The sequence below is a fragment of the Parambassis ranga genome, chromosome 4, assembly GCF_900634625.1.
Source record: "Parambassis ranga chromosome 4, fParRan2.1, whole genome shotgun sequence".
Taxonomy (NCBI): Eukaryota; Metazoa; Chordata; class Actinopteri; family Ambassidae; genus Parambassis; species Parambassis ranga.
The window spans coordinates 16,590,990-16,663,078 of NC_041025.1; the positions used below are offsets into that span (position 1 = coordinate 16,590,990).

Below are 72,089 nucleotides of genomic sequence, written 5' to 3' on the forward strand. Positions count from 1 at the left end.
CAACCTGTTTTTGGTTATGTTTTTATACAGAAACAAACATCCACACTCACACCTATGGCCAATTTAGATTTCTCAATAATCCTACCAAGTTTTTCAATCTTTGGAATTTCCCCAGTGAAAACCCACGCAGCCACAGGGAAGAACATACAAACTCAATAAAGAAAGGCCCCAGCCGGAGCCTGTGAGGCGACAGTGCTAACCACCGCTTCCCTTTATGAGACATGTTATTCTCAATTGCTATAAGTCTGTCAGCTTTGTTTCCCTCTTTTGACATGCACTACATTCATATGACCACTGGAGGATGCCAAATATTTCACCTGAAAAAACAGACCCCATATAATGTTTTATGTCGTAGTCAGCCAGGGTAAGGTAGACGACAGTGGGACAGTGCTCTTGTTCATGTGGCACGATCACTTCTGCCCCACACTGCACAGATGAACAGACAATGAATCTGAAGTGAAAAAAAAAGTTTTTTTTGCCCCATCAAATGTGTCTCCATTTAATATTTGAAATGTATTCATGAGTTTTTTTTGCAACATGAGAGGCACTTAGAGCCAACAGCTGTTGTTGAGAAGAAGCTGACAGCTCGTTTGCTGGTTAAAAATGTTTTTACGTCAGCACAGTGAACATGCCCGGTGCTCTCAGAGCTGTCAGCAGTGCATCCCATTCCACTCCTTAGTAAACACTGAGAAAAAAAAAAAATCCAGGTCTGTAACAAGAGGTCCCAGCAGGCATACAGCCTTACAGCTGAGTGAGTTAGCCAGCAGCTGAGCTGACTCAATCTGTTTGACTTTCTCTGTGGGGCACACAGAGCCCTGGGCAGGCAACAGGGTCCTTGGGCTTGGCCTGCATTGATCTGAAAATTCAGCGTCAGACTGCTGGCCAACTCTTAAATATTTGGTTTTAATTACTGCCACAACCTTTACTCTGGTAGGTTACTGTTGAAACATAATCCCCGAGGGGCTGCACTGCAAGGGCGTCACACCATTATTCAGCCATAGAGGGGATGGCAGCCGTTCCCTTACCCAGGCTTTTTTTATCGGAGAAATGGGACACAGCCACTGCAGACTACATAGGCTGCTTCTGACAAAAAAAGCAATAGAAAATCATGTGATGAGAGACACTCCATAACCCTTAATTATACCGCAGCTAAGTTCGACTGAGCAGCACAGCTTATCTCTCTGGTGGGGTTGGCGGATTTTTGAACTCCTCATTTGATTACTTGGCCTGTTCACCTGTCTGCCTCAACAGCCTGCAGCTGCACTAATGAAGGTGCACACTGTTCCTCTCGCAAATATAAAGATGATTTTATAATTTCGCCTCCTATTGTCCGCAGTAAGATGGGAGAGGAGAGAGAAATCCCACCGTAGATCGGTCGCCTAAGGGCAACATCTGCCTGTGTGTGCGCGCCTTCTCCTGAGCGGGCTTCTGACAGTGACTTTATAGGACGTTTCTCCTCTTCACTCTGGCATTAATTATCTATTAGCATCACTGAGGTAGAAAAACAAAACAAGTTTTGCATTTGGGATTTATTTAGATCGCCCTGCTCGAGAGATTTCTTGTTATTTTTCCCCGAGGCAGCAGCATCCCATGATACAAAGGAGGCAGGGGAAATTTGCCTTCAGCACACATTTTTTAAAAAACTGCCATTGGGTCGCAGCGAACGTCTTGGCACAGTTTGACACGACGCGTTAGGTAAGAAAATATCTCACATCAACCCTCCTGCCGCACTTACTTTGTTGCTCGCATGAACAATGTTGGAGCCTGATCAAATCTACCATCTTTATTAAATGCACTAATATCTGGTGTTTGTTGTACTGCTTTCACAGCATTACCCATTAACAGGCCCGCTCTTTTGCTGTGAAGAAATCATTATCCCACTCGGTGTGAGACTAAGAAAGCATGAAAGGGTGGGAAAGTGCAAAGAGTGTTTTACATACTGGCTTTTAATCCAGACACTCCAATAATTGGACTCTGTCACGTGTACCCTTTGATGTATTTCTGTCTGGGTAACCACAAAGCTGTGTCTACTCCATGGACCATGCAGAGACAAAACAGGTTTTAGATGGGAACACTGCTTCTGTTTTTGTTACCCCTCTCTCAAACCAGTGTGTATCACTCCTGCAACAATGATTCCCACAAATCACACTCCCAGGTAAGCCTTGAGTATGGGGACTGCGTTTCCTATAGGGGTAAATATCTTCTATACCTGTGATCCCATCACTTTATGATTAGAAATGTCAGGGAGGCCCTCGAGGTGACAGATTGCAGGGTTGCTGGCATCTCTGGGTATTTTTGGTGCAGGGACAGGTGCAGTATGCCTGGGAGACTTGGAAGGGAGGAGTGTGCAGGAGAGAGGGAGGGAAGGGGGGAAAAACCAGGAGAAGGAGGGAAGTGGAGTGTGCTCATTGATGGCCTGTGGCTAGCCTACATCATCCACTACCTGGGCCTGGCTCCAGAACTCTTCTGTGTCAGCTAGAGAGGCATGGTACTCTCAGCATGATTGTAAAAGGCTCGTCGCAAACTGGGTTTCGTGAGAGGCAACAGACGACACCAATCACTCTGACAGATCCAATACAAGTCAGGTGTTTAGTACTGTAGGGAATCAGGTGGACTTACATCGACATGTGCATCCTTTCAGTCCACATGAAGCCCACGACACACATCAAACAAGACTGCCAGGGCAACATAACACTGAGGACTGGAGATGCGCTACAGTTCAACAGGGCCCCCCCTCTAAACTCGATCCATCTGTTCCTACTGGTCACTTGACTCTGACTTGTCTTTCAAGGGGCAGCTTGACCAATCGGGCCGTCTGTTTGTACTTACTATCACACTTGTAGGGTTGAGGTTGAGATTTTCTAATGATGGATGGATGGATGGATAGAATTATCTGCTGAAAGACTGCTGCTGTTCTTCATATTTTCAGATGTATATAATGCTTTGGAATTCTGCATGTGTCTGATTCTCCTATCAGTCTGATTGGAGAACAGCAGTGTTTGGTTAACTCAATTTAAAACTGAAAATATTTCCGGGCTTATTTAAACCCAGTAAGTCTCTGTAGAGTGCAACTAGCATATATTGAAAGTAATTTTCACACAGCTCAGAGTGATAGCTATTTTTTTTCATGTAAAATCACAGACTGTGTGAGGTGCAGGATCCCTCAAGCACTTGGCAGCTTCACACTAAGCATCCCAGCGCACTGTGCTTAATCAAATTTGTACATGTGCATTTATCTCTAAATTCTCCACCTTGTGATTCATCCACTCTCTGATAAAACACATGAAATACACTGAACGTTTTCTAAAGTTCAGTGTGGAGGGAACAACTTTCTGGCAAAATAATAGCATAAATAATGGCATGCATAGGCAATTTTTTATAGTACATATTTCCATTAATGTAGTTGCTTCAAGGTAATTTTTGTTCCTTTTTTCACTGTGTTATCACAGCTTGTGCAGAAGTGAATTTGGTTATCACTTCACTGCTTGTCTAGACTTTAGGTTTTTAATAAGAGAAAAAATTAAGAAAAGTTAAGCAACAACAGGAGGGGCCTGTAGGACAACCTCCTGATACAGTGTTACACACCTCGCCAGCCTTGCCTAGCAACAGAGGATCTGACTGTGGCCTGGTCCAACATCTGAGAGAGGCTGGCAGAAGTTGGATTTGTGCATAGGCTTTGTGATTAAGATACCCACTACCCACAGTGTGTGCCCTTTTGGCAGACAGCTCTCTGAGGTCTCACACATGGACATAATGATATGCCATGGTGACTGGCTCTGTGCCGCTGCCCATCGCCTTTGGTCATGAAAGACAGGAGAATCATCAGGGGCCGTACTGGCATAAACCGATCCTCTGAGATCTAGCTCTCACATATGGACAAAAATGGCATCACAGATGACAGGAGCTGCGGTCTGTGCTGTCTGTGGCCATGTGCTTGTTGATGTCTTGGGGAAATCCATTTCAGAGATGTGGGGGGATAAACGTTGTGACTGGATAATCCTAGATTATTTCCATGGGGATTGCTTGGTATTCTGCAATCAAGTGCCCCAGATTGCAATGGGCTAAAGTGACCTAGCCACCTCCATGGACTAAGATTGACCTTTTTTTTCAAGAATAGTGGCCTGAGCATATTTTAAATTAGCAACAAAAAGGAAATATACAGAAATATTATCTGTGTAACATATACAGTTACACAGATAATATCTGACATCCAGAGTGGATAAATATTATATTCAGAAGCATGCACTGGCTCAAAGAAGAGAAGAGATGGGTAAAAAAAAGAGCCATCACACCAGCTGAAATAATTGAAACTATATTATTGATCAGTTTCACATCGATTAGCTCATAGCAAAGTGTGCATTCGCTGTGGCTTTTTTTATAGTACAGAGCTGTCTACCCCCTGACAAGGCCACTCCACATCTAAAGCATCACTGCTGAGGGCTCACAGGCTTTTGTTGCTGTCAGCGAGCCCTGAGCAAAGCAGACACTCGCCTTTCAAACTCATTAGCCAACCCTGATGTGATGAACTCATCAAAGGCATTGTAATGAGACAGAGATGTGAGGAGCCGACGCTCTCTAACGCTCTGTGCTTCCTGCTCTTCCCCTCAAATAACCAACATGATTTGGAGTTAGCCCATAATGGAATCAGAATTAATTGTGAGCATGTATTTCAAAATGAAAGTGTGTCAGGATTGCCACAGAGGACTGTCCCAACAGCTGCGAATGTTTGGATGTGGCTTCCTGGGTATGAGCCAAGCTGACAGCCATGTCAGTTTCTCTGAGCTGCACACAAACATGCAAGAAATCACACACACACACACACACACAAGATAATAAGCCAAGGAGGAGCACTGTCTATCCTTACACCATTGATCTGGATAAGTCGAAGCCTTAACTGTATAAATCATTAGTAACTTCATGTGAAGGATGTGGATTCAGGAGAATGTTGGGTAACTTCCAGGTGCCACCAAACCACCCCAAACTATAATACTGTCAGACTCACTTCATTTCCACTCAGCTGGTCTTTTTATCCTCTCTTTGCTCACTATTGCTTATTCACACATCAAATGAAGCTGGTGTATCAGCGCCACAGTGTGCGCTATCCAAGGATCAATCAGATGTGTCTCTGTGTCGATGCTTTGTGAAATAGCATGATAAACTGTGCCAGCTTGGCCTTTCACCGTGATCCCATGTCAAATCTGACTTTTTTTATTACTAAATATTACTTTGTTTTCAGGTGATTGTTCAGGACTGTATCCTGATCAGGGTTTAGGTTACAACTCTGCCTTTAACAACCTTGAACACTTATCCATCTCATTTTTTTCTGCTTCTCTCCTCAGAGCTTTGTCTCCTTCTACTTCATTAAGGGATTGCCTCCACCTGCATGGGAGTTTTTAAAAGCTAGTTTCCTCCTCGTAGCTCTCTTTCTTTATCTCTTACCTGGGAGGTTGGAGCTACCAACTTTTTTGTTGCTGTTTTGTTTGGTTGTGTGTTAAGTCGATCCTTTCTTTTAAGCCTCATTGTGTTAACATATCTGTCCTTGGGTGGCACAATGGTTCTGTACTTAGCACTGTTAGCACTGGTCTCTGGCTGCAGACTTTTTGTGTGGCTTTTCTCTGAGTACTCCGACATCCTCTCAACATACCAAAGACGTGCATGTTAGGTTAACTTGGGACTCTAACTTGGTCAAAGTTGTGCATGTTAACTTGTCTTGCTTGTTTTTCTCTATGATAACCCTGTGATGTGAACCCTGCCTTTTATTGATAGCTGCCTGGCTGTTTTAAACTCAATTCAGAGGTTCTTGCTTTGTGACTGTCTGCCTTTTATATATCTCCTGTTTCTCTAAGAATGATACCCTAGATGCAAACATTTAAAATTTAAATTTACTGCTTACTGTAGTATAAATAGGGCAGTGGTTTCCACCCCCTTTGCTTAAAACTCCTTTAAAAGACCTGATGTCTGCTTGTGTTTCTCACATTCCGGGTTATGACCTTTTGAGTTGACTAAAGCTATAAGTGAAAAGGAATTTCTCCCTTGCGGGTTGCTACAGTTCAGAGATTTCACCCAAAGAGGTCTCATATTTATCTTGGGACACCCTTAAGTTATGACCCCTCGGGTGTAGAAACCACTGATACGAGGAATATTGAATAAGTGAGCAGTGATCTCAGACACTCAGCCTTTCTTGTCCTGCAGTGATGTTTCGTAGAGTTAAGTTTTATTGTTTGATTCTCTGAGGAAGCTAGCAGCTAGTCTCTGCAAACATCATCAGTGCTTCATTCTGTTTGTAACCAGCTCAAATGACATTGTGTTAATTACATTTTTTTCTTCCTAATAAAAGCAAATGAACAAAGAAATGTCAAGTATGGATGTACATAACACAAGCACACACACACAGCAGCTGCTCCAGCTTAAAATCATCCCATCATGATTTAGCCTTTAAATAAACAACTGTTTGAAATATATTGCCCATTCTGTCCATTCACACACGTCATCACTTCTGTGGGCATTTATATTCTGGAGATTTATCCTAAGTACTTACATTGACCTTAATCTCAATCTAACCATCTTAAATGTTCATATTATTGATTTCCATTACCTATGGGGGGCATTTTGTCCACTGTGTGAACAGATGAAGTAAATTGCCACAGCCTCATACACACACTTTTCTTGTATACTAGGGGTAAATACGATGGGTCAGCATGCAATCATGAGGACCTGAAGACAAATGATGCTGTGAACACCAGTGCAATGTGGATAATAAGGCATATGGAGAAATATACAGAGTTCAGAGGTCAACAGTGGAACGTATGCTGCCATTTTAGCTCAGTGGAGATGGATATCTTTGAAGTCCTGACATTTAATTTTAGGTGTGGTAATAATGTGAGTTGAAGTTGAAGTGAATGTAAGAAGGAGTGTGTGGCTGCAAAGCATTATTGTTGCAGAGAAGTCCATTTAACTGCATGTTAATGGCAATGTTTGAGATGTTGTTTGGATGATCTGTTAGAAATGAGAAGACATTTTAAGAACCCATTGTTGGACTAATTAATGGCTGTGTAACAATTTGATACTGGAAACTAGCTGTGTATTAGAAAGAGAATAAAATGATGTATTTTTAAATCTGACTGAGGCAGCTACTGCAACACAAAAAAGGAACTAAGAATAAAATTAATGTAGAACTAAACTATTAACAGTTTTTGATTGATGCCACTCTAGTTTGCTATAGCCTAAAAGTGACCAAAGACATTAATATCTGCCAAACAAAATTCCTGACTAATATGATCTCATGGGCTTGCTCTCTAAAAAAACAACCACCAGATATATCTCTATGGTATACAGATACCAGAATATCTGCGCCTTTTATTGCCAAACATTACCCAACAACCAACCTGCATGCCTTACATTACTACAATAAATCACTGTTCATGTCCAGGGCTAGCTGCTTAGCACACTGTCTTACTGTAAGTCTGTAAGTGCCTCATACTGTGTTTTATTATTGTATATTATTCAAAATGTATTGATAGTTTCATTTAATTTTTAATTAACTAACAATCTTGCAAATCTTCCCTTTAACACAAAAGTCCAATTCCACACATAGCTGTTTGTGTATCAATGTGATAAAAAGGATAACTGTCCAAACTAATACTTCACCTTAACTTCATATATTTGACACTTAAATAGGAGAAGATTTGACTTTTCACAGCCAGCCATGAAAACTAGTTTTGGATAAATATGGTAGATTTTTATATGGAAATGTCAGACAATATTATTTTTTATCATGACATGAAATATTGACATCTGTCTGACTGGAATGCAGGAGGACAGTGTTGTGTGTGTGTGAGAAAACTTTCTCTCTCTTTCAAGGTGTTCTCATTGTTAATTACAGCTTCTCATGGACATGCATGCAGCATTGATAAGTATTAATACGACTGGATGTTTATGGGAATATAATACACTGCATTCTTCTAGTGTTTGCTCAGTGATAAAGCATCCATATTTATCATTTACCACACCCATGGACTTCAGCTAAACCTGTGTCTGTATCAACATGACAGGAAGTCATTTGGGAATCAGCAGAGGATATCTATTGTGTCAGGCTGTTACAGTCTGAAAAGAATGGAGCTTGGCTCAATGAATAGGTTTTCATATTCATAATTGGCTATGCCCTGTGTCTCTGTGTAGTTTTCTTTTGCATGCTTATCACAATAACGCAGAGTGATAATCGTTTGTTATCTCAATCCCCAAAACTCTCATTTCAACAGAGGTTATTAGAGAGTGAAATAACTAGCCATATAGCTCCTCACTATATTCCACACACACACACATGCACACGCTCTCCGAGTATGAAATAAGAGGTCTCTCAACTATTTAATAACCCAATTTACCAATGATGATGAAAACATATTCCCACTTACCTTTTTCATCTAAAACGTGTTATGTTAAACTCAAGTAGGTTGAAATTATAAAAAATAAAAGAGGTGGGGACATCAATATTAATAATAATAATAATAATAATAAAAAAGCCCTCCACCCACACAGATGATAAATCAACAGTGTCCTCTTGTGGTGGCGACATGGATTCAGAAGTCGTCCTGTCTGCTTGTTGAGTCCAACTGTCCCAAATTGGTGATGCTTCGCCAGGATGCCTTGACATCTGCCAGGGACAATTGTGGCCAGCCGTCTCAAAAGGTGGCAGCAATGTGGCATCATTTGGAACTGGAGATGCATGAGGAAGAATATTTGGCTGCCCAAAATTGGAGTGGTGCACCATTAAGTCATATTTATTCTCATGTCCATCAAGGAAACAGGGATGTCACCTTTATTTTGCACAACCTCTTCCACTTCTATTATACAGCAATACAATCCTGTATTCCCCAGACTAGGTTTTGTACTCACTCCACTGGCAACCAAACCCTTAACTGAAGACATGCTTTTTGGATCTGACCTTTCATTTAGGAGTCGCTAAGTCGCCCATTTTTCAGATATTTGGTGCGACAGTGTCAAACACTGGTCATAATGCAGCAGACTGGATTTAACTCTGCCTGCTCTCGACATGTAATATCAGGCTCTGCATCTCTCCTTATCAACACTTCTTTAACTGACTTCCTCTGGCTTTTTTCCACTCTAACCATTTCTCTAGATCTTGTGTAGTGATTACAGAAATGTTTCTCCCTATCTGAATGTGTGTGTGTGTGTGTGTGTGTGTGTGGGCTGCTACCCAAGTCATCCCAAATGACCTTGCATCCTCATTATTCTTTGCAGCCAGGCACTTCAAAGCAAGCTGTGGGACGGCAGAGCAGAAATGACGAAGTGGTGTCTGATCTCACACTGCTTCCTCCTCCGTCTGGAACATACATGCACGCTGCTGCTTCCTGCTAATACAGTCAACATTATTACAAGGGTAGGAAGAAGGAGAGAGCCTTTAAAGTCATCCTCAAAAGAGGATGCTGTGTTTCCAGCGATGTAAATAATTCAGAACATCTTGCAGAACATTTGCTAATATCACTCAGTAATTCCGTGGGATAACCTGATGCTTTTCAGTCTTTAATGTGAGGGAACAAGTGGGAAATACTTAGCGGTCTGTTAAAATGCACGATTTTATTAACATTAAACCACTTTCCTGATTGGTGTAAAAGGTGGTGACGCAATGTTCACATTTCCCCTGACATCTAACCAGAAATCATTTTAGGAGGTGAGGGTTTATTGAGCATCGACACCCCGTCCCCCCAACACCTCCACCAGTTTTCTTTAACACATCCTGTATTTTCTTTGCACAGCATATTTGCCTCCCTATTTCCTCTCTCTCTCTCTCTCTCTCTCTCACTCTGACAGGTATAACATGGAAGTGGTAAGCCCCACTTCTGCACACTAGCTGCTTGTAAGCTGTGCACATCACAGCACCTCTGCCTCAGGAGATAAAGCCATTTGAATTGTATTCCCAAGTCCACAGAGAGTTGTACTGGATATTATCATCACATGGGCAGCAGTACGAGGAAGAGTGTGACACACCAGTTTGATGCCTAATGTAAATTGAAAAGTCAACATTTTTGCAGATGAGTGTGTCTTATTTGTGTGCTGAGTGCGGGGAGTGAGTGGTTAGCATATAGATCCGAGAGAACTGTTTTCAAGTGCATGGACAAGATGAGCCAATCTGCTTTGCTGCAGTTCTTATCAGGTAATTACAGATTCACCCATGAAATACCAACATGGCGCCGGTACACTAGTGCTGGTGGAAAGGCGACATAGGTCATCTTGTAATTATGACTCCTTCCTTCTGTCTTTATTGTCCCTGCATAATCAGCTCCATCAGGGCTGAAATAATTGATTCCCCATTTATGCTAATGGTATGGATCTGGAGCGTAGAGGAGCAAATACTCAGACATGTTGTCTTTCGGGCCTGACATTTAAACTGAAATGAGGAAAGTGTTAGATTCCAGTCAGATAGCAGCAGGATGTTTTTGCTCTGGCCTCAGTGATAGCCTGGAGTAAAGGCACCAGGTTGCACTTGTACTAACCAGACCAGACGCTGAGCAGGAACGAGACCTTCAGATGTATTTCATCACCGCCTGTTTAAGAGACCTTTACTATTGTGTATCAACGGATGGAGGTAAATTAGATCGCACTCATGCATGCAGAGTCTTACCAATTAATCCCCTCACCAACCAGGCGGTGTGAGGCTCTAAACACAGACTCACATAGACAAAACAGATCCAAACAGGCTAGCCTGCTCACCCACAGAGACACATATGGGCAGATTTGAAGGGAGGCGCTTTTGCCTCCAAACAACCCCACATGCAGAACCATGCTCATACAAGCTCAAAGTGAAACAATAAAATCAACCTAATTTCTGTTTTTTGGCATTTATTATGCCACAACAAAAAAAATCTGATTTTGGAGAGTAACTATTTGTAAATATTTTTAATTAAGCTCCCTTTGGTTTGGCCCCTGTGACAGAAGTCCTTGTCAAAATGCCACATTTTATTCCACAGACCTTTTTCATCCAGTAGGAATGTCACAAAACTGCCTGACAAAAGCTTCATAAAAACACATGAGATCGTTGCCTCACACCTACCTCTGAATCCCTTAGTTCTTTAATGTCAATCACTTGTCAGGTCATGGCTGATAGGCTGCCAGCAGCCCAGCAGGCTGCCTGTGGCATGAAAAGGTAGCTCTCACTCATGGGAATTAAAGTTTTCCAGTTACCATTCATGACATGAGTAAATCACTTGTATGCCCAGTGCCCTCTCCATGGAGAGACATTGTAGTAAAACTGTAATTAGTGTGGTGAAAAAGATCTTTTTTTAAAAACGTGTGTGAGGCTGTGGTAAAATTTAAGCCGATCTTGGTGCACTTAATCTCAAACTCTGACACCTAATCTGACTGTGCCGAATGGGCACTTACAAATGACCTGTTAACAAAACCTCCACTTCAAGGACCTTCTGCCATATTGTTCTCCGGACAGGCATTCCTCCAGAGAAAACCCCTCAGACAAAGGCAACATGGTGGATAGGAAGGCCATGACGGCTCTATCTCACTCTTCTCTGCCAGTCACACAGCACGCCCATCAATCACAGCCCGTCGGCCTCAGATCCAAGCAGGTCCTCGGATGCAATTTGTCACAGGTCCTTAGGCACTGACATGCTCCTAAAAGGCTCATCTAATCTGCCTAAGATAAACGTCTTAGATTTCCTTGGTGGGTGTTAATCAAAACGATCTGTTCTGTGTCCAAGATATGACCACTGGTCAGCATCAAGATGGACATAATTAGGCACACTGTTAAGATAATGTGAACATAAGAGTGGAGAGACTGGAATCATTGTTGAAATGGACTTAATAAAAAAAGGGAGGACTTTTTAAAACATAATTTTATGTCAAAGCAGATAATGTTCACCTTAAAAAGGGGGTACAATTTTAACGTAAATATTCTCTTCTATTCTCAGATTCACCTTTAGCATGATCCGGTAACAGATTACTCATGAATAAGAACCTGCATTATTCAGTGGCCAGTGCTATATTCACCAGCCAAATGCCTCTGTCTGCATGGCGAAAGGATACTCCAGCAAGGAGGATACATGTCCCCCCTTCAAGAGCAATTGCCATTCTCAGTGAGCCCTCCATGGGAGCAGGCTGCTGAGAGGTGGGTGTGATGGGCCCAATTTAATGCTCCATTATGCAAATTGATCATCTCAATTGACCATCACTCTGGTAATAGGATGGGCTGACTGGGTGGAGGGAGGGGGGGTATCTTTTTAAAATCTTTAGAAAAACATTGCTCCAAAGTCCCAGGTGCTAAAAATAAGCCAGGTGACTAAAAAACATGAAGAAACGCATCGCAACTTTCACCAATGAGGCATGACTGAGATGAGTGACAGGAAGTTAATGGCTGCCTTGGCGACCTCTCTAACAACCAGTCACATTTAAAAGTCACCTGTCGTGTCTTTTTGGAGAGAGAGAAAGAAATCTGGATATGAGAATGAAATACAGCATTTGCATGATGAGTTTCAGTTTAATAACATTTTCACACTTTTATTCACATTGGGTACGGTTTTCTTCTTCACTTTTTTTTTCCCACACCGACTCCCTCGCTGGTAATTCCATGATTCCAAATAGATTAGAGAAGCAAAGCAGGGATATTTGTTTTCATTTCAATCTTAACTTGGAGTAGATATTTCACAAATTACGCCTTGTAGCGAACACCGATGAAGTTAGATATTATTTATTTAATAGGGGAAGATTTTCACCAGGAGCGACCCTGTCAAATCCCACGACACACTCGAGTTTCCTGCAGAATGGACAAGGCGCAGGAAAGTCAGGGAACGAATTAATTTTGTCAGTGCCTAATTGCATTTATTGGCCATGCCTGGCACCTCCTAATCCTGGATTATGATGATGCATTAACAGCTGCGACTGGCTGTTTACAAGGCATTTATTAGCCAGTGTCAACATAACGAGACAAATTCCACCTATCACATTAATCACCCCACTGCCAGGACTGTGTCACTGCCAACAGCAGAGCCAGATGACGCAAAGGCCAAGGCCGTTCCAAAGCTGATTCCCATTTTCTTGCATTAGTCATTGTAATACAGCAATCAGATTACTGCTTTGGTAAGTGTCAGGCCCGGCAGTGAGGTGGTGATGTGAAAAAAAAGTGAATAAAGAGCAAACGATTGAAGGCGTTAAAGATAACGCGTGAGGAACTGTGGGATCAAATACACGGTTCAGTGCGTCAAAGCACAAAAACAATTTTCCCCCATATAACGCTTCTAATTGAAGTCAGGTCACTTAATTACAGTCTGAGTATTGTTTACTGCAAACCCATCTCTTCTTCTTTTTATTCTATCCATCTGTCAGTTTCCCCTCACTCTAGGCCACCTCTCTCATTTTCATATTCTCTCCTAGCTGCCACATAAATATAGCCTGAGGCATCAAACTCCTGAGTGTGTGGCGCTATCAAATACACAAAGCACTACAGGCCTGTGAATATAACTACATGAATTAGCCTGCTTCATAACTGACTGAAGGCTAAGCCCACCTTTATGATTCTTAATGTAAGGATCAGAAAACCTGAGAGACATACAGTCAGCATTTGGACTTTAAATATTTCAGGTTACATAAATAACTTTTCAATAAACTCACTGTTGGTACAGAAACATAACTGCATATCCTACAATAGCCCTTATTACACTATACTGCATGCATGTGGTTGGAACAGCTAAGACACTGATTGCTGTCTGGCAGACCAGACAACAACAACAGTTGAGAAATGACACGAGGGGACATCCCGCTGGCCTTACCTTGATGGAAGCACGGGTTTAGATATTGCGTTTTTGTTCAGTCACACGGGAATCATGGAGTGAGGTCGCCTCCCGCCCTGTAAACACTTTATCTGTGGAAATTCTCTGATTCCATTTGAAGAACAACATCCCGCCTCAGACTTTGTGCCAACATCACTCCTCCAATTGTCTGTCCTGTCACGATGTGAAGGACTTGACACATCGATACTGTCAGCTGAAGATCACCTGCAAGGTATTATGGTTGTCTCTGCTCAAAAGCAGGCATCCCTTAGAAGGAGAGTAAGACTTGTTATTCTACAGAGGGGGGGGGGGGGTATTTTTAAAGAATGTAAAATTAATAATCATTTTTAAAAAAAATCAATATGAATGCCTTCAAATTATCCATACCAGAGAATGACTGTTTGGCATGAAGCACTCTAATGCACTTACACAATCACAAGTGATGATCCAGTGAAACTTGTTCCATCCTGCATTTTATTACTGCTAAACAGTAGATTTATTACTTTGAAATTTTACACATCATATCATGCTTTGTAGATTGCTTTTACAAGGATTGGTGAGACTGGGTTGTAAAATGCATGCTCTCTGCCTCCCAAAATGAATGTGCTTTGGTGATAAGGGCCGGATGAGAGGACGAGAGATACGGCACAATGCGGTGGCACATCTCCCAGCACGAGCTGTTTCGCTGTGCAGTAGTCTGCGTTATATAATTCTGATGGGGTTCTCTGGCACCTTACACTTCACCTACCGCATTCTGAAAAAGGGCCTTGCCTCAAATCCTTTTATAAAGGAAACAAACAGAAATACAGACATGCATGTTGCCTAAATGACACCGGGGTTAACACACAGCTGACCCTCTGATTAATGCTGAATCATAATGAGAACAGTGGGTGGAGTGCCCCCCCCCCAACCAGCCTTTCAACTCTTCACCCTCACCCTTTTTCTGTGGTAATACTCCCTACCATCTGTCAGCACTGGAAAACCCTGGTGGCTTGAAGCAGGTTTTTCCTAACCTGCATACATGGCTGCCTCTCCCTGTCAGAGACTCTGCTGTGCATGAACCCTCAACCGTATAACCAGCCACTGGGCAAGAGAAAGGTGTGAGCTAAGCCAGAGTCTTATTGACACCCATGAAAAATCTCTCTTAGTAGTGTTATTGACCTTGGACGTAATCAGATGGCGGGCTGTACACTGGCCAGAAAGGGACACAGTAAAGTTAAGAAAGCATTACCACCAATGAAGGCACTTTGATGTAATTAAACATTGTTTACTTAAGTGCTCTTTTTAATTGCCTGACTTCTCTCTGAATCTTTCATGCAACTCTGTGGCACAAATAAACATAGCACAGCATTTGTAATGCCTCCTTATTAGTTATTCATGGCTTCATTTGCTTCATATCTCCCCTCATTCTTTCTAAGCAAAGCTGAAAGCGAGCAAAAAGTACATCCTCAGCTGAAACCTGTGAGAAGCGATGGCTGCTGCACTATCAGTGAGAAGAAAAGAGGCGTCCTTCAGGGGGAAAAAATTAGATTTTGATGAAGTAAACAGAACTGAAACAGCACAGAGAAAGATGCCCATGCAGTGAACCAATAACAAGCATGCAAAGGGTGTCTCTTAGTCTTTTTCAAGCTAACTCCTGGTTCCTTTGTGTTATATTATTAGATGAAGGTCCAAGAATCATCTTTAACACCAAGAGGCTAAATCAAAAACTGCCCCTCTCCCACCTCTGATGCCTTATCTCTGCTGGCCCCTGTTCCTAATAATCCTTGTGCAGACCTCATAAATCAACTGCATGTCCCCCTATAACAGATACATGATGATTAAAACAACGCATGATTAAAAAATCCTGTTCAGTTCATCTCCACCGTACTCAATTAAATAAACCCGTCTTGTCCGACACAGAGGGGACATGCCCCCGCAATGTCACTCTACTCCTGTTGAAAATAAACCACACTCTAAACTGAGCGAGAGCAAAGAAAAATCCAGCTGAAATACTGAAAAGGCTTCTGGCGTGGCTTAAGGGTCACACACCAGCTGTGCCAGCGACCTCCGTGGGTCGTTTTGACCAGGAGGATGGATAAAGGCGATTTCTAGTGCAGCTTAAGCTCTAAACTGTAGCGCTTGTTAAATCTCATCATGTGAGAAATCTGTGAAACTTGCCTCTTAAAGTCCTTCCTCCAGTCTCATTAATGGCCAGTAACACAGGGCTTGTTTTCTTCTGCATGTTATCTAGACTGATGTTTACATTTGTACTTATTGCATCTTCATTTTATACAATGCAGGTTTTTTTAGCTTAATGACAGTGGTTAGTGTGTGCAAATAAAAGCATCCAGAGCTAATTTTACCTACTTTGCATAAAGGTTAACTCATTTCAGTTTGTGAGGGTTCAATCCATACTGTTGGCAGACACTTCACCCACACTGATTTGGGCATTACAGGATTGTCAGGAGCTAAATGTTGACATATTGGTTTACCATTACCTGCCACATGTTCTATTGAAGTGCCATATTAACATGTTTAAACCATATTTGTTTGCCTGTCTGTTGGCTTATGCAGCAATAGGTAGCAAAGAGGGAAACATTGTGCTAAAGGCTAATCCTGAATATAGACACAGCAATGGCCTCTTGATTGTGTCAGTGCTAATAATCCTACCTGCTATGGGCTAAACGGCATCAATCCAGAATACTGACAGGTACTTGTAAGTAGTCCAAATGAAGTACTTGATACAGCCCTGATCTAGATGAACAAGCAAAATCTTTGTGAGCCTGTAAGCAGGCACAATAAATAAATAAATTAAAAAATATAAATATCAGGGTCTGAGAACATGTGCAGTATTAAATGTTGGTATTAATTGCCATCTAGTGGCCATTGCGCATATTGCAAGAAAACTGAATTTTTAATGGATAATTTGGGTTCTGATAAATTAATTAAATATGTGGTAGTGTGGGTAGAGACAAGAACACCCATCACTGAGAGCAGATGTTTCAGCTTACTCACACATGGGGATCGAACACCTCAGTGTGTACCTGGATCCTACAATTTAGGCTTTACTTAGACTCACACCCTCTTTGTAAATACCCACAAAATACGTCAGGGGTGTTAAACAGCTCTGCGGCTTTCATAAGGCCTGCGTTAGTATCCTCTAATTTATGTAAACAAACATGTAAACCTGTCAGCGTTACACGTGAGGTGCAGTATAAAGTGTCGGCCAATTTAAAACTGGTCTGTCCTTTGTTAATGTGTCATTCACGTGTACTCAGGAATGTAATACTTTGCGGAAAGATGCAAATACTGTAGGCCTACACTATTGTTGGGTCTGTCAGTCTTTGGTAAATAGACGAAATCTATTTTTATTCGCAAATATATACAATATGAATTGTTGATATGTGACGTTCCGAGCACGGAAGAAAAGAGAATACTACCTTATTTGTCGTTTAGTTATTCACCTAATCATAATAATAGAATACACGTGTTTCAATGAAACAAGACTCCCAAATATTTTTGACATGACTTTTTTTTCCTGTGTGATGATGTGCCTGTCACTTTACGATTTTTCCAAATTAAAACTAATGGGGCATGAGTTTTAAAAAGTACCGACAGGCTCTGAAGGCAGCACCGGAGGGGGGAAGCTTCCAGCTAACCATTGCTACATGAGCGGTGAACAGAGCACGCACTGTCAGCGAGCCAGGCAGAGTTAACAGGCACAAAAATGTCGGGGAAGAGTTTCCGAGTCAGTGACGGAGACTGGATTTGTCCAGATAAAAAGTGAGTCTTCCAAAAACACGCCATAGATAATAAACTAACGTGTTGGGAGGTAAATTTAGCCGCATACGTGTGCTTCACGTCCTGATCGTGCTAATAGGCTAGCTAGCATAGGCCTTCTTAGCCTTTGGCTAACATTAACGTGAACAAAGCTATCCTTTTACAGTTATTTTCAACGTAGTTGCCTTTTTGTACAAAGATTAATTATAACTTAGAATTTATTTTTGATTTATATGTAAGTGTCCCTGATCAGTGGGCGTTGACTGGCAAGTTAGCAAGCTAGCTGTTGTTAGCTTGTGCGTGCTCGAGGTGAAAGTATCCACTATCGTCTGTGGGTGGTGTTTACAGTGTTGCAGGAGTCGAGTTGTCATGAGTGAACTCTTCATCCGGAGTCAGCAATATCATGTTTCGTGTGAACTCCGTTTAAGACGCGAACGACATACAAGCTGAGCTTCCTCAGGCCTGTCTAAAGAAAGCTAATGGTGTCCCACATGGAAACATGAATACAATGCTTGGCTGTGGAATATTACCTGTGTCGCGTTTTTATATATATAATTAGCTAGGTGACAAGTTCAATCATTATTTGCATAAAAATGCAATAAAGTATAAAACTGTTGCAGGTGTGGAAATGTGAACTTTGCTAGAAGAACAAGCTGTAACAGATGTGGCCGGGGTAAGTCACTTTCTGACTTTGTATGAGTTATTATATCTTGTAGAACTTTTTAAATATTTGCTAAACAAACTCTTGTTTCACAGAGAAAACCACAGAAGCAAAAATGATGAAAGCTGGAGGAACGGAAATTGGGAAAACCCTGGCGGAGAAGAGTAGAGGCCTCTTCAGTGCAAATGATTGGCAATGCAAAACGTATGGAAAAAATGTGCACAGTTTTTTCTAATATGACATTTTTTCATGTTTAATTAACCTGTTTTTGGAGTTCCAATGAAAATATCAATTTGCTTTGAGTTTAGCTTAATCAATGTCGTGATTGTCGTCTAATCCAAAGCTTTCTGTGTTTTTATAAAGCTGTGGAAATGTGAATTGGGCTAGAAGGTCAGAGTGCAACATGTGCAACACACCTAAATATGCCAAGCTTGAAGAGAGAACAGGTAACCTAGTGGTTGATACAGTTATGAGTGTCTGCTGTTGTTTTGATAACTCGTTGATATATATATTTTTTTTCCCTAAATATTTTCAGGGTATGGGGGAGGATTCAATGAAAGGGAGAACATAGAATATATTGAACGGGAGGAAAGTGATGGTGAATATGATGAGGTGAGACACTCTGACTGCTGAAGAACACAGTTGCGTTGTTAAAAACCCCAGTAATTGTTACAAAATGTTCGATGTGGAACAGTTTATATTAATAGATTTTTTTTCTACAGTTTGGTAGAAAAAAGAAAAAGTTCCGTGGGAAGAGCAGCAGCACATCTTCCTCAAAAGAAAGCACGAAGAAAGAAGTGCAAGCAGCTGAGGAGGAGGAAGATGAGGAGGAGGAGGATGGTGATCTGTCCAAATACAAATTGGATGTAAGATTGGAGGCTGGAGCTAAAATTTTTAAATATGCTGTACAGTTCCCCTAAACCATTTATAGTGCTCAACAATGATTTGTTCTTCTCCAGGATGACGAAGAGGATGACGAAGACGGCGACCTGTCAAAGTACAACCTGGATGCCAGCGATGAAGATGATAAGCCAGCTACGAAAAGGGGCAGCCGCTCTGGTTCGTCCCGCTCGCGCTCGTCCTCGCGCTCCTCCAGCTCCAGCTCACGGTCGAGGTCCAGGTAAAAGGGTACAGGTCAAGGGTAACTCCGGGCAAAATGTCAGTATCAGCTCAATCTTCCTTCTGGTTTACTGATCAACATCCATTTAAAATGTCCTGTTTTGTTTGATTTGTTGTTCTCCCTCTTCTTTGCCCCACTTCCCGTGATGTACACATTGATTTCTTGCTTTTTTGACATGTCTGCAGATGGAAGCAGTGCATTATTTATATTTCAGTTTTGCTTATAGTATTGATGACTTTCTACTTAGCCGTAGATTGATTTTTGTGCGGAGCAGTAATTTTTTTTTCCAACATTAAAGTTCAATATTGTGTATCCTGTACATTACAGCTCTGTCTGTCTTTATGTTGAAAATATTGGAAAGGTTTTGTTTTTGTCTTCCAGGTCCGGCTCTAGAAGTTCTTCCAGTTCCAGATCTGGATCTCGCTCAAGGTCCCGCTCCAGGTGAATGAGGTGACATGCACTCTCTACCTTTTGGAGAGTGTATGTAAGGGGCAGAACGCTCCGGAACAGTCCCTAGTTTTAGCAGAGGCAATCTGGTCTGCTCTCTTTAAACAAGCTGACAGTGCAGGCATAGTTTCCAGTCACTTCATGTAGCTTCATGTCAGGATCAATACAATTTCTTAATGTTACTGCAGCTCAGTGTTAGTGAACATCTGGGGTCTTCATCAAGCATCTCTCGGGAGCGGTGCTGCCTTTGTTCATGGGGTAATATTGAAAAGAAGCTAAATATACACCAGTTATTTCCAGCGTTAAGTGCTCTTAATCAGAGAAGCTTGATAAATACCCACGCTGGTGAGACCCTGTCTTGATCTTACTGACCTCAGTGCTTGGTTTATCCCTCCAAAAGATCCAGCTCCAGGTCTGGAAAGGGCTCCTCTCCACGGAAGAGGTCCCGCTCACCCTCCTCCTCACCTGAGAGGAGACAGAAGCGCAGTCGCTCCAGGTCGTCATCTGGAGGGAGAAAACGGAGGCGTTCTAGATCACGTTCGTCCGAAAGGTTTGGGTTTCTGTGGAATACCACAATGGCACTGATTATTGTTAGCCATCTGTCGCCTCGCGAATAATAATGGTCACACCTCTTATGCGTTAACGCTTTTTATATCTCTTGTGAGCGTGCACTTGCTTCATATGTGCGTACTTGTGTGTTGACGCCTGAGCCGGCTGACCTTGTTCCTCTTCCCCTGGTGTTTGTGTGATTTCAGGCGCCGTGGCCAGTCGTCTGGATCTTCCCATTCTGGCTCCAGTTCAAAAAAGAAATAACTTTATTAACAGCCTTTAAAACATGAAAAAGGAATCTTAGTAGAAGTGCATGTTGTGTTGCAAAGAAAACCAACCACATCCCTTCAGTATGTTCATTTTTCATTCAGAATCTCCAAAGTCTTACTTCCTTCAGAGAAGACAGAGGCATCGTGACTTCTCTCTGCCATTTCCTCCATGTTCACTTCTTAAAACTACACACACACACCCACTCTGTGACAAGTGTTTGTAACTACCGATGTCCAACAAGCATAAATGTTTGGTACCATAGGAGAATCAGATATACTGTGAAGAGGCTGTATTCCATTTTTGAAACCATTCTGCCAAATAACTTCCTGGCAGTATGTTTAGTTCCACTCATCTGTGGGCCAATTGGAGCAAAAACAATTACACGTTTATTTTTTAAATTAAAAAAAAAAACTTGAGCATTTTAGAAAACATGAGATGTAGCTATGAATATTTGCCTTTTGTTTGACTTTTCTCGGTAAATATGTTTTTTTGTGTTTTCAAGGTAAGTATTTTACTTTTGATATCACTTGTTTCAAGTAAATGGCAGTAAGTTCGTCATTCTTCAGTTTAGCTTTAACTGTTTTTTTTCCTTACACAATCTGTGGCCTCATTTTGACAACATAGTATCAAGTATTATTTTCCTCTTCACTCGTCAGTTTGGAAACAAATCAACTGGATAGTTTCAAAGAATAACAAACATGTATGGTAAAATGTGGCAGTGCAGTCTTTTTATTGGTAAAACAACTCAAATGTACACGTGTAAATAAAAACCTGTTGACATGGATTTTTTTAGTAATTCTGTTTCTTTTTTCTTTTAAATGGTGTCATGGTGAGTTTAGGGAATGCTGATAGACGTCACTTAAAAGTTTTGATACAAATCTTATGCAACATGATTAAACCGGAGTGCGATGTTTACTTTAGAAAAACTATTTTGCGCGTTGTGTTGTTGACAAGAGATCTGTGCACAGTGATACTGGGTTTTTATTGTTATTTATTATTAGGTGCAGTTTTTTGTTTAGTTTCACAATGTTTGTTTTTGTGATTGTATTTTATTTGTATCTACCAGATTTAGAGGCTCAGAATTACTCAAAGACACAACATTGCACCAGTGCCTCCTTGCAAATGGGGCATGCAGTGAGTTTTGACTGATTTTTGACATAATTTAAACATTGTTGGTGGGTGGGGTAATGAATACTTTAAAGTTGTTGATATTTGGCCTTGGACTAAATAGGGTTTTGTTTTGAATTTGTCATACGAATATAAAAAGTGTAGATTTGATAATGTGAAGTCTAAACAAACTCAGCGAAGCACCCTCTGCTGCCGTCCTCTTTCTGGTCAACACGTGGTAGTTGATACTGGTGAATTGAACATGAGCTGCTCACAATATGATGCTCAGTTAAACCCCATAATACACTTCTTCAAAGTACTGTTCTTGGTTTAGCACATCATGTACATGGAGTCCTATCTCTGTGACATTTTCAGGTATTGATTTTTAAATTGTGTTTTAACTTTTGGTTTTAGATGTGATTTACTTCTACCTGTTTTTGACCACGTCACATCTACCAGGTACAAAACCTTTTAAATACTATAAATACAGTAAATTCTATCTGTTTCTGCAATGTATTGGCACCTCGTTTACCATTCTCTGTATAATTTACTCCAATTAATGATCCCATTTATGTCCTGTGCAAACAAATCACTTGTAGACGTGCAGTCGGCTTGCTTTAAGAACATTTATTGAAAAGAAAGAAATCAAGATAAATTTGAAACACAATCCTCAGGGAGAAAAAAAAAATTAAATAACTTTTTTACTGCTGAACGCCTCCATATGTCAAAACCCTGACTTACTCGTGACGCCTCCTGCTGGTAACAGGAAATGTCTTTTTACTCTCTTTTTACTTTTACCGTCATTTCACAGCCAAATGAGGATCACAGACTTGAAATCCCACAGACACCTGCGTGGTTTCCTGTATCAGGCTGCCCATGGTGGTGGCGACTGTCAAACCTTCGCCATCAGACATTAACTGCTTATAACTTCACTTATAACTTCGCCGTAAATCCGTCCCTGGGCACATCTGCATGCGCAGCATAAAATACAATGCCTATTTATCCAACTGTTGTGGGTTCTCTTCTCAAAATCACAGGCATAGTCAGAAATATGTTTTTCCCTGTTATTTTACCAGTCTCCCAAGTGCAGTATAAAGTGATGAAAAAAACAATAACAAAAAATAAAGAAAAATAACAATAATAGTTAAAGTTGTATTTTGAGTTCTTCCTTAACTCACAAAGTATTCACAAGCTTTTTGACATCCAAGAGCTGTTACCTGCCTTGTAACCATCGTCAGACTCACCTAGAGGAGCCTCAGCACCTAGAGGAGCCACAGCAGCCACAGCGCCCTCTTTTAACCCTTAAGTCACGTGCTTCTAGTCAGCTGACATCCATTTGTTAATGGATGCCCCTCCCACTTATGCCCAGTGGGAGGGGCATCCATTGGAGTGGTGCGAAGGCCCTATTGTATTTGTGTTATTATTATTTGGACACTTAAACAGGAAACCATGATGGGATGGATGACGGTGATCATCTTGGCTGACATCCTGTCCAAACACATACGATTTTTGATCTTATATTACTACAAGACATTTATTTGTTGCTCCATTTAACCAATGGAGGTTAAAACTGTTCCTCCTCCTTGTGAATGCTGCTCTTCAGTTTTTGTTTTTTTATGCACACACACAAACATAGATTTTCGATCTTATATTACTACAAGACATTTATTTGTTGCTCCATTTAACCAATGGAGGTTAAAACTTTTCCTCATCATCCTTGTGAATGCTGCTTTTCAGTTTTTGTTTTTTCATGCACACACACACACCGAGTGGTGCGAAGGCCCTATTGTATTTGTGTTATTATTATTTGGACACTTAAACAGGAAACCCGGAAGTAACTGCTTGACAATTTTTATGTATGAATCAAATGTTTTTGGAGTTTTGATGCACAGACAGGTCTCCACTATTACCATGGTGTCTGGCTGTGCCCAGTGGACACATATTAGGGGTGGAACGGTTTACCAAATCCACGGTTCGGTTTGTATCACAGTTCTAAGGTCAGGGTTTTCGGTTCGGTTTACATTGTTGAGGTTTTTTGTACTTTCAAAAATTCAGATGAGCATAAAATACATAGCGTATTTATCCAACATTCAACATATTTAAGAATCATTTCAGTGTTTCACCTATCATTATAACAGGTGAAGTCAATTTAATTTCTTTTTAATTTCTATATAGCACCAGATCATATTAAATCAGATCAACAGAACAGAACCCATTTAGGATAACCTTTCCTATAGAACAGGTCTACACCTTGTTCATTTATTTAACAACTGCCTAATGTTATTTATCTTATTTGCACGGCAACAATTCACCACTGCTGTCTGCGCACAGAGGCACAATGTGCATACACACACAGACACATGCGCAGACAAACACACACACACACACACGTGTGTGCACATACTCCCACTGTCAGACAGAGACCGTGTGTTGTTTTGGCCACCGTTTTTCATCACATGCTAGTTGGATAGCCTGAACTCTATGACTACGTTAGGCTAAGCTAACGGTACTGATGCATGTGTTTTTATTTTTGCCATTGAAATATGCTATTTGCATCCCGCTCTGTAAGTATTGACGGGACCAGCAGCAGTTTTGTGCACAATTGGATGCAGAGTGGTGTGGGTCTCCTCTCTGCTCTGCCTGCAGCTAAAATTGCTGCGTGAAGCTACAGAGACTGACCGCTTGTAAATGCATTGAGGCGGGGGAGGAGCTCACGGTCGCTGCTTGTCGAGGAGAGTAGCCTGACTGCAGAATGATACGTGCTTTCACGTCAGTCTCCAAAAGTCACCAGAGAGAGTCACTAGTTGCTTTTGATTAAAAACAAAAAAAAAGCAAGTGAGACGCCAAGTTGGCAACACTCGTCTCTATGCTGCAGTAAAAATGCCTCCCTGCATTAGTTGATGCGCATGTCCAGAACCGCACAGAACACTCGTCCGAACCGAAACAAGTGTACCGAACGGTTCGTATTTTTTTCCTGAACCGTCCCACCCCTAACACATATAGTACTACAGCTGGTATAACTCCACCACGGATGCTCAAGAATCAAGAATCAATCAAGAATTGATCAAGATTCAAGAATCTTTATTGTCATTATGCAAAGCACAATACAATTTTGTCAGCTCTTGGCTTAAGGCACACATGGAATGAAAAAGGAAAGGAAGGGCCAAGTCCTTTGCAAACTGTTGATAAGAAGTTCTTCATAGCACTGACTTCTAGCTCCTGGTAGCATGTTCCAGGAAACTACTGATTATCTGTTTGTCCATCATCGGTAGCCCAATAGACATGTGACGGGCCAGATTGGATGGATATTTCCACTCTTTGATCAGGCTCTTATAAACCAGGTTGCTAAGACCTGTGAAATTTCCTGGAGGAACGGTAATACTTTCCTTTACCAACAAATCCCAAATTTGGTCATAAAGCCGGGCATGGATCTCTTGACACTGCTTTAAGGTCAATGCTGTCTCTAACTTTCTATTCACTTGAATAATTAGACCAAAAAGAAACCTGCCCAAGTCATTTTTTTCCATGTTAGCCACTATGTCCTCCACAAAGTGAATCACAGGTGTGAAGGAGTCATCCTTCTCTGACCCCGAAGACTCCACAGAGATGACCTCAGCTGTCTGCTGCAGAGGCACAATGATGACACTTTCATCACTTTCAGTACTGGATGGCAAGAACCAGTTGTTCTTCAACTGCCTACACGTTCTAGGAGGCTTGGATGGTGTAGTCTTTCCTAAAGCCTTTCTCTCTGTAGACTTTGTCAGAGAATCCTCCACAGGGATGACTCCAGGTAACACCATCTGTGGCACAAAATTGTCCACATTGCAGACTCCGGGTAACACCATCTGTGGCATATATACCACTGGAGTCACCTCATGTGACTGGTGCAGAGGCTTCATCGCCTTAGGTGTTACTCCTGTTGACTTGGGTGAAGAAGCTTTTCTCTTCTGAAGTCTCTCCTCAGATTTTGTGGAGTCCTCCTCTGCAACCTGCTCTGGCAGGAAAACCTCCACTGGAGTGACCTCCTTGGGTGTTACTCCTGTTGACTTGGGTGAAGGAGCTTTTCTCTTCTCTGCCGCAAAAATGTCCACTGGACAGCTTACTACCTTAGGTGACTCCTGTGTGGGCATAGAGGGAGAGATCCTGCGTGACACACCAAAAAACTCCCTCAATCCCTGAAGTATCCCCTTTTTGGCTGGTTTAGGAGTAAAAACTTGTGAACTCTTTCCTGAACCTTCTTCGACAAGTTTTGAGCCAGCTACTGGAGTAGACTTTGGCACATATACCACTGGAGTCACCCCATGTGACTGGTGCAGAGGCTTCATCATCTTAGGTGTTACTTCTGCTGACTTGGGTGAAGAAGCTTTTCTCTTCTGAAGTCTCTCAGACTTCGTGGGGTCCTTCTCTGCATCCCGCTCTGGCAGGAAAACCTCCACTGGAGTGACCTCCTTGGGTGTTACTCCTGTTGACTTGGACGAAGAAGCTTTTCTCCTCTCTAAAGCAAAAATGTCCACTGGACAGGGCACTACCTTAGATGACTCCTGCGTGGGCATAGAGTGAGAGATCCTGCGTGACACACCAAAAATCTCCCTCAATCCCTGAAGTATCCCCTTTTTGGCTGGCTTAGGAGTAAAAACTTCTGAACTCTTTCCTGAACCGTCTTCGACAAGTTTTGAGCCAGCTACTGGAGTAGACTGCATCTCTACTTCATCACTATTGCCAGGCAGCATACTGTTGACAAGATCTGGCTTCTGTGCCAGAGTTTTAGGCTTCACATCGAATTGCTTCATCATATTTCCCATGTAGTAGATCAACGCACTTAAGTGGTCAAGTGTGGCAGGCACATACCTTTTAATATCAGGCTCCTTATAATCCCTGCTAGAAAAGACGATAGAATTAACCACCTTTGTCACCTCACTGGTAAGATATGATGAAAACATGTCTGAGGCGGGACTGCAGACTTTTTCAGAAATGTCCAGAGCGTTGGCAAACGTCTGTGGAAGCGTTTTTGCCACTGTGGGAAACAATTCCTGTTGACAAACTGTTTGCCTTTTAGGCAGTGACACCAGAACACATTGAGTGATCTTAATTATGACCTCCTTAAACAGCTCTGCAAGCCTCTTCTCCATTTCAGTGTCAGGCTTTCCTGAAATCAATCCGTCCCACTGTTCTTGACTTGTTCCATTATAAAATGCACTTATAACGGGAAGAACTTCCTCCATGGCAACTCCAGTGAGTATATCAGCAAACAAATATATATTCATTGTGTCCTGTGTCCTGTCCGTTGTGTCTTTAGAGTTTTCTCTGGCTGTCATTTCCAGTTGCATTTTCTAAGTGACATCATAACATCATTTATGACATCATAACTGTCATATGACATGACATGAGTCATGTTGCTGCGCACACACCACAACACAGACCACACCCACGTGGTTCTACCGTTTCCACAGCAATGGGGCAACATGGAATGGTGAAGAGTGGGGCAGGCACAGTCCTGGCATTTGGTGCAGACATACAAATACAAATATATAATATAATATAATATATATATAATATGTACAAAAATCTATGAAACTGTAAGAATATTAGGAATATATCAAGTGTGTGGATCTATGGAGCAGCTATACACTGAAATAAATTTGGAGTGACATTTACTTAGAAAAAGTGTGGTTACACACACTTCTGTGTTGTTGTACTAACCTTCTCTTTATTATATTCTATGTAATTATTAAGTAATATTTATTATGAATGCGTTTCTTAATTTAATGTAATTTAATAATTAACATTTACAAAAAACATAAACATTTGATGCTGGGTATGTTTGAGAGACACTTGAAATGGCGTATATATATGTATATATGTATATATATATGTATATATATATATATATATATATATATATATATATATATATATATATATATATATATATATATGTATATATATATGTGTGTATATATATATATATATATATAATAAAAATATTTGCATATTATGACCACAAACATAATGTGTTCATTTGGCTTCTTGCTTTCTTCTTAATTCTAAATTTCTGAACAGTAAAAACATCAAATTAACTGTCCAATAACACATGTAATATCTACAATCTGACAAAATGCCAACAAAAATTGTTGGTTGGTTTTCCTGTTCCATGATGGGATGGATGACGGTGATCATCTTGGCTGACATCCTGTCCAAACACATACAATTTTTGATCTTATATTACTACAAGACATTTATTTGTTGCTCCATTTAACCAATGGAGGTTAAAACTGTTCCTCCTCCTTGTGAATGCTGCTCTTCAGTTTTTGTTTTTTTATGCACACACACAAACATAGATTTTCGATCTTATATTACTACAAGACATTTATTTGTTGCTCCATTTAACCAATGGAGGTTAAAACTGTTCCTCCTCCTTGTGAATGCTGCTCTTCAGTTTTTGTTTTTTTATGCACACACACAAACATAGATTTTCGATCTTATATTACTACAAGACATTTATTTGTTGCTCCATTTAACCAATGGAGGTTAAAACTTTTCCTCATCATCCTTGTGAATGCTGCTTTTCAGTTTTGTTTTTTCATGCACACACACACACCGAGTGGTGCGAAGGCCCTATTGTATTTGTGTTATTATTATTTGGACACTTAAACAGGAAACCCGGAAGTAACTGCTTCTTGATAATTTTTATGTATGAATCAAATGTTTTTGGAGTTTTGATGCACAGACAGGTCTCCACTATTACCATGGTGTCTGGCTGTGCCCAGTGGACACATATTAGGGGTGGAACGGTTTACCAAATCCACGGTTCGGTTTGTATCACAGTTCTAAGGTCAGGGTTTTCGGTTCGGTTTACATTGTTGAGGTTTTTGTACTTTCAAAAATTCAGATGAGCATAAAATACATAGCGTATTTATCCAACATTCAACATATTTAAGAATCATTTCAGTGTTTCACCTATCATTATAACAGGTGAAGTCAATTTAATTTCTTTTTAATTTCTATATAGCACCAGATCATATTAAATCAGATCAACAGAACAGAACCCATTTAGGATAACCTTTCCTATAGAACAGGTCTACACCTTGTTCATTTATTTAACAACTGCCTAATGTTATTTATCTTATTTGCACGGCAACAATTCACCACTGCTGTCTGCGCACAGAGGCACAATGTGCATACACACACAGACACATGCGCAGACAAACACACACACAGACACGTGTGTGCACATACTCCCACTGTCAGACAGAGACCGTGTGTTGTTTTGGCCACCGTTTTTCATCACATGCTAGTTGGATAGCCTGAACTCTATGACTACGTTAGGCTAAGCTAACGGTACTGATGCATGTGTTTTTATTTTTGCCATTGAAATATGCTATTTGCATCCCGCTCTGTAAGTATTGACGGGACCAGCAGCAGTTTTGTGCACAATTGGATGCAGAGTGGTGTGGGTCTCCTCTCTGCTCTGCCTGCAGCTAAAATTGCTGCGTGAAGCTACAGAGACTGACCGCTTGTAAATGCATTGAGGCGGGGGAGGAGCTCACGGTCGCTGCTTGTCGAGGAGAGTAGCCTGACTGCAGAATGATACGTGCTTTCACGTCAGTCTCCAAAAGTCACCAGAGAGAGTCACTAGTTGCTTTTGATTAAAAACAAAAAAAAAGCAAGTGAGACGCCAAGTTGGCAACACTCGTCTCTATGCTGCAGTAAAAATGCCTCCCTGCATTAGTTGATGCGCATGTCCAGAGCCGAACAGAACACTCGTCCGAACCGAAACAAGTGTACCGAACGGTTCGTATTTTTTTCCTGAACCGTCCCACCCCTAACACATATAGTACTACAGCTGGTATAACTCCACCACGGATGCTCAAGAATCAAGAATCAATCAAGAATTGATCAAGATTCAAGAATCTTTATTGTCATTATGCAAAGCACAATACAATTTTGTCAGCTCTTGGCTTAAGGCACACATGGAATGAAAAAGGAAAGGAAGGGCCAAGTCCTTTGCAAACTGTTGATAAGAAGTTCTTCATAGCACTGACTTCTAGCTCCTGGTAGCATGTTCCAGGAAACTACTGATTATCTGTTTGTCCATCATCGGTAGCCCAATAGACATGTGACGGGCCAGATTGGATGGATATTTCCACTCTTTGATCAGGCTCTTATAAACCAGGTTGCTAAGACCTGTGAAATGTCCTGGAGGAACGGTAATACTTTCCTTTACCAACAAATCCCAAATTTGGTCATAAAGCCGGGCATGGATCTCTTGACACTGCTTTAAGGTCAATGCTGTCTCTAACTTTCTATTCACTTGAATAATTAGACCAAAAAGAAACCTGCCCAAGTCATTTTTTTCCATGTTAGCCACTATGTCCTCCACAAAGTGAATCACAGGTGTGAAGGAGTCATCCTTCTCTGACCCCGAAGACTCCACAGAGATGACCTCAGCTGTCTGCTGCAGAGGCACAATGATGACACTTTCATCACTTTCAGTACTGGATGGCAAGAACCAGTTGTTCTTCAACTGCCTACACGTTCTAGGAGGCTTGGATGGTGTAGTCTTTCCTAAAGCCTTTCTCTCTGTAGACTTTGTCAGAGAATCCTCCACAGGGATGACTCCAGGTAACACCATCTGTGGCACAAAATTGTCCACATTGCAGACTCCGGGTAACACCATCTGTGGCATATATACCACTGGAGTCACCTCATGTGACTGGTGCAGAGGCTTCATCGCCTTAGGTGTTACTCCTGTTGACTTGGGTGAAGAAGCTTTTCTCTTCTGAAGTCTCTCCTCAGATTTTGTGGAGTCCTCCTCTGCAACCTGCTCTGGCAGGAAAACCTCCACTGGAGTGACCTCCTTGGGTGTTACTCCTGTTGACTTGGGTGAAGGAGCTTTTCTCTTCTCTGCCGCAAAAATGTCCACTGGACAGCTTACTACCTTAGGTGACTCCTGTGTGGGCATAGAGGGAGAGATCCTGCGTGACACACCAAAAAACTCCCTCAATCTCTGAAGTATCCCCTTTTTGGCTGGTTTAGGAGTAAAAACTTGTGAACTCTTTCCTGAACCTTCTTCGACAAGTTTTGAGCCAGCTACTGGAGTAGACTTTGGCACATATACCACTGGAGTCACCCCATGTGACTGGTGCAGAGGCTTCATCATCTTAGGTGTTACTTCTGCTGACTTGGGTGAAGAAGCTTTTCTCTTCTGAAGTCTCTCAGACTTCGTGGGGTCCTTCTCTGCATCCCGCTCTGGCAGGAAAACCTCCACTGGAGTGACCTCCTTGGGTGTTACTCCTGTTGACTTGGACGAAGAAGCTTTTCTCCTCTCTAAAGCAAAAATGTCCACTGGACAGGGCACTACCTTAGATGACTCCTGCGTGGGCATAGAGTGAGAGATCCTGCGTGACACACCAAATATCTCCCTCAATCCCTGAAGTATCCCCTTTTTGGCTGGCTTAGGAGTAAAAACTTCTGAACTCTTTCCTGAACCGTCTTCGACAAGTTTTGAGCCAGCTACTGGAGTAGACTGCATCTCTACTTCATCACTATTGCCAGGCAGCATACTGTTGACAAGATCTGGCTTCTGTGCCAGAGTTTTAGGCTTCACATCGAATTGCTTCATCATATTTCCCATGTAGTAGATCAATGCACTTAAGTGGTCAAGTGTGGCAGGCACATACCTTTTAATATCAGGCTCCTTATAATCCCTGCTAGAAAAGACGATAGAATTAACCACCTTTGTCACCTCACTGGTAAGATATGATGAAAACATGTCTGAGGCGGGACTGCAGACTTTTTCAGAAATGTCCAGAGCGTTGGCAAACGTCTGTGGAAGCGTTTTTGCCACTGTGGGAAACAATTCCTGTTGACAAACTGTTTGCCTTTTAGGCAGTGACACCAGAACACATTGAGTGATCTTAATTATGACCTCCTTAAACAGCTCTGCAAGCCTCTTCTCCATTTCAGTGTCAGGCTTTCCTGAAATCAATCCGTCCCACTGTTCTTGACTTGTTCCATTATAAAATGCACTTATAACGGGAAGAACTTCCTCCATGGCAACTCCAGTGAGTATATCAGCAAACAAATATATATTCATTGTGTCCTGTGTCCTGTCCGTTGTGTCTTTAGAGTTTTCTCTGGCTGTCATTTCCAGTTGCATTTTCTAAGTGACATCATAACATCATTTATGACATCATAACTGTCATATGACATGACATGAGTCATGTTGCTGCGCACACACCACAACACAGACCACACCCACGTGGTTCTACCGTTTCCACAGCAATGGGGCAACATGGAATGGTGAAGAGTGGGGCAGGCACAGTCCTGGCATTTGGTGCAGACATACAAATACAAATATATAATATAATATAATATATATATAATATGTACAAAAATCTATGAAACTGTAAGAATATTAGGAATATATCAAGTGTGTGGATCTATGGAGCAGCTATACACTGAAATAATTTGGAGTGACATTTACTTAGAAAAAGTGTGGTTACACACACTTCTGTGTTGTTGTACTAACCTTCTCTTTATTATATTCTATGTAATTATTAAGTAATATTTATTATGAATGCGTTTCTTAATTTAATGTAATTTAATAATTAACATTTACAAAAAACATAAACATTTGATGCTGGGTATGTTTGAGAGACACTTGAAATGGCGTATATATATGTATATATGTATATATATATATATGTATATATATATGTATATATGTATATATATATATATATATATGTATATATATATATATATATATATATATATATATATATATATATATATATATATATATATATGTATATATATATATGTATATATATATGTGTGTGTATATATATATATATATATATATAATAAAAATATTTGCATATTATGACCACAAACATAATGTGTTCATTTGGCTTCTTGCTTTCTTCTTAATTCTAAATTTCTGAACAGTAAAAACATCAAATTAACTGTCCAATAACACATGTAATATCTACAATCTGACAAAATGCCAACAAAAATTGTTGGTTGGTTTTCCTGTTCCATGATGGGATGGATGACGGTGATCATCTTGGCTGACATCCTGTCCAAACACATACAATTTTTGATCTTATATTACTACAAGACATTTATTTGTTGCTCCATTTAACCAATGGAGGTTAAAACTGTTCCTCCTCCTTGTGAATGCTGCTCTTCAGTTTTTGTTTTTTTATGCACACACACAAACATAGATTTTCAATCTTATATTACTACAAGACATTTATTTGTTGCTCCATTTAACCAATGGAGGTTTAAAACTGTTCCTCCTCCTTGTGAATGCTGCTCTTCAGTTTTTGTTTTTTTATGCACACACACAAACATAGATTTTCGATCTTATATTACTACAAGACATTTATTTGTTGCTCCATTTAACCAATGGAGGTTAAAACTTTTCCTCATCATCCTTGTGAATGCTGCTTTTCAGTTTTTGTTTTTTCATGCACACACACACACCGAGTGGTGCGAAGGCCCTATTGTATTTGTGTTATTATTATTTGGACACTTAAACAGGAAACCCGGAAGTAACTGCTTGACAATGTTTATGTATGAATCAAATGTTTTTGGAGTTTTGATGCACAGACAGGTCTCCACTATTACCATGGTGTCTGGCTGTGCCCAGTGGACACATATTAGGGGTGGAACGGTTTACCAAATCCACGGTTCGGTTTGTATCACAGTTCTAAGGTCAGGGTTTTCGGTTCGGTTTACATTGTTGAGGTTTTTTGTACTTTCAAAAATTCAGATGAGCATAAAATACATAGCGTATTTATCCAACATTCAACATATTTAAGAATCATTTCAGTGTTTCACCTATCATTATAACAGGTGAAGTCAATTTAATTTCTTTTTAATTTCTATATAGCACCAGATCATATTAAATCAGATCAACAGAACAGAACCCATTTAGGATAACCTTTCCTATAGAACAGGTCTACACCTTGTTCATTTATTTAACAACTGCCTAATGTTATTTATCTTATTTGCACGGCAACAATTCACCACTGCTGTCTGCGCACAGAGGCACAATGTGCATACACACACAGACACATGCGCAGACAAACACACACACAGACACGTGTGTGCACATACTCCCACTGTCAGACAGAGACCGTGTGTTGTTTTGGCCACCGTTTTTCATCACATGCTAGTTGGATAGCCTGAACTCTATGACTACGTTAGGCTAAGCTAACGGTACTGATGCATGTGTTTTTATTTTTGCCATTGAAATATGCTATTTGCATCCCGCTCTGTAAGTATTGACGGGACCAGCAGCAGTTTTGTGCACAATTGGATGCAGAGTGGTGTGGGTCTCCTCTCTGCTCTGCCTGCAGCTAAAATTGCTGCGTGAAGCTACAGAGACTGACCGCTTGTAAATGCATTGAGGCGGGGGAGGAGCTCACGGTCGCTGCTTGTCGAGGAGAGTAGCCTGACTGCAGAATGATACGTGCTTTCACGTCAGTCTCCAAAAGTCACCAGAGAGAGTCACTAGTTGCTTTTGATTAAAAACAAAAAAAAAGCAAGTGAGACGCCAAGTTGGCAACACTCGTCTCTATGCTGCAGTAAAAATGCCTCCCTGCATTAGTTGATGCGCATGTCCAGAGCCGAACAGAACACTCGTCCGAACCGAAACAAGTGTACCGAACGGTTCGTATTTTTTTCCTGAACCGTCCCACCCCTAACACATATAGTACTACAGCTGGTATAACTCCACCACGGATGCTCAAGAATCAAGAATCAATCAAGAATTGATCAAGATTCAAGAATCTTTATTGTCATTATGCAAAGCACAATACAATTTTGTCAGCTCTTGGCTTAAGGCACACATGGAATGAAAAAGGAAAGGAAGGGCCAAGTCCTTTGCAAACTGTTGATAAGAAGTTCTTCATAGCACTGACTTCTAGCTCCTGGTAGCATGTTCCAGGAAACTACTGATTATCTGTTTGTCCATCATCGGTAGCCCAATAGACATGTGACGGGCCAGATTGGATGGATATTTCCACTCTTTGATCAGGCTCTTATAAACCAGGTTGCTAAGACCTGTGAAATTTCCTGGAGGAACGGTAATACTTTCCTTTACCAACAAATCCCAAATTTGGTCATAAAGCCGGGCATGGATCTCTTGACACTGCTTTAAGGTCAATGCTGTCTCTAACTTTCTATTCACTTGAATAATTAGACCAAAAAGAAACCTGCCCAAGTCATTTTTTTCCATGTTAGCCACTATGTCCTCCACAAAGTGAATCACAGGTGTGAAGGAGTCATCCTTCTCTGACCCCGAAGACTCCACAGAGATGACCTCAGCTGTCTGCTGCAGAGGCACAATGATGACACTTTCATCACTTTCAGTACTGGATGGCAAGAACCAGTTGTTCTTCAACTGCCTACACGTTCTAGGAGGCTTGGATGGTGTAGTCTTTCCTAAAGCCTTTCTCTCTGTAGACTTTGTCAGAGAATCCTCCACAGGGATGACTCCAGGTAACACCATCTGTGGCACAAAATTGTCCACATTGCAGACTCCGGGTAACACCATCTGTGGCATATATACCACTGGAGTCACCTCATGTGACTGGTGCAGAGGCTTCATCGCCTTAGGTGTTACTCCTGTTGACTTGGGTGAAGAAGCTTTTCTCTTCTGAAGTCTCTCCTCAGATTTTGTGGAGTCCTCCTCTGCAACCTGCTCTGGCAGGAAAACCTCCACTGGAGTGACCTCCTTGGGTGTTACTCCTGTTGACTTGGGTGAAGGAGCTTTTCTCTTCTCTGCCGCAAAAATGTCCACTGGACAGCTTACTACCTTAGGTGACTCCTGTGTGGGCATAGAGGGAGAGATCCTGCGTGACACACCAAAAAACTCCCTCAATCTCTGAAGTATCCCCTTTTTGGCTGGTTTAGGAGTAAAAACTTGTGAACTCTTTCCTGAACCTTCTTCGACAAGTTTTGAGCCAGCTACTGGAGTAGACTTTGGCACATATACCACTGGAGTCACCCCATGTGACTGGTGCAGAGGCTTCATCATCTTAGGTGTTACTTCTGCTGACTTGGGTGAAGAAGCTTTTCTCTTCTGAAGTCTCTCAGACTTCGTGGGGTCCTTCTCTGCATCCCGCTCTGGCAGGAAAACCTCCACTGGAGTGACCTCCTTGGGTGTTACTCCTGTTGACTTGGACGAAGAAGCTTTTCTCCTCTCTAAAGCAAAAATGTCCACTGGACAGGGCACTACCTTAGATGACTCCTGCGTGGGCATAGAGTGAGAGATCCTGCGTGACACACCAAAAATCTCCCTCAATCCCTGAAGTATCCCCTTTTTGGCTGGCTTAGGAGTAAAAACTTCTGAACTCTTTCCTGAACCGTCTTCGACAAGTTTTGAGCCAGCTACTGGAGTAGACTGCATCTCTACTTCATCACTATTGCCAGGCAGCATACTGTTGACAAGATCTGGCTTCTGTGCCAGAGTTTTAGGCTTCACATCGAATTGCTTCATCATATTTCCCATGTAGTAGATCAATGCACTTAAGTGGTCAAGTGTGGCAGGCACATACCTTTTAATATCAGGCTCCTTATAATCCCTGCTAGAAAAGACGATAGAATTAACCACCTTTGTCACCTCACTGGTAAGATATGATGAAAACATGTCTGAGGCGGGACTGCAGACTTTTTCAGAAATGTCCAGAGCGTTGGCAAACGTCTGTGGAAGCGTTTTTGCCACTGTGGGAAACAATTCCTGTTGACAAACTGTTTGCCTTTTAGGCAGTGACACCAGAACACATTGAGTGATCTTAATTATGACCTCCTTAAACAGCTCTGCAAGCCTCTTCTCCATTTCAGTGTCAGGCTTTCCTGAAATCAATCCGTCCCACTGTTCTTGACTTGTTCCATTATAAAATGCACTTATAACGGGAAGAACTTCCTCCATGGCAACTCCAGTGAGTATATCAGCAAACAAATATATATTCATTGTGTCCTGTGTCCTGTCCGTTGTGTCTTTAGAGTTTTCTCTGGCTGTCATTTCCAGTTGCATTTTCTAAGTGACATCATAACATCATTTATGACATCATAACTGTCATATGACATGACATGAGTCATGTTGCTGCGCACACACCACAACACAGACCATACCCACGTGGTTCTACCGTTTCCACAGCAATGGGGCAACATGGAATGGTGAAGAGTGGGGCAGGCACAGTCCTGGCATTTGGTGCAGACATACAAATACAAATATATAATATAATATAATATATATATAATATGTACAAAAATCTATGAAACTGTAAGAATATTAGGAATATATCAAGTGTGTGGATCTATGGAGCAGCTATACACTGAAATAAATTTGGAGTGACATTTACTTAGAAAAAGTGTGGTTACACACACTTCTGTGTTGTTGTACTAACCTTCTCTTTATTATATTCTATGTAATTATTAAGTAATATTTATTATGAATGCGTTTCTTAATTTAATGTAATTTAATAATTAACATTTACAAAAAACATAAACATTTGATGCTGGGTATGTTTGAGAGACACTTGAACTGGCGTATATATATGTATATATGTATATATATATGTATATATATATATATATATATATATATATATATATATATATATATATATATATATATGTATATATATATATATGTGTGTGTATATATATATATATATATATATATAATAAAAATATTTGCATATTATGACCACAAACATAATGTGTTCATTTGGCTTCTTGCTTTCTTCTTAATTCTAAATTTCTGAACAGTAAAAACATCAAATTAACTGTCCAATAACACATGTAATATCTACAATCTGACAAAATGCCAACAAAAATTGTTGGTTGGTTTTCCTGTTCCATGATGGGATGGATGACGGTGATCATCTTGGCTGACATCCTGTCCAAACACATACAATTTTTGATCTTATATTACTACAAGACATTTATTTCTTGCTCCATTTAACCAATGGAGGTTAAAACTGTTCCTCCTCCTTGTGAATGCTGCTCTTCAGTTTTTGTTTTTTTATGCACACACACAAACATAGATTTTCGATCTTATATTACTACAAGACATTTATTTGTTGCTCCATTTAACCAATGGAGGTTAAAACTGTTCCTCCTCCTTGTGAATGCTGCTCTTCAGTTTTTGTTTTTTTATGCACACACACAAACATAGATTTTCGATCTTATATTACTACAAGACATTTATTTGTTGCTCCATTTAACCAATGGAGGTTAAAACTTTTCCTCATCATCCTTGTGAATGCTGCTTTTCAGTTTTTGTTTTTTCATGCACACACACACACCGAGTGGTGCGAAGGCCCTATTGTATTTGTGTATTATTATTTGGACACTTAAACAGGAAACCCGGAAGTAACTGCTTCTTGACAATTTTTATGTATGAATCAAATGTTTTTGGAGTTTTGATGCACAGACAGGTCTCCACTATTACCATGGTGTCTGGCTGTGCCCAGTGGACACATATTAGGGGTGGAACGGTTTACCAAATCCACGGTTCGGTTTGTATCACAGTTCTAAGGTCAGGGTTTTCGGTTCGGTTTACATTGTTGAGGTTTTTTGTACTTTCAAAAATTCAGATGAGCATAAAATACATAGCGTATTTATCCAACATTCAACATATTTAAGAATCATTTCAGTGTTTCACCTATCATTATAACAGGTGAAGTCAATTTAATTTCTTTTTAATTTCTATATAGCACCAGATCATATTAAATCAGATCAACAGAACAGAACCCATTTAGGATAACCTTTCCTATAGAACAGGTCTACACCTTGTTCATTTATTTAACAACTGCCTAATGTTATTTATCTTATTTGCACGGCAACAATTCACCACTGCTGTCTGCGCACAGAGGCACAATGTGCATACACACACAGACACATGCGCAGACAAACACACACACAGACACGTGTGTGCACATACTCCCACTGTCAGACAGAGACCGTGTGTTGTTTTGGCCACCGTTTTTCATCACATGCTAGTTGGATAGCCTGAACTCTATGACTACGTTAGGCTAAGCTAACGGTACTGATGCATGTGTTTTTATTTTTGCCATTGAAATATGCTATTTGCATCCCGCTCTGTAAGTATTGACGGGACCAGCAGCAGTTTTGTGCACAATTGGATGCAGAGTGGTGTGGGTCTCCTCTCTGCTCTGCCTGCAGCTAAAATTGCTGCGTGAAGCTACAGAGACTGACCGCTTGTAAATGCATTGAGGCGGGGGAGGAGCTCACGGTCGCTGCTTGTCGAGGAGAGTAGCCTGACTGCAGAATGATACGTGCTTTCACGTCAGTCTCCAAAAGTCACCAGAGAGAGTCACTAGTTGCTTTTGATTAAAAACAAAAAAAAAGCAAGTGAGACGCCAAGTTGGCAACACTCGTCTCTATGCTGCAGTAAAAATGCCTCCCTGCATTAGTTGATGCGCATGTCCAGAGCCGAACAGAACACTCGTCCGAACCGAAACAAGTGTACCGAACGGTTCGTATTTTTTTCCTGAACCGTCCCACCCCTAACACATATAGTACTACAGCTGGTATAACTCCACCACGGATGCTCAAGAATCAAGAATCAATCAAGAATTGATCAAGATTCAAGAATCTTTATTGTCATTATGCAAAGCACAATACAATTTTGTCAGCTCTTGGCTTAAGGCACACATGGAATGAAAAAGGAAAGGAAGGGCCAAGTCCTTTGCAAACTGTTGATAAGAAGTTCTTCATAGCACTGACTTCTAGCTCCTGGTAGCATGTTCCAGGAAACTACTGATTATCTGTTTGTCCATCATCGGTAGCCCAATAGACATGTGACGGGCCAGATTGGATGGATATTTCCACTCTTTGATCAGGCTCTTATAAACCAGGTTGCTAAGACCTGTGAAATTTCCTGGAGGAACGGTAATACTTTCCTTTACCAACAAATCCCAAATTTGGTCATAAAGCCGGGCATGGATCTCTTGACACTGCTTTAAGGTCAATGCTGTCTCTAACTTTCTATTCACTTGAATAATTAGACCAAAAAGAAACCTGCCCAAGTCATTTTTTTCCATGTTAGCCACTATGTCCTCCACAAAGTGAATCACAGGTGTGAAGGAGTCATCCTTCTCTGACCCCGAAGACTCCACAGAGATGACCTCAGCTGTCTGCTGCAGAGGCACAATGATGACACTTTCATCACTTTCAGTACTGGATGGCAAGAACCAGTTGTTCTTCAACTGCCTACACGTTCTAGGAGGCTTGGATGGTGTAGTCTTTCCTAAAGCCTTTCTCTCTGTAGACTTTGTCAGAGAATCCTCCACAGGGATGACTCCAGGTAACACCATCTGTGGCACAAAATTGTCCACATTGCAGACTCCGGGTAACACCATCTGTGGCATATATACCACTGGAGTCACCTCATGTGACTGGTGCAGAGGCTTCATCGCCTTAGGTGTTACTCCTGTTGACTTGGGTGAAGAAGCTTTTCTCTTCTGAAGTCTCTCCTCAGATTTTGTGGAGTCCTCCTCTGCAACCTGCTCTGGCAGGAAAACCTCCACTGGAGTGACCTCCTTGGGTGTTACTCCTGTTGACTTGGGTGAAGGAGCTTTTCTCTTCTCTGCCGCAAAAATGTCCACTGGACAGCTTACTACCTTAGGTGACTCCTGTGTGGGCATAGAGGGAGAGATCCTGCGTGACACACCAAAAAACTCCCTCAATCTCTGAAGTATCCCCTTTTTGGCTGGTTTAGGAGTAAAAACTTGTGAACTCTTTCCTGAACCTTCTTCGACAAGTTTTGAGCCAGCTACTGGAGTAGACTTTGGCACATATACCACTGGAGTCACCCCATGTGACTGGTGCAGAGGCTTCATCATCTTAGGTGTTACTTCTGCTGACTTGGGTGAAGAAGCTTTTCTCTTCTGAAGTCTCTCAGACTTCGTGGGGTCCTTCTCTGCATCCCGCTCTGGCAGGAAAACCTCCACTGGAGTGACCTCCTTGGGTGTTACTCCTGTTGACTTGGACGAAGAAGCTTTTCTCCTCTCTAAAGCAAAAATGTCCACTGGACAGGGCACTACCTTAGATGACTCCTGCGTGGGCATAGAGTGAGAGATCCTGCGTGACACACCAAAAATCTCCCTCAATCCCTGAAGTATCCCCTTTTTGGCTGGCTTAGGAGTAAAAACTTCTGAACTCTTTCCTGAACCTTCTTCGACAAGTTTTGAGCCAGCTACTGGAGTAGACTGCATCTCTACTTCATCACTATTGCCAGGCAGCATACCGTTGACAAGATCTGGCTTCTGTGCCAGAGTTTTAGGCTTCACATCGAATTGCTTCATCATATTTCCCATGTAGTAGATCAACGCACTTAAGTGGTCAAGTGTGGCAGGCACATACCTTTTAATATCAGGCTCCTTATAATCCCTGCTAGAAAAGACGATAGAATTAACCACCTTTGTCACCTCACTGGTAAGATATGATGAAAACATGTCTGAGGCGGGACTGCAGACTTTTTCAGAAATGTCCAGAGCGTTGGCAAACGTCTGTGGAAGCGTTTTTTGCCACTGTGGGAAACAATTCCTGTTGACAAACTGTTTGCCTTTTAGGCAGTGACACCAGAACACATTGAGTGATCTTAATTATGACCTCCTTAAACAGCTCTGCAAGCCTCTTCTCCATTTCAGTGTCAGGCTTTCCTGAAATCAATCCGTCCCACTGTTCTTGACTTGTTCCATTATAAAATGCACTTATAATGGGAAGAACTTCCTCCATGGCAACTCCAGTGAGTATATCAGCAAACAAATATATATTCATTGTGTCCTGTGTCCTGTCCGTTGTGTCTTTAGAGTTTTCTCTGGCTGTCATTTCCAGTTGCATTTTCTAAGTGACATCATAACATCATTTATGACATCATAACTGTCATATGACATGACATGAGTCATGTTGCTGCGCACACACCACAACACAGACCACACCCACGTGGTTCTACCGTTTCCACAGCAATGGGGCAACATGGAATGGTGAAGAGTGGGGCAGGCACAGTCCTGGCATTTGGTGCAGACATACAAATACAAATATATAATATAATATAATATATATATAATATGTACAAAAATCTATGAAACTGTAAGAATATTAGGAATATATCAAGTGTGTGGATCTATGGAGCAGCTATACACTGAAATAAATTTGGAGTGACATTTACTTAGAAAAAGTGTGGTTACACACACTTCTGTGTTGTTGTACTAACCTTCTCTTTATTATATTCTATGTAATTATTAAGTAATATTTATTATGAATGCGTTTCTTAATTTAATGTAATTTAATAATTAACATTTACAAAAAACATAAACATTTGATGCTGGGTATGTTTGAGAGACACTTGAAATGGCGTATATATATATGTATATATGTATATATATATATATGTATATATATATATATATATATATATATATATATATATATATATATATATATATATATATATATATATATATATATATATATGTGTGTATATATATATATATATATATATGTGTGTATATATATATATATATATATAATAAAATATTTGCATATTATGACCACAAACATAATGTGTTCATTTGGCTTCTTGCTTTCTTCTTAATTCTAAATTTCTGAACAGTAAAAACATCAAATTAACTGTCCAATAACACATGTAATATCTACAATCTGACAAAATGCCAACAAAAATTGTTGGTTGGTTTTCCTGTTCCATGATGGGATGGATGACGGTGATCATCTTGGCTGACATCCTGTCCAAACACATACAATTTTTGATCTTATATTACTACAAGACATTTATTTGTTGCTCCATTTAACCAATGGAGGTTAAAACTGTTCCTCCTCCTTGTGAATGCTGCTCTTCAGTTTTGTTTTTTTATGCACACACACAAACATAGATTTTCGATCTTATATTACTACAAGACATTTATTTGTTGCTCCATTTAACCAATGGAGGTTAAAACTGTTCCTCCTCCTTGTGAATGCTGCTCTTCAGTTTTTGTTTTTTTATGCACACACACAAACATAGATTTTCGATCTTATATTACTACAAGACATTTATTTGTTGCTCCATTTAACCAATGGAGGTTAAAACTTTTCCTCATCATCCTTGTGAATGCTGCTTTTCAGTTTTTGTTTTTTCATGCACACACACACACCGAGTGGTGCGAAGGCCCTATTGTATTTGTGTTATTATTATTTGGACACTTAAACAGGAAACCCGGAAGTAACTGCTTCTTGACAATTTTTATGTATGAATCAAATGTTTTTGGAGTTTTGATGCACAGACAGGTCTCCACTATTACCATGGTGTCTGGCTGTGCCCAGTGGACACATATTAGGGGTGGAACGGTTTACCAAATCCACGGTTCGGTTTGTATCACAGTTCTAAGGTCAGGGTTTTCGGTTCGGTTTACATTGTTGAGGTTTTTTGTACTTTCAAAAATTCAGATGAGCATAAAATACATAGCGTATTTATCCAACATTCAACATATTTAAGAATCATTTCAGTGTTTCACCTATCATTATAACAGGTGAAGTCAATTTAATTTCTTTTTAATTTCTATATAGCACCAGATCATATTAAATCAGATCAACAGAACAGAACCCATTTAGGATAACCTTTCCTATAGAACAGGTCTACACCTTGTTCATTTATTTAACAACTGCCTAATGTTATTTATCTTATTTGCACGGCAACAATTCACCACTGCTGTCTGCGCACAGAGGCACAATGTGCATACACACACAGACACATGCGCAGACAAACACACACACAGACACGTGTGTGCACATACTCCCACTGTCAGACAGAGACCGTGTGTTGTTTTGGCCACCGTTTTTCATCACATGCTAGTTGGATAGCCTGAACTCTATGACTACGTTAGGCTAAGCTAACGGTACTGATGCATGTGTTTTTATTTTTGCCATTGAAATATGCTATTTGCATCCCGCTCTGTAAGTATTGACGGGACCAGCAGCAGTTTTGTGCACAATTGGATGCAGAGTGGTGTGGGTCTCCTCTCTGCTCTGCCTGCAGCTAAAATTGCTGCGTGAAGCTACAGAGACTGACCGCTTGTAAATGCATTGAGGCGGGGGAGGAGCTCACGGTCGCTGCTTGTCGAGGAGAGTAGCCTGACTGCAGAATGATACGTGCTTTCACGTCAGTCTCCAAAAGTCACCAGAGAGAGTCAGACACTGTCCTGTTTGTTCACTTGGTGTGTGCTGTTGGTGCTACGGACTTTCTGCATTAGACATATTGTGTTTGCTTTTATTGTGGTAATACACAAGCACCGTAGTGTTAGAGTTAAGTGCACCAGTTTCTGGGTTCCCTTCTCGTTTACCACTGTAGCGAAGCTTACCGTAACTTAGCGGTTAGCATTAGCGCTTAGCATGGCTTCTTCCACTCGCTCTGCATCTCCCTCTCCTGCTCACTGCACGGTGTGTGACATGTTTAGCTACTCCTCTGCCTCCTTTAGTGAGCGTGAGGTGTGCACAGTGTAGCTTATTCACAGTCTTGGAGGCGAGGCTAAGCGAGTTAGAGGGTCGGCTCCGCATGTTAGATAATAGACCTGTAGCCACAGCAGCTAGCCAGCAGCAGTTAGCCTGTGCGGACCAGCCTGCCTTAGCTGATGTTATCCGCACCCCGGCAGCCCCTGAGCAGCCGGGAAGTCAGAGAGGTTGGGTGGCGGTTCGAAGGAAGCGTAGCCCGAAACAAAGGCCCGTGGTTCACCACCAGCCGCTTGACATATCGAACCGTTTTTCCCCACTCGGCGACACACCCGCTGAGAAGCCGACCCTGGTTATTGGCAACTCTGTTCTGCGGCATGTAAAGCCGACACCAGCGGCTATAGTTAAGTGCATCCCGGGGGCCAGAGCGGGTGACATAGAGGGTAGCCTGAAGCTGCTGGCGAGAGATAAGCATAAATACAGTAGGATTATAATTCACGTCGGTGTTAATGACACCCGGCTTCGCCAGTCAGAGGTCACTAAAGTTAATATTGAGTCGGTGTGTAATTTAGCTAAAACCATGTCGGACTCCGTAGCGTTCTCTGGTCCCCTCCCGAATCTGACCAGTGATGACATGTTTAGCCGCATGTCCTCGCTCCGTCGCTGGCTGTCATGGTGGTGTCCAGAAAACAACGTGGCCTTTATAGATAACTGGGAAACTTTCTGGGGGAAACCTGGCCTTATTAGGAGAGACGGCATCCATCCCACCCAGGGTGGTGCAGCTCTGATTTCTAGCAACATAGCCAAGTTTATTAGACCAACCTGACAACCCAGGGTCGAGGCCAGGAGGCAGAGTCGCTGTCCTACACACCTCTCTGCTGCTTCTGGAGGACTGCCGCCCTCAGTTAGAAACACATTAAACACAAATACACATAGAAACACTAAGCTTAATAATGTTATTGAAGTGGTGACGGTCACACGTCCTCCCACAGTTCATCAAGCACACAAGTTAAGATATATTAATCATAATAACCTCATAAAAATACACACTAACACACACAAACACATAGAACAAGGTAACAGAACACTCAGGTGTGGATTGTTTAACATACGATCCCTCCACTCTAAGTCGCTCTTAGTTAATGATCTAATTATTGATCATCACACTGATATACTTTGTCTCACTGAGACTTGGTTACAGGGTGAAGAATATGTTGCTTTAAATGAATCAACTCCGTCCTGTTATATTAACTGTCATGTTCCTAGAGTTACAGGTCACGGAGGAGGAGTTGCAGCAATCTACCGCTCCAGTCTTCAGATGAATCCTAAACCTAAGTCTACTCATACTTCTTTTGAGAGTCTCACTCTCAGCCTGTCTCACGGAAGCTGGAAGAAGTCAGAATTTGTTTTACTCGTCGTAGTGTATCGTCCACCTGCTGCTGCTTATTCAGGGTTCCTGCTGGAGTTTTCAGACTTCTTATCAAGTTTAGTGCTTATGTAACCCGGGTGTAAATTGCAGCCCCAATTTTATTTATGTATATTTTCTTCTTTTTCTTTTGTGGTTAATTATACGTCAGGTATATGTATTATATTTTATTTTATTATATTAGCACTTCATAATGATGCCCATCAAGCATTATGGTGCTGTGACCCCTTTAAGATGGCCAATGCTCAACTCATTGATATGGTGGGCGGGGAGTTCAGCTCAGTTATCGCTGGTTGAACATGGAGGTCCACGGCACACGTGTCGCTCTGCCTCGCCTGATGTATTATTGTTTTCCCTGCTAGGTGAGCATTGGTAAAAGACCACAGTTTGTTTTGATTTGATATGGATGTTTATGTCATTTATGCTAGGTTAACAGTAAGACAAAGCAAATGTTTGTTAATGGCAGTGGTTAAAGTTAGCTGTGTGATAGCCGCTATGCTAGGCTAAGGTCATTACTGTGTGTTAGAATACTGTTACGGGGAGTTCAGCTCAGTTAGCGCTGGTTGAACATGGAGGTCCACGGCACACGTGTCGCTCTGCCTCGCCTGATGTATTATTGTTTTCCCTGCTAGGTGAGCATTGTGTGGTTATGTGTAGTGGTTGATGCTACTCCGCCGCCATTGCTGCTCTTCTCCCGCTGTCGCCGTCTCATCGCGTCGCCATTATTGCTGTTGCTGTCATCGCCACTTTGAGCTGCTGCTGAAAGAGAGAGAGGACGTTACCTGAGCACCATCTACGGGACGTCTGGGAAACTACAGGCACCTATTTTATTTTTTTTTCGCTCATGCAGGAGAGCTCTGCATTTCTTTATTTTTTTTTATAGCTGATCAGCACTGAGTCTCCATTGAGAACTTTGAGTTATTTTTTTTTATTTGAACTGAATAACAAAAGACTTTTATTTTCCTTGAGCAACAATTGAATGTTGCAGTATGTAATACATAATATATATTGTGATGATAAAATGCTGCTTCAGTCCAGAGAATAAGTCTTAACTGGAGTGATAGTAAACTGCTATCAGAACACTGACCCGTCTCTGCTCATTGGGTTACACTTAGCACAGATAAAGTCATTATAGTGGGTGACTTTAACATTCATATGGACGTCGACTCCGACAGTCTGAAGATTGCCTTCAACTCACTCTTGGATTCAGTTGGGTTCTCTCAGTTAGTAAATGAACCCACACACTGTCACAGTCACACCCTCGACCTGGTTCTCACCTACGGCCTGGAAGCTGAGAACCTGCTAGTGTGGTCTCAAAATCCTGTTCTTTCAGATCACTCATTAATAACTTTTGACTTCTCTCTTTCAGACCTACCAGCACCTAAGGAAAAGGTCTACTACAGCAGATGTCTGTCTGAAGACGCCATAAAGCAGTTTAGGACAGCAATCCTACCAGTACTCCCCACAGTCCCAAGTACTGATGGGGGTACCAACTTAAATGTTACTCCTGCAGAGCTGGACCGCTTTGTCAACAACACTGCAGACACACTACACTCAGTCTTAAACAGGATTGCTCCACTGAAGAAGAAGAAAACTACAAACCAGAAGAGGCTAGCTCCGTGGTACAACTCAAACATCCGATCACTGAAACGGATTACACGTAGGATGGAGAGGATGTGGCAGTCCTCTAAATCAGATGACTCCCGGAGGATCTGGAGAGACAGTCTGATGACGTATAAGAAGGCCCTTCGTAAAGCCAGGACAGCCTACTATTCATCACTAGTAGAAGAAAACAAGAACAACCCGCGCTTTCTCTTTAACGCCGTGGCCAGGCTGACAAAGAGCCACAGCTCTGTGGAGCCTCGCATTCCTGCAGCTCTTAGTAGTGAAGACTTCATGAGCTTCTTCACCGATAAAATCACCACTATTAGAGGACAAATCAACCACAATCTCTCTGTGACCGCTGAGGATACACCGCCACTTCTGGAAACGGATCCTGATCTAACTCTGGACTGCTTCGCGCCCATCGGCCTCCCTGAGCTGACCACCAGCATCAGCAAGTCTAAACCTACTACCCGTCTTCTGGATCCGATCCCTTCACAGCTCCTCAAGGATGCTATTCCTCTGATCGGAGACTCTATATTAGGACAGATCAACTTGTCTCTGGGAACAGGATATGTACCACAGGCTTTTAAAACTGCTGTGATCATTCCGATACTTAAAAAACCTTCACTGGACCCGGACGTCCTAGGAAACTACAGACCGATCTCCAACCTCACCTTTATCTCCAAACTACTCGAAAGAGCTGTTGTAAGTCAGCTAAACGACCACCGGTGTAGTAACAGTCTGTTTGATGCTTTCCAGTCTGGTTTCAGAGCCCATCACAGCACAGAAACTGCACTGCTTAAAGTCACCAATGACCTCCTCATGGCATCGGACCGGGGTCTTGTCTCTGTACTCGTTCTACTGGATCTCAGTGCTGCCTTCGACACCGTAGACCATCGCATCCTGCTACACAGATTGGAACACGAGATCAGGATTACAGGAACAGCACTGCGCTGGTTTAAATCATATTTATCTGACAGATTTCATTTTGTTCACACTAACGATGTGTCTTCCACAGGTACAAGGGTTAACCACGGTGTTCCACAGGGTTCTGTGCTCGGACCGATCCTGTTCACCCTCTACATGCTCCCTCTAGGAAACATCATCCAGAAGCACGGCATAAACTTTCATTGTTATGCTGATGATACCCAGCTGTATTTATCCATGAAGCCTGAAGAAACGGAGCCGCTAGTCAGACTACAGGCGTGTCTAAAGGACATAAAGGACTGGATGTCCTCCAACTTTTTACTATTAAACTCGGACAAGACTGAGGTCATTGTTTTTGGACCGAAACATCTCAGAACTAGTTTATCAGATAATACTTTCTCCCTGGATGGAATTACTCTGGCCTCCAGTACGACTGTGAGGAACCTTGGAGTTATCTTTGATCAAGACATGTCGTTTGTCTCTCATATTAAGCAGGTCTCCAGGACCGCTTTCTTTCACCTGCGTAATATTACTAAGATCAGGAGCATCCTCTCTCAGAGTGATGCTGAAAAGCTCATCCATGCTTTTGTCACTTCAAGACTGGACTACTGCAACTCTTTATTGTCAGGATGTCCACATTACTCCATCAACAGTCTGCAGCTGATCCAGAACGCAGCAGCTAGAGTTCTGACAGGAAGCAGCCAAAGGGATCATATCTCTCCTGTCCTAGCGTCTCTTCACTGGCTCCCAGTGGACTCAAGAATACACTTCAAGATCCTTCTTCTAACCTACAAGGCTCTTCATGGACTTGCTCCATTGTATCTGCAGGACCTGATTGTACCATATGTTCCTAATAGGACACTCAGATCTCTGAGTGCAGGTTTACTAGTAGTTCCTAGGATTCATAGAAGTAGAATGGGAGGACGAGCTTTCAGCTATCAGGCACCGCTATTATGGAACCAGTTACCAATCTGGGTCCGAGAGGCAGACACTGCCTCCACCTTTAAGACTAGACTTAAAACTTTTCTGTTTAGTAAGGCGTACAGTTAGCCTTAGACCTAGTGTGTAGCACAGCTATGCTGCTCTAGGCCTACGTTGTCGGGGGGCACAAACATGATCCACTGAGCAGTTTCCCTCTCACCCTCTAACCTCTCCTTTTCTCTCCTTAGTCTGGCTCACACTGGTCTCAAGACCTGGATGATGACCTGCAGTCCGGCCCGTGAAGTCTCTCTTGCTCTACGTTGTCGGGGGGCACAAACACGATCCTCTGAACACCCTCTGACCTCTCCTCCACTCTCCTTAGTCTGGATCATACTGGGTAATATCGTCTCATAATCTGTGTTAACTGTCTTCCTTGTAGTTCTGTGCCTCGCTCTCGCTCTCTCTCTTTGCAGGTCTCAAGACCTGCATACTGACCTGCAGTCTCTCCTGTGCTCATCGACTTCACTAGCCCCTGCTGCTCATCCTTGCTATCAAATTACTATTCCTACTTATGGACCGACGATATATATAAAACATTTGATGCTGGGTATGTTTGAGAGACACTTGAAATGGTGTATATATATGTATATATGTATATATATATATATATATATATATATATATATGTATATGTATATATATGTATATATGTATATATATATGTATATATATATATATATGTATATATATGTATATATGTGTATATGTATATATGTGTATATATATATACACTCAACAAAAATATAAACGCAACGGTTTTGTTTTTGCTCCCATGTTTCATGAGATGGACTTGAAGATCTAAACTTCATTCCAGATACACAATATTACCATTCCTCTCAAACATTGTTCACAAATCTGTCTAAATGTGTGATAGTGAGCACTTCTGCTTTGCTGAGATAATCCATCCCACCTCACAGGTGTGCCACATCAAGATGCTGATCTGACATCATTATTAGTGCACAGGTGTACCTTAAACTGCCCACAATAAAAGGCCACCCTGAAATGTGCATTTTGTTTCTGCTTTATTGGCGGTCTGGGGACTCAGAACCAGTCAGTATCTGGTGTGACCACCATTTGCCTCATGCAGTGCAACACATCTTCTTCGCATAGAGTTTATCAGATTGTCTATTGTGGCCTGTGGAATGTTGGTCCACTCCTCTTCAATGGCTGTGCGAAGTTGCTGGATATTAGTGGGAACTGGTGCACGCTGTCGTATACGCCGGTCAAGCACATCCCAAACATGTTCAATGGGTGACATGTCCGGTGTGTATGCTGGCCATGCAAGAACTGGGACATTTTCAGCTTCCAAGAATTGTGTACAGATCCTTGCAACATGGGGCCGTGCATTATCTTGCTGAAACATGAGGTGATGTTCATGGATGTATGGCACAACAATGGGCCTCAGGATCTCATCACGGTATCTCTGTGCATTCAAAATGCCATCAATAAAATGCACCTGTGTTCTTCGTCCATAACAGATGCCTGCCCATACCATGACCCCACCACCACCATGGGCCACTCGATCCACAACATTGACATCAGCAAAGCGCTCACCCACACGATGGCAGACACACGCTGTCTGCCATCTGCCCTGAACAATGTAAACCGAGATTCATCCGTGAAGAGAACACCTCTCCAATGTGCTAGACACCATCGAATGTGAGCATTTGCCCACTCAAGTCTGTTACGGCGACGATCTGGAGTCAGGTTAAGACCCCGATGAGGACGACGAGCATGCAGTTGAGCTTCCCTGAGACGGTTTCTGACAGTTTGTGCAGAAATTGTTTGGTTATGCAAACCAATTGTTTCAGCAGCTGTCTGAGTGGCTGGTCTCAGACGATCTCGGAGGTGAACCTGCAGGATGTGGAGGTCCTGGGCTGGTGTGGTTACTCGTGGTCTGCGGTTGTGAGGCCGGTTGGATGTACTGCCATATTCTCTGAAACGCCTTTGGAGACGGCTTATGGTGGAGAAATGAACATTCAATGCACGAGCAACAGATCTGGTTGACATTCCTGCTGTCAGCATGCTAATTGCACGCTCCCTCAATGCTTGTGGCATCTGTGGCATTTTGCTGTGAGACAAAACTGCACATTTCAGGGTGGCCTTTTATTGTGGGCAGTTTGAGGTACACCTGTGCACTAATCATGATGTCAGATCAGCATCTTGATGTGGCACACCTGTGAGGTGGGATGGATTATCTCAGCAAAGCAGAAGTGCTCACTATCACACATTTAGACAGATTTGTGAACAATGTTTGAGAGGAATGGTAATATTGTGTATCTAGAATGAAGTTTAGATCTTCAAGTCCATCTCATGAAACATGGGAGCAAAAACAAAAGTGTTGCGTTTATATTTTTGTTGAGTGTATATATAATAAAAATATTTGCATATTATGACCACAAACATAATGCATTCATTTGGCTTCTTGCTTTCTTCTTAATTCTAAATTTCTGAACAGTAAAAACATCAAATTAACTGTCCAATAACACCTGTAATATCTACAATCTGACAAAATGCCAACAAAAATTGTTGGTTGGTTTTCCTGTTCCATGATGGGATGGATGACGGTGATCATCTTGGCTGACATCCTGTCCAAACACATACGATTTTTGATCTTATATTACTACAAGACATTTATTTGTTGCTCCATTTAACCAATGGAGGTTAAAACTGTTCCTCCTCCTTGTGAATGCTGCTCTCCAGTTTTTGTTTTTTTATGCACACACACAAACATAGATTTTCGATCTTATATTACTACAAGACATTTATTTGTTGCTCCATTTAACCAATGGAGGTTAAAACTTTTCCTCATCATCCTTGTGAATGCTGCTCTTCAGTTTTTGTTTTTTCATGCACACACACACACCGAGTGGTGCGAAGGCCCTATTGTATTTGTGTTATTATTATTATTATTTATATTTATTCTGGAAACAGGAAACCGGAAGTAACTGCTTCTTGACAATTTTTATGTATGAATCAAATGTTTTTGGAGTTTTGATGCATAGACAGGTCTCCACTATTACCATGGTGTCTGGCTGTGCCCAGTGGACACATATTAGGGGTGGAACAGTTTACCAAATCCACGGTTCGGTTTGTATCACGGTTCTAAGGTCAGGGTTTAAGGTTCGGTTTACATTGTTGAGGTTTTTTGTACTTTCAAAAATTCAGATGAGCATAAAATACATAGCGTATTTATCCAACATTCAACACATTTAAGAATCATTTCAGTGTTTCACCTATCATTATAACAGGTGAAGTCAATTTAATTTCTTTTTAATTTCTATATAGCACCAGATCATATTAAATCAGATCAACAGAACAGAACCCATTTAGGATAACCTTTCCTATAGAACAGGTCTACACCTTGTTCATTTATTTAACAACTGCCTAATTGTAACACTTGTGTCGCTGAAAACAAGTGATGGACCAGTTCTAGGTTCGTGGAGTGGTGTAATTAATAATATTAGGAACAGAGACTTGAAGATTTGTATATAAGCCGGCAGTTTACTTAACAACAATAAATATTTAACAGGTTAATAAACAGATGAATAGATAATGAAATAAAATATCAATAAATAGAGTAATGAAAGTATCAATAAATAGATCAATAAAATATGCACAAAAATATCAATAAAAATATCAATGAATATTTACAGTGCAAAATGAGCAATAAACAGTATAAAATAACCCGCTTGGTCCTTCTTATTTAAATAGAGTTTAAAAAGATTTAAATACTGGTTTGCTCTAGTTTTTTCTGTTTCTCTTAGACCGGTCTTTTATATTCTGTATAGCTAATTTACACATAGAAAAAATAAAATACCTCAACCATGTCACATATACATTTACCTATTCACACCTCAATAATTCCTAAATAATTGTGTTGCAACACAATAATTTCAATTTGGGGATCCCCTTCTAATTTGATCTGTTAAATATCACAGTTCAGTTCAGTTTGTCTTGGTCAAACCGTAACAGTGGTCCGTTTGCGGTGTTTCAGTCCTTGCAGGTTATCCTTCCTTGGGTAGGCTCGCCATCATGCTCACGTAACGTCTTTCAGTTGGTGTGCGCTGTCTCGCGGCTAACTGAAGGTTCCAATGAGTCTGGTCTGTCTCTGAGCTGTCCTCAACTCTCCCGGGGGTAGGGAAAAAAACCTGGCCTCCACAACAGGCCACAAATACATAAAATAAATAAATGAACCCTCTAATCATTTTACACACTCGTTTCAGACTAATTTAGAGGAGAAACACCTCCTTTCTCGCTACTAACTGTTACTATGGCAACGCCAAATCAACTGTAACTTTAGACGCAAAATAATCGATCAATTATCAAGGGACAGGGAACAACATTACATAAATTTCCTTCTTTAACATAAAACAGTGTGGATACATTGAGTAATTTAGTTTGATAGGTCTTTGTGACAGTTTTACATCGCTAGCTTGTTACATTGTAATGCGTACATTCAATTGAGTTTAAAAACAAAGTAAACTTACCAAAACCGTCATCAAGCACTCGCATCAAAATCACTGTTTTGATGTTGGAGGGTTGCCTAAATATGTTAAATAAATGTACAAGATGTTGGATAAACTTAATTTGAAGGAGGTCTTTAGATTTTGCGTGTATCAGTTGGTCAGCGTCTGTTTCTATCCGTGTCTTCAGGAGCTCGCACACAGCGCCTGGGACAGCGTCTTAAAGGGACAGTAACATTAAATTTCAACTCACATGAAAGCTGTGAGAAAATAAACGGGAGCTTTAGAGTATGTTAACAGGGTTATTTATTAAATAGTCATTGCTATGTTTTCATTGTTATTTATTAACTGTATATATATATATTTGTACTTGTGATATATATATATATATATTATTTATGCTATTTAATTGATTTTAATTATTTATTACCCTATTTGGACCATGTGTTACATAATGTTATTGATCTTATTTGCACGGCAACAATTCACCACTGCTGTCTGCGCACAGAGGCACAATGTGCATACACACACAGACACATGCGCAGACAAACACACACACAGACACGTGTGTGCACATACTCCCACTGTCAGACAGAGACCGTGTGTTGTTTTGGCCACCGTTTTTCATCACATGCTAGTTGGATAGCCTGAACTCTATGACTACGTTAGGCTAAGCTAACGGTACTGATGCATGTGTTTTTATTTTTGCCATTGAAATATGCTATTTGCATCCCGCTCTGTAAGTATTGACGGGACCAGCAGCAGTTTTGTGCACAATTGGATGCAGAGTGGTGTGGGTCTCCTCTCTGCTCTGCCTGCAGCTAAAATTGCTGCGTGAAGCTACAGAGACTGACCGCTTGTAAATGCATTGAGGCGGGGGAGGAGCTCACGGTCGCTGCTTGTCGAGGAGAGTAGCCTGACTGCAGAATGATACGTGCTTTCACGTCAGTCTCCAAAAGTCACCAGAGAGAGTCACTAGTTGCTTTTGATTAAAAACAAAAAAAAAGCAAGTGAGACGCCAAGTTGGCAACACTCGTCTCTATGCTGCAGTAAAAATGCCTCCCTGCATTAGTTGATGCGCATGTCCAGAGCCGAACAGAACACTCGTCCGAACCGAAACAAGTGTACCGAACGGTTCGTATTTTTTTCCTGAACCGTCCCACCCCTAACACATATAGTACTACAGCTGGTATAACTCCACCACGGATGCTCAAGAATCAAGAATCAATCAAGAATTGATCAAGATTCAAGAATCTTTATTGTCATTATGCAAAGCACAATACAATTTTGTCAGCTCTTGGCTTAAGGCATACATGGAATGAAAAAGGAAAGGAAGGGCCAAGTCCTTTGCAAACTGTTGATAAGAAGTTCTTCATAGCACTGACTTCTAGCTCCTGGTAGCATGTTCCAGGAAACTACTGATTATCTGTTTGTCCATCATCGGTAGCCCAATAGACATGTGACGGGCCAGATTGGATGGATATTTCCACTCTTTGATCAGGCTCTTATAAACCAGGTTGCTAAGACCTGTGAAATTTCCTGGAGGAACGGTAATACTTTCCTTTACCAACAAATCCCAAATTTGGTCATAAAGCCGGGCATGGATCTCTTGACACTGCTTTAAGGTCAATGCTGTCTCTAACTTTCTATTCACTTGAATAATTAGACCAAAAAGAAACCTGCCCAAGTCATTTTTTTCCATGTTAGCCACTATGTCCTCCACAAAGTGAATCACAGGTGTGAAGGAGTCATCCTTCTCTGACCCCGAAGACTCCACAGAGATGACCTCAGCTGTCTGCTGCAGAGGCACAATGATGACACTTTCATCACTTTCAGTACTGGATGGCAAGAACCAGTTGTTCTTCAACTGCCTACACGTTCTAGGAGGCTTGGATGGTGTAGTCTTTCCTAAAGCCTTTCTCTCTGTAGACTTTGTCAGAGAATCCTCCACAGGGATGACTCCAGGTAACACCATCTGTGGCACAAAATTGTCCACATTGCAGACTCCGGGTAACACCATCTGTGGCATATATACCACTGGAGTCACCTCATGTGACTGGTGCAGAGGCTTCATCGCCTTAGGTGTTACTCCTGTTGACTTGGGTGAAGAAGCTTTTCTCTTCTGAAGTCTCTCCTCAGATTTTGTGGAGTCCTCCTCTGCAACCTGCTCTGGCAGGAAAACCTCCACTGGAGTGACCTCCTTGGGTGTTACTCCTGTTGACTTGGGTGAAGGAGCTTTTCTCTTCTCTGCCGCAAAAATGTCCACTGGACAGCTTACTACCTTAGGTGACTCCTGTGTGGGCATAGAGGGAGAGATCCTGCGTGACACACCAAAAAACTCCCTCAATCTCTGAAGTATCCCCTTTTTGGCTGGTTTAGGAGTAAAAACTTGTGAACTCTTTCCTGAACCTTCTTCGACAAGTTTTGAGCCAGCTACTGGAGTAGACTTTGGCACATATACCACTGGAGTCACCCCATGTGACTGGTGCAGAGGCTTCATCATCTTAGGTGTTACTTCTGCTGACTTGGGTGAAGAAGCTTTTCTCTTCTGAAGTCTCTCAGACTTCGTGGGGTCCTTCTCTGCATCCCGCTCTGGCAGGAAAACCTCCACTGGAGTGACCTCCTTGGGTGTTACTCCTGTTGACTTGGACGAAGAAGCTTTTCTCCTCTCTAAAGCAAAAATGTCCACTGGACAGGGCACTACCTTAGATGACTCCTGCGTGGGCATAGAGTGAGAGATCCTGCGTGACACACCAAAAATCTCCCTCAATCCCTGAAGTATCCCCTTTTTGGCTGGCTTAGGAGTAAAAACTTCTGAACTCTTTCCTGAACCTTCTTCGACAAGTTTTGAGCCAGCTACTGGAGTAGACTGCATCTCTACTTCATCACTATTGCCAGGCAGCATACTGTTGACAAGATCTGGCTTCTGTGCCAGAGTTTTAGGCTTCACATCGAATTGCTTCATCATATTTCCCATGTAGTAGATCAACGCACTTAAGTGGTCAAGTGTGGCAGGCACATACCTTTTAATATCAGGCTCCTTATAATCCCTGCTAGAAAAGACGATAGAATTAACCACCTTTGTCACCTCACTGGTAAGATATGATGAAAACATGTCTGAGGCGGGACTGCAGACTTTTTCAGAAATGTCCAGAGCGTTGGCAAACGTCTGTGGAAGCGTTTTTGCCACTGTGGGAAACAATTCCTGTTGACAAACTGTTTGCCTTTTAGGCAGTGACACCAGAACACATTGAGTGATCTTAATTATGACCTCCTTAAACAGCTCTGCAAGCCTCTTCTCCATTTCAGTGTCAGGCTTTCCTGAAATCAATCCGTCCCACTGTTCTTGACTTGTTCCATTATAAAATGCACTTATAACGGGAAGAACTTCCTCCATGGCAACTCCAGTGAGTATATCAGCAAACAAATATATATTCATTGTGTCCTGTGTCCTGTCCGTTGTGTCTTTAGAGTTTTCTCTGGCTGTCATTTCCAGTTGCATTTTCTAAGTGACATCATAACATCATTTATGACATCATAACTGTCATATGACATGACATGAGTCATGTTGCTGCGCACACACCACAACACAGACCACACCCACGTGGTTCTACCGTTTCCACAGCAATGGGGCAACATGGAATGGTGAAGAGTGGGGCAGGCACAGTCCTGGCATTTGGTGCAGACATACAAATACAAATATATAATATAATATAATATAATATATATAATATGTACAAAAATCTATGAAACTGTAAGAATATTAGGAATATATCAAGTGTGTGGATCTATGGAGCAGCTATACACTGAAATAAATTTGGAGTGACATTTACTTAGAAAAAGTGTGGTTACACACACTTCTGTGTTGTTGTACTAACCTTCTCTTTATTATATTCTATGTAATTATTAAGTAATATTTATTATGAATGCGTTTCTTAATTTAATGTAATTTAATAATTAACATTTACAAAAAACATAAACATTTGATGCTGGGTATGTTTGAGAGACACTTGAAATGGCGTATATATATATGTATATATGTATATATATATATATGTATATATATATATATATATATGTATATATATATGTGTGTGTATATATATATATATATATATATATATATAATAAAAATATTTGCATATTATGACCACAAACATAATGTGTTCATTTGGCTTCTTGCTTTCTTCTTAATTCTAAATTTCTGAACAGTAAAAACATCAAATTAACTGTCCAATAACACATGTAATATCTACAATCTGACAAAATGCCAACAAAAATTGTTGGTTGGTTTTCCTGTTCCATGATGGGATGGATGACGGTGATCATCTTGGCTGACATCCTGTCCAAACACATACAATTTTTGATCTTATATTACTACAAGACATTTATTTGTTGCTCCATTTAACCAATGGAGGTTAAAACTGTTCCTCCTCCTTGTGAATGCTGCTCTTCAGTTTTTGTTTTTTTATGCACACACACAAACATAGATTTTCGATCTTATATTACTACAAGACATTTATTTGTTGCTCCATTTAACCAATGGAGGTTAAAACTGTTCCTCCTCCTTGTGAATGCTGCTCTTCAGTTTTTGTTTTTTTATGCACACACACAAACATAGATTTTCGATCTTATATTACTACAAGACATTTATTTGTTGCTCCATTTAACCAATGGAGGTTAAAACTTTTCCTCATCATCCTTGTGAATGCTGCTTTTCAGTTTTTGTTTTTTCATGCACACACACACACCGAGTGGTGCGAAGGCCCTATTGTATTTGTGTTATTATTATTTGGACACTTAAACAGGAAACCCGGAAGTAACTGCTTCTTGACAATTTTTATGTATGAATCAAATGTTTTTGGAGTTTTGATGCACAGACAGGTCTCCACTATTACCATGGTGTCTGGCTGTGCCCAGTGGACACATATTAGGGGTGGAACGGTTTACCAAATCCACGGTTCGGTTTGTATCACAGTTCTAAGGTCAGGGTTTTCGGTTCGGTTTACATTGTTGAGGTTTTTTGTACTTTCAAAAATTCAGATGAGCATAAAATACATAGCGTATTTATCCAACATTCAACATATTTAAGAATCATTTCAGTGTTTCACCTATCATTATAACAGGTGAAGTCAATTTAATTTCTTAGTAATTTCTATATAGCACCAGATCATATTAAATCAGATCAACAGAACAGAACCCATTTAGGATAACCTTTCCTATAGAACAGGTCTACACCTTGTTCATTTATTTAACAACTGCCTAATGTTATTTATCTTATTTGCACGGCAACAATTCACCACTGCTGTCTGCGCACAGAGGCACAATGTGCATACACACACAGACACATGCGCAGACAAACACACACACAGACACGTGTGTGCACATACTCCCACTGTCAGACAGAGACCGTGTGTTGTTTTGGCCACCGTTTTTCATCACATGCTAGTTGGATAGCCTGAACTCTATGACTACGTTAGGCTAAGCTAACGGTACTGATGCATGTGTTTTTATTTTTGCCATTGAAATATGCTATTTGCATCCCGCTCTGTAAGTATTGACGGGACCAGCAGCAGTTTTGTGCACAATTGGATGCAGAGTGGTGTGGGTCTCCTCTCTGCTCTGCCTGCAGCTAAAATTGCTGCGTGAAGCTACAGAGACTGACCGCTTGTAAATGCATTGAGGCGGGGGAGGAGCTCACGGTCGCTGCTTGTCGAGGAGAGTAGCCTGACTGCAGAATGATACGTGCTTTCACGTCAGTCTCCAAAAGTCACCAGAGAGAGTCACTAGTTGCTTTTGATTAAAAACAAAAAAAAAGCAAGTGAGACGCCAAGTTGGCAACACTCGTCTCTATGCTGCAGTAAAAATGCCTCCCTGCATTAGTTGATGCGCATGTCCAGAGCCGAACAGAACACTCGTCCGAACCGAAACAAGTGTACCGAACGGTTCGTACTTTTTTCCTGAACCGTCCCACCCCTAACACATATAGTACTACAGCTGGTATAACTCCACCACGGATGCTCAAGAATCAAGAATCAATCAAGAATTGATCAAGATTCAAGAATCTTTATTGTCATTATGCAAAGCACAATACAATTTTGTCAGCTCTTGGCTTAAGGCACACATGGAATGAAAAAGGAAAGGAAGGGCCAAGTCCTTTGCAAACTGTTGATAAGAAGTTCTTCATAGCACTGACTTCTAGCTCCTGGTAGCATGTTCCAGGAAACTACTGATTATCTGTTTGTCCATCATCGGTAGCCCAATAGACATGTGACGGGCCAGATTGGATGGATATTTCCACTCTTTGATCAGGCTCTTATAAACCAGGTTGCTAAGACCTGTGAAATTTCCTGGAGGAACGGTAATACTTTCCTTTACCAACAAATCCCAAATTTGGTCATAAAGCCGGGCATGGATCTCTTGACACTGCTTTAAGGTCAATGCTGTCTCTAACTTTCTATTCACTTGAATAATTAGACCAAAAAGAAACCTGCCCAAGTCATTTTTTTCCATGTTAGCCACTATGTCCTCCACAAAGTGAATCACAGGTGTGAAGGAGTCATCCTTCTCTGACCCCGAAGACTCCACAGAGATGACCTCAGCTGTCTGCTGCAGAGGCACAATGATGACACTTTCATCACTTTCAGTACTGGATGGCAAGAACCAGTTGTTCTTCAACTGCCTACACGTTCTAGGAGGCTTGGATGGTGTAGTCTTTCCTAAAGCCTTTCTCTCTGTAGACTTTGTCAGAGAATCCTCCACAGGGATGACTCCAGGTAACACCATCTGTGGCACAAAATTGTCCACATTGCAGACTCCGGGTAACACCATCTGTGGCATATATACCACTGGAGTCACCTCATGTGACTGGTGCAGAGGCTTCATCGCCTTAGGTGTTACTCCTGTTGACTTGGGTGAAGAAGCTTTTCTCTTCTGAAGTCTCTCCTCAGATTTTGTGGAGTCCTCCTCTGCAACCTGCTCTGGCAGGAAAACCTCCACTGGAGTGACCTCCTTGGGTGTTACTCCTGTTGACTTGGGTGAAGGAGCTTTTCTCTTCTCTGCCGCAAAAATGTCCACTGGACAGCTTACTACCTTAGGTGACTCCTGTGTGGGCATAGAGGGAGAGATCCTGCGTGACACACCAAAAAACTCCCTCAATCTCTGAAGTATCCCCTTTTTGGCTGGTTTAGGAGTAAAAACTTGTGAACTCTTTCCTGAACCTTCTTCGACAAGTTTTGAGCCAGCTACTGGAGTAGACTTTGGCACATATACCACTGGAGTCACCCCATGTGACTGGTGCAGAGGCTTCATCATCTTAGGTGTTACTTCTGCTGACTTGGGTGAAGAAGCTTTTCTCTTCTGAAGTCTCTCAGACTTCGTGGGGTCCTTCTCTGCATCCCGCTCTGGCAGGAAAACCTCCACTGGAGTGACCTCCTTGGGTGTTACTCCTGTTGACTTGGACGAAGAAGCTTTTCTCCTCTCTAAAGCAAAAATGTCCACTGGACAGGGCACTACCTTAGATGACTCCTGCGTGGGCATAGAGTGAGAGATCCTGCGTGACACACCAAAAATCTCCCTCAATCCCTGAAGTATCCCCTTTTTGGCTGGCTTAGGAGTAAAAACTTCTGAACTCTTTCCTGAACCTTCTTCGACAAGTTTTGAGCCAGCTACTGGAGTAGACTGCATCTCTACTTCATCACTATTGCCAGGCAGCATACTGTTGACAAGATCTGGCTTCTGTGCCAGAGTTTTAGGCTTCACATCGAATTGCTTCATCATATTTCCCATGTAGTAGATCAACGCACTTAAGTGGTCAAGTGTGGCAGGCACATACCTTTTAATATCAGGCTCCTTATAATCCCTGCTAGAAAAGACGATAGAATTAACCACCTTTGTCACCTCACTGGTAAGATATGATGAAAACATGTCTGAGGCGGGACTGCAGACTTTTTCAGAAATGTCCAGAGCGTTGGCAAACGTCTGTGGAAGCGTTTTTGCCACTGTGGGAAACAATTCCTGTTGACAAACTGTTTGCCTTTTAGGCAGTGACACCAGAACACATTGAGTGATCTTAATTATGACCTCCTTAAACAGCTCTGCAAGCCTCTTCTCCATTTCAGTGTCAGGCTTTCCTGAAATCAATCCGTCCCACTGTTCTTGACTTGTTCCATTATAAAATGCACTTATAACGGGAAGAACTTCCTCCATGGCAACTCCAGTGAGTATATCAGCAAACAAATATATATTCATTGTGTCCTGTGTCCTGTCCGTTGTGTCTTTAGAGTTTTCTCTGGCTGTCATTTCCAGTTGCATTTTCTAAGTGACATCATAACATCATTTATGACATCATAACTTTCATATGACATGACATGAGTCATGTTGCTGCGCACACACCACAACACAGACCACACCCACGTGGTTCTACCGTTTCCACAGCAATGGGGCAACATGGAATGGTGAAGAGTGGGGCAGGCACAGTCCTGGCATTTGGTGCAGACATACAAATACAAATATATAATATAATATAATATAATATATATATAATATGTACAAAAATCTATGAAACTGTAAGAATATTAGGAATATATCAAGTGTGTGGATCTATGGAGCAGCTATACACTGAAATAAATTTGGAGTGACATTTACTTAGAAAAAGTGTGGTTACACACACTTCTGTGTTGTTGTACTAACCTTCTCTTTATTATATTCTATGTAATTATTAAGTAATATTTATTATGAATGCGTTTCTTAATTTAATGTAATTTAATAATTAACATTTACAAAAAACATAAACATTTGATGCTGGGTATGTTTGAGAGACACTTGAAATGGCGTATATATATATGTATATATGTATATATATATATATATATATATATATATATATATATATATATATATATGTATATATATATGTGTGTGTATATATATATATATATATATATATATAATAAAAATATTTGCATATTATGACCACAAACATAATGTGTTCATTTGGCTTCTTGCTTTCTTCTTAATTCTAAATTTCTGAACAGTAAAAACAAAGTCAGACACTGTCCTGTTTGTTCACTTGGTGTGTGCTGTTGGTGCTACGGACTTTCTGCATTAGACATATTGTGTTTGCTTTTATTGTGGTAATACACAAGCACCGTAGTGTTAGAGTTAAGTGCACCAGTTTCTGGGTTCCCTTCTCGTTTACCACTGTAGCGAAGCTTACCGTAACTTAGCGGTTAGCATTAGCGCTTAGCATGGCTTCTTCCACTCGCTCTGCATCTCCCTCTCCTGCTCACTGCACGGTGTGTGACATGTTTAGCTACTCCTCTGCCTCCTTTAGTGAGCGTGAGGTGTGTACAAAGTGTAGCTTATTCACAGTCTTGGAGGCGAGGCTAAGCGAGTTAGAGGGTCGGCTCCGCATGTTAGATAATAGACCTGTAGCCACAGCAGCTAGCCAGCAGCAGTTAGCCTGTGCGGACCAGCCTGCCTTAGCTGATGTTATCCGCACCCCGGCAGCCCCTGAGCAGCCGGGAAGTCAGAGAGGTTGGGTGGCGGTTCGAAGGAAGCGTAGCCCGAAACAAAGGCCCGTGGTTCACCACCAGCCGCTTGACATATCGAACCGTTTTTCCCCACTCGGCGACACACCCGCTGAGAAGCCGACCCTGGTTATTGGCAACTCTGTTCTGCGGCATGTAAAGCCGACACCAGCGGCTATAGTTAAGTGCATCCCGGGGGCCAGAGCGGGCGACATAGAGGGTAGCCTGAAGCTGCTGGCGAGAGATAAGCATAAATACAGTAGGATTATAATTCACGTCGGTGTTAATGACACCCGGCTTCGCCAGTCAGAGGTCACTAAAGTTAATATTGAGTCGGTGTGTAATTTAGCTAAAACCATGTCGGACTCCGTAGCGTTCTCTGGTCCCCTCCCGAATCTGACCAGTGATGACATGTTTAGCCGCATGTCCTCGCTCCGTCGCTGGCTGTCATGGTGGTGTCCAGAAAACAACGTGGCCTTTATAGATAACTGGGAAACTTTCTGGGGGAAACCTGGCCTTATTAGGAGAGACGGCATCCATCCCACCCAGGGTGGTGCAGCTCTGATTTCTAGCAACATAGCCAAGTTTATTAGACCAACCTGACAACCCAGGGTCGAGGCCAGGAGGCAGAGTCGCTGTCCTACACACCTCTCTGCTGCTTCTGGAGGACTGCCGCCCTCAGTTAGAAACACATTAAACACAAATACACATAGAAACACTAAGCTTAATAATGTTATTGAAGTGGTGACGGTCACACGTCCTCCCACAGTTCATCAAGCACACAAGTTAAGATATATTAATCATAATAACCTCATAAAAATACACACTAACACACACAAACACATAGAACAAGGTAACAGAACACTCAGGTGTGGATTGTTTAACATACGATCCCTCCACTCTAAGTCGCTCTTAGTTAATGATCTAATTATTGATCATCACACTGATATACTTTGTCTCACTGAGACTTGGTTACAGGGTGAAGAATATGTTGCTTTAAATGAATCAACTCCGTCCTGTTATATTAACTGTCATGTTCCTAGAGTTACAGGTCACGGAGGAGGAGTTGCAGCAATCTACCGCTCCAGTCTTCAGATGAATCCTAAACCTAAGTCTACTCATACTTCTTTTGAGAGTCTCACTCTCAGCCTGTCTCACGGAAGCTGGAAGAAGTCAGAATTTGTTTTACTCGTCGTAGTGTATCGTCCACCTGCTGCTGCTTATTCAGGGTTCCTGCTGGAGTTTTCAGACTTCTTATCAAGTTTAGTGCTTATGTAACCCGGGTGTAAATTGCAGCCCCAATTTTATTTATGTATATTTTCTTCTTTTTCTTTTGTGGTTAATTATACGTCAGGTATATGTATTATATTTTATTTTATTATATTAGCACTTCATAATGATGCCCATCAAGCATTATGGTGCTGTGACCCCTTTAAGATGGCCAATGCTCAACTCATTGATATGGTGGGCGGGGAGTTCAGCTCAGTTATCGCTGGTTGAACATGGAGGTCCACGGCACACGTGTCGCTCTGCCTCGCCTGATGTATTATTGTTTTCCCTGCTAGGTGAGCATTGGTAAAAGACCACAGTTTGTTTTGATTTGATATGGATGTTTATGTCATTTATGCTAGGTTAACAGTAAGACAAAGCAAATGTTTGTTAATGGCAGTGGTTAAAGTTAGCTGTGTGATAGCCGCTATGCTAGGCTAAGGTCATTACTGTGTGTTAGAATACTGTTACGGGGAGTTCAGCTCAGTTAGCGCTGGTTGAACATGGAGGTCCACGGCACACGTGTCGCTCTGCCTCGCCTGATGTATTATTGTTTTCCCTGCTAGGTGAGCATTGTGTGGTTATGTGTAGTGGTTGATGCTACTCCGCCGCCATTGCTGCTCTTCTCCCGCTGTCGCCGTCTCATCGCGTCGCCATTATTGCTGTTGCTGTCATCGCCACTTTGAGCTGCTGCTGAAAGAGAGAGAGGACGTTACCTGAGCACCATCTACGGGACGTCTGGGAAACTACAGGCACCTATTTTATTTTTTTTTCGCTCATGCAGGAGAGCTCTGCATTTCTTTATTTTTTTTTATAGCTGATCAGCACTGAGTCTCCATTGAGAACTTTGAGTTATTTTTTTTTTATTTGAACTGAATAACAAAAGACTTTTATTTTCCTTGAGCAACAATTGAATGTTGCAGTATGTAATACATAATATATATTGTGATGATAAAATGCTGCTTCAGTCCAGAGAATAAGTCTTAACTGGAGTGATAGTAAACTGCTATCAGAACACTGACCCGTCTCTGCTCATTGGGTTACACTTAGCACAGATAAAGTCATTATAGTGGGTGACTTTAACATTCATATGGACGTCGACTCCGACAGTCTGAAGATTGCCTTCAACTCACTCTTGGATTCAGTTGGGTTCTCTCAGTTAGTAAATGAACCCACACACTGTCACAGTCACACCCTCGACCTGGTTCTCACCTACGGCCTGGAAGCTGAGAACCTGCTAGTGTGGTCTCAAAATCCTGTTCTTTCAGATCACTCATTAATAACTTTTGACTTCTCTCTTTCAGACCTACCAGCACCTAAGGAAAAGGTCTACTACAGCAGATGTCTGTCTGAAGACGCCGTAAAGCAGTTTAGGACAGCAATCCTACCAGTACTCCCCACAGTCCCAAGTACTGATGGGGGTACCAACTTAAATGTTACTCCTGCAGAGCTGGACCGCTTTGTCAACAACACTGCAGACACACTACACTCAGTCTTAAACAGGATTGCTCCACTGAAGAAGAAGAAAACTACAAACCAGAAGAGGCTAGCTCCGTGGTACAACTCAAACATCCGATCACTGAAACGGATTACACGTAGGATGGAGAGGATGTGGCAGTCCTCTAAATCAGATGACTCCCGGAGGATCTGGAGAGACAGTCTGATGACGTATAAGAAGGCCCTTCGTAAAGCCAGGACAGCCTACTATTCATCACTAGTAGAAGAAAACAAGAACAACCCGCGCTTTCTCTTTAACGCCGTGGCCAGGCTGACAAAGAGCCACAGCTCTGTGGAGCCTCGCATTCCTGCAGCTCTTAGTAGTGAAGACTTCATGAGCTTCTTCACCGATAAAATCACCACTATTAGAGGACAAATCAACCACAATCTCTCTGTGACCGCTGAGGATACACCGCCACTTCTGGAAACGGATCCTGATCTAACTCTGGACTGCTTCGCGCCCATCGGCCTCCCTGAGCTGACCACCAGCATCAGCAAGTCTAAACCTACTACCTGTCTTCTGGATCCGATCCCTTCACAGCTCCTCAAGGATGCTATTCCTCTGATCGGAGACTCTATATTAGGACAGATCAACTTGTCTCTGGGAACAGGATATGTACCACAGGCTTTTAAAACTGCTGTGATCATTCCGATACTTAAAAAACCTTCACTGGACCCGGACGTCCTAGGAAACTACAGACCGATCTCCAACCTCACCTTTATCTCCAAACTACTCGAAAGAGCTGTTGTAAGTCAGCTAAACGACCACCGGTGTAGTAACAGTCTGTTTGATGCTTTCCAGTCTGGTTTCAGAGCCCATCACAGCACAGAAACTGCACTGCTTAAAGTCACCAATGACCTCCTCATGGCATCGGACCGGGGTCTCGTCTCTGTACTCGTTCTACTGGATCTCAGTGCTGCCTTCGACACCGTAGACCATCGCATCCTGCTACACAGATTGGAACACGAGATCAGGATTACAGGAACAGCACTGCGCTGGTTTAAATCATATTTATCTGACAGATTTCATTTTGTTCACACTAACGATGTGTCTTCCACAGGTACAAGGGTTAACCACGGTGTTCCACAGGGTTCTGTGCTCGGACCGATCCTGTTCACCCTCTACATGCTCCCTCTAGGAAACATCATCCAGAAGCACGGCATAAACTTTCATTGTTATGCTGATGATACCCAGCTGTATTTATCCATGAAGCCTGAAGAAACGGAGCCGCTAGTCAGACTACAGGCGTGTCTAAAGGACATAAAGGACTGGATGTCCTCCAACTTTTTACTATTAAACTCGGACAAGACTGAGGTCATTGTTTTTGGACCGAAACATCTCAGAACTAGTTTATCAGATAATACTTTCTCCCTGGATGGAATTACTCTGGCCTCCAGTACGACTGTGAGGAACCTTGGAGTTATCTTTGATCAAGACATGTCGTTTGTCTCTCATATTAAGCAGGTCTCCAGGACCGCTTTCTTTCACCTGCGTAATATTACTAAGATCAGGAGCATCCTCTCTCAGAGTGATGCTGAAAAGCTCATCCATGCTTTTGTCACTTCAAGACTGGACTACTGCAACTCTTTATTGTCAGGATGTCCACATTACTCCATCAACAGTCTGCAGCTGATCCAGAACGCAGCAGCTAGAGTTCTGACAGGAAGCAGCCAAAGGGATCATATCTCTCCTGTCCTAGCGTCTCTTCACTGGCTCCCAGTGGACTCAAGAATACACTTCAAGATCCTTCTTCTAACCTACAAGGCTCTTCATGGACTTGCTCCATTGTATCTGCAGGACCTGATTGTACCATATGTTCCTAATAGGACACTCAGATCTCTGAGTGCAGGTTTACTAGTAGTTCCTAGGATTCATAGAAGTAGAATGGGAGGACGAGCTTTCAGCTATCAGGCACCGCTATTATGGAACCAGTTACCAATCTGGGTCCGAGAGGCAGACACTGCCTCCACCTTTAAGACTAGACTTAAAACTTTTCTGTTTAGTAAGGCGTACAGTTAGCCTTAGACCTAGTGTGTAGCACAGCTATGCTGCTCTAGGCCTACGTTGTCGGGGGGCACAAACATGATCCACTGAGCAGTTTCCCTCTCACCCTCTAACCTCTCCTTTTCTCTCCTTAGTCTGGCTCACACTGGTCTCAAGACCTGGATGATGACCTGCAGTCCGGCCCGTGAAGTCTCTCTTGCTCTACGTTGTCGGGGGGCACAAACACGATCCTCTGAACACCCTCTGACCTCTCCTCCACTCTCCTTAGTCTGGATCATACTGGGTAATATCGTCTCATAATCTGTGTTAACTGTCTTCCTTGTAGTTCTGTGCCTCGCTCTCGCTCTCTCTCTTTGCAGGTCTCAAGACCTGCATACTGACCTGCAGTCTCTCCTGTGCTCATCGACTTCACTAGCCCCTGCTGCTCATCCTTGCTATCAAATTACTATTCCTACTTATGGACCGACGATATATATAAAACATTTGATGCTGGGTATGTTTGAGAGACACTTGAAATGGTGTATATATATGTATATATGTATGTATATATATATATATATATATATATATATATATATATATATATATATATATATATATATATATATATATATGTATATATATGTATATATGTATATATATATGTATATATATGTATATATGTGTATATATGTGTATATATATATATACACTCAACAAAAATATAAACGCAACAGTTTTGTTTTTGCTCCCATGTTTCATGAGATGGACTTGAAGATCTAAACTTCATTCCAGATACACAATATTACCATTCCTCTCAAACATTGTTCACAAATCTGTCTAAATGTGTGATAGTGAGCACTTCTGCTTTGCTGAGATAATCCATCCCACCTCACAGGTGTGCCACATCAAGATGCTGATCTGACATCATTATTAGTGCACAGGTGTACCTTAAACTGCCCACAATAAAAGGCCACCCTGAAATGTGCATTTTGTTTCTGCTTTATTGGCGGTCTGGGGACTCAGAACCAGTCAGTATCTGGTGTGACCACCATTTGCCTCATGCAGTGCAACACATCTTCTTCGCATAGAGTTTATCAGATTGTCTATTGTGGCCTGTGGAATGTTGGTCCACTCCTCTTCAATGGCTGTGCGAAGTTGCTGGATATTAGTGGGAACTGGTGCACGCTGTCGTATACGCCGGTCAAGCACATCCCAAACATGTTCAATGGGTGACATGTCCGGTGTGTATGCTGGCCATGCAAGAACTGGGACATTTTCAGCTTCCAAGAATTGTGTACAGATCCTTGCAACATGGGGCCGTGCATTATCTTGCTGAAACATGAGGTGATGTTCATGGATGTATGGCACAACAATGGGCCTCAGGATCTCATCACGGTATCTCTGTGCATTCAAAATGCCATCAATAAAATGCACCTGTGTTCTTCGTCCATAACAGATGCCTGCCCATACCATGACCCCACCACCACCATGGGCCACTCGATCCACAACATTGACATCAGCAAAGCGCTCACCCACACGATGGCAGACACACGCTGTCTGCCATCTGCCCTGAACAATGTAAACCGAGATTCATCCGTGAAGAGAACACCTCTCCAATGTGCTAGACACCATCGAATGTGAGCATTTGCCCACTCAAGTCTGTTACGGCGACGATCTGGAGTCAGGTTAAGACCCCGATGAGGACGACGAGCATGCAGTTGAGCTTCCCTGAGACGGTTTCTGACAGTTTGTGCAGAAATTGTTTGGTTATGCAAACCAATTGTTTCAGCAGCTGTCTGAGTGGCTGGTCTCAGACGATCTCGGAGGTGAACCTGCTGGATGTGGAGGTCCTGGGCTGGTGTGGTTACTCGTGGTCTGCGGTTGTGAGGCTGGTTGGATGTACTGCCATATTCTCTGAAACGCCTTTGGAGACGGCTTATGGTGGAGAAATGAACATTCAATGCACGAGCAACAGATCTGGTTGACATTCCTGCTGTCAGCATGCTAATTGCACGCTCCCTCAATGCTTGTGGCATCTGTGGCATTTTGCTGTGAGACAAAACTGCACATTTCAGGGTGGCCTTTTATTGTGGGCAGTTTGAGGTACACCTGTGCACTAATCATGATGTCAGATCAGCATCTTGATGTGGCACACCTGTGAGGTGGGATGGATTATCTCAGCAAAGCAGAAGTGCTCACTATCACACATTTAGACAGATTTGTGAACAATGTTTGAGAGGAATGGTAATATTGTGTATCTAGAATGAAGTTTAGATCTTCAAGTCCATCTCATGAAACATGGGAGCAAAAACAAAAGTGTTGCGTTTATATTTTTGTTGAGTGTATATATAATAAAAATATTTGCATATTATGACCACAAACATAATGCATTCATTTGGCTTCTTGCTTTCTTCTTAATTCTAAATTTCTGAACAGTAAAAACATCAAATTAACTGTCCAATAACACCTGTAATATCTACAATCTGACAAAATGCCAACAAAAATTGTTGGTTGGTTTTCCTGTTCCATGATGGGATGGATGACGGTGATCATCTTGGCTGACATCCTGTCCAAACACATACGATTTTTGATCTTATATTACTACAAGACATTTATTTGTTGCTCCATTTAACCAATGGAGGTTAAAACTGTTCCTCCTCCTTGTGAATGCTGCTCTTCAGTTTTTGTTTTTTTATGCACACACACAAACATAGATTTTCGATCTTATATTACTACAAGACATTTATTTGTTGCTCCATTTAACCAATGGAGGTTAAAACTTTTCCTCATCATCCTTGTGAATGCTGCTCTTCAGTTTTTGTTTTTTCATGCACACACACACACCGAGTGGTGCGAAGGCCCTATTGTATTTGTGTTATTATTATTTGGACACTTAAACAGGAAACCGGAAGTAACTGCTTCTTGACAATTTTTATGTATGAATCAAAATGTTTTTGGAGTTTTGATGCATAGACAGGTCTCCACTATTACCATGGTGTCTGGCTGTGCCCAGTGGACACATATTAGGGGTGGAACAGTTTACCAAATCCACGGTTCGGTTTGTATCACGGTTCTAAGGTCAGGGTTTAAGGTTCGGTTTACATTGTTGAGGTTTTTTGTACTTTCAAAAATTCAGATGAGCATAAAATACATAGCGTATTTATCCAACATTCAACACATTTAAGAATCATTTCAGTGTTTCACCTATCATTATAACAGGTGAAGTCAATTTAATTTCTTTTTAATTTCTATATAGCACCAGATCATATTAAATCAGATCAACAGAACAGAACCCATTTAGGATAACCTTTCCTATAGAACAGGTCTACACCTTGTTCATTTATTTAACAACTGCCTAATTGTAACACTTGTGTCGCTGAAAACAAGTGATGGACCAGTTCTAGGTTCGTGGAGTGGTGTAATTAATAATATTAGGAACAGAGACTTGAAGATTTGTATATAAGCCGGCAGTTTACTTAACAACAATAAATATTTAACAGGTTAATAAACAGATGAATAGATAATGAAATAAAATATCAATAAATAGAGTAATGAAAGTATCAATAAATAGATCAATAAAATATGCACAAAAATATCAATAAAAATATCAATGAATATTTACAGTGCAAAATGAGCAATAAACAGTATAAAATAACCCGCTTGGTCCTTCTTATTTAAATAGAGTTTAAAAAGATTTAAATACTGGTTTGCTCTAGTTTTTTCTGTTTCTCTTAGACCGGTCTTTTATATTCTGTATAGCTAATTTACACATAGAAAAAATAAAATACCTTAACCATGTCACATATACATTTACCTATTCACACCTCAATAATTCCTAAATAATTGTGTTGCAACACAATAATTTCAATTTGGGGATCCCCTTCTAATTTGATCTGTTAAATATCACAGTTCAGTTCAGTTTGTCTTGGTCAAACCGTAACAGTGGTCCGTTTGCGGTGTTTCAGTCCTTGCAGGTTATCCTTCCTTGGGTAGGCTCGCCATCATGCTCACGTAACGTCTTTCAGTTGGTGTGCGCTGTCTCGCGGCTAACTGAAGGTTCCAATGAGTCTGGTCTGTCTCTGAGCTGTCCTCAACTCTCCCGGGGGTAGGGAAAAAAACCTGGCCTCCACAACAGGCCACAAATACATAAAATAAATAAATGAACCCTCTAATCATTTTACACACTCGTTTCAGACTAATTTAG

At 41.5% G+C, this 72,089-nt stretch overlaps 1 protein-coding gene across 1 annotated transcript; it reads left to right on the forward strand.

Moving 5' to 3' along the window:
• The first annotated feature begins 17,415 nt into the window (after positions 1-17,415).
• Positions 17,416-20,624, forward strand: zranb2 (zinc finger, RAN-binding domain containing 2). The gene is made up of 10 exons (XM_028404618.1): positions 17,416-17,555; positions 18,173-18,225; positions 18,309-18,417; positions 18,577-18,659; positions 18,749-18,825; positions 18,936-19,079; positions 19,173-19,333; positions 19,715-19,774; positions 20,181-20,330; positions 20,536-20,624. Exons 1-10 carry the CDS (start codon positions 17,500-17,502, stop codon positions 20,591-20,593), a joined length of 951 nt encoding a protein of 316 aa, XP_028260419.1. The 5' UTR covers positions 17,416-17,499; the 3' UTR covers positions 20,594-20,624.
• The last annotated feature ends 51,465 nt before the right edge of the window (positions 20,625-72,089 follow it).

Excerpts from the sequence above, each read along its gene's own strand:
- zranb2 (XM_028404618.1), top strand. The coding sequence starts at position 17,500 with ATGTCGGGGAAGAGTTTCCGAGTCAGTGACGGAGACTGGATTTGTCCA. Across the intron at positions 17,556-18,172 it reads TGGATTTGTCCAGATAAAAA|GTGTGGAAATGTGAACTTTG; the intron begins GTGAGTCTTCCA and ends AAACTGTTGCAG. Across the intron at positions 19,334-19,714 it reads AGCTCACGGTCGAGGTCCAG|GTCCGGCTCTAGAAGTTCTT; the intron begins GTAAAAGGGTAC and ends TTTGTCTTCCAG.